General features: G+C 44.1%; 2 protein-coding genes across 2 annotated transcripts; both read right to left on the bottom strand.

Moving 5' to 3' along the window:
* Positions 1-38,960: 38,960 nt before the first annotated feature.
* LOC136539365 (uncharacterized) lies at positions 38,961-41,017 on the bottom strand. The gene is made up of 2 exons (XM_066531315.1): positions 40,702-41,017; positions 38,961-39,677 (listed from the first exon to the last, which is right to left on the bottom strand). The coding sequence occupies exons 1-2, from the start codon at positions 40,921-40,923 to the stop codon at positions 39,429-39,431; spliced, it is 471 nt and encodes a 156-aa protein (XP_066387412.1). The 5' UTR covers positions 40,924-41,017; the 3' UTR covers positions 38,961-39,428.
* Positions 41,018-46,592: 5,575 nt separating this feature from the next.
* On the bottom strand, positions 46,593-48,524 carry LOC136527820 (metalloendoproteinase 1-MMP-like). The gene is made up of 2 exons (XM_066520668.1): positions 46,779-48,524; positions 46,593-46,700 (listed from the first exon to the last, which is right to left on the bottom strand). The coding sequence occupies exon 1, from the start codon at positions 48,062-48,064 to the stop codon at positions 46,949-46,951; it is 1,116 nt and encodes a 371-aa protein (XP_066376765.1). The 5' UTR covers positions 48,065-48,524; the 3' UTR covers positions 46,593-46,700; positions 46,779-46,948.
* Positions 48,525-72,089: the final 23,565 nt, after the last annotated feature.

Raw genomic sequence — 72,089 nt, 5'->3', positions numbered from 1 at the left:
CACATTTTATTCCAGTCAGAACCAACTATCGACCGCATGAGTATGTTGAGTTGTATATATCCCACATAGTACATCTACATGACATGCCAAGAACCATTGTGTCTGACAGAGGGCCTCAGTTCACTGCTCGTTTTTGGGAACATTTGCACAAGATGTTAGGCACCAACTTAGTCAGAAGTTCTGCCTATCACCCTCAGACCTCAAGGCAAACTAAACGTGTGAATCAAATATTGGAAGACATGTTGAGAGCTTGTGTCATCTCTTCAAAAGGTTCATGGAAAAATGGTTACCTTTAGCTGAGTTTTCCTACAACAATAGTTATCAAGAGAGTATTAAGATGGCTCCTTTTAAAGCTTTGTATGGCCGTAAATGTAGAACTTTTTGAATTGGGTTGAACCCAGAGAAAGGAGATACTATGGTATTGATTTTGTCAAAGAGGCTGAAGAGCAGGTGCATATCATTCAACAACATATAGAAGCTGCTCAATCAAGGTAGAAAAGCTATGCAGACAAGAGAAGAAGACCCATTGAATTTGAAGTAGGTGATTATGTATACCTAAAAGTGTCACCAATGAAAATGGTACAATGGTTTGGGGTAAAAAGAAAGCTTGCACCCAGATATGTAGGTCCATATCCAATCATTGAGAAAAGTGGAAGAGTAGCCTACAAGATCCAGTTACCTCCAGAAATGAGGGCTATCTTCAACGTTTTTCATGTATCCCAATTAAAGAAATGTTTACGTGTTCCAGAAGAAAGAGGGGAGGTCAGAGATATCAAGTTAGAATCGGATCTAGTCTATGAAGAGAAGCCGTTGCAAATTATAGATAGCAAGGATAGAGTAACTCGAAATCGTGTGATCAAGTTTCACAAAGTGATGTGGAATAATCATAGTGAGCAAGATGCTACGTGGGAAAGGGAATATTATTTACGTGAAGTTTATCCCTCCTTTTATGAAAAATGGTAGGTCTTTCGAATCTTGGGGTGAGATTTCTATAAGGGAGAGGGACTGTAACACCCTAGGTGTTAGGCTTGCATAATTGCACTTGCATTGCATGAGCATAAGCATCATTCATTCATGCATAAGCATTTTCATATGAAACATTGCTATGAAACATGTGAAACATACTATTGTTCTTCTATGTTTCATTGTATGTATGCTTTATGATCATGTGTGGCTAATGCAAGTGGTGATGTTTGGTCACTAAAACACCTTAGCTACACTTAGGATGCCTAATGGAACAATGTTCATGTGGATCACCTTACCTAATTAAGCTCCTAAGTGATGACATGCTTAGTTTGACCTAGGAAGTACTTATGTGTGACCAATGTATGAAATGCTTGTGGGACCTTAGGAGTACCCTAAACATGTTTAGAATGTCATATGGAACAACTTTGGCATTCATGACTTGGACCAATTTGGCCTCTAAGTCATGGTTATAGTGTAAGTTACCATTTTGAAGTTGTATGTTTGACCTAAGTTGAACTATAGCATAGAGTGTTTGCATGGTAGTGCACCCTTAAGCAAAGTTGTAGTACTTTACTAGAGTAACAACTTTTATTTTTGGGTCAAGGGTGAATTCAGTGCCTAACATGGCCAAATAGGGCTCACAAGAATCAACAAATTACTGTTTTCAAACTTAGAATTTTCTCCAAGTCAAAAACCGGTTTATAGTTTCATGTGCCATACTTTGATGCTTTACAATTTGAAAACTAGCTCAAAATAGACCAAGCTCATTTAAGCAAAGTTGGAGTTTACATGTAGCTCTACAACTTTTAGTAATGGAGTTTTTGCTAACTTGTCGTAAATTAGTAGATATATGATGATGAAATGGCGCTGTCAGATGGCCTGATGCCAGATTTGAACCAGGCGTCGCGCGCCGTCAGTGGCCGACCACGCCAGGCCGCGACCACCACATGGTGGCCATACGCTGGCAATGGCCGAGCTGGTCGGGCAGCAGCGTAGTGAAGACTGAGGCAACCCCGCTGCTCCATTCACTTCCCACTCTCTCGCTCTCGTGCGCCTTCCCTCTTGCCCGCTAGGCCGCAGCGCCACCGGCGCCATCACCGCCGAGAGTTCGCTGGGCTCGCTCGCAGCCGTCACTGCTCTAGTGTCCAATTGTTCATGCCAGTAGCATCGCCCTGCTCTGCTCTACCACCTCGAACCACCAATTCGACCGCTTGAGTCAAGGTGAGGCCATAATCCAAATCGTCGTGCTCGCCCTAGCCATGGTGTGCCACTGAGCGCGAGCTCGTCGTGGCTAGCCACAACACGTGCACCACCGCTCCTTCTCTCCCTCCTTTGGTATTCACCGTAGGTCCTAGGAGCTTAACCCATCGTCCTTTTTAGATGCTACCACCGGGTTGCGTCGGAACGCGTCGCCGCTCCCGCCACGGCCGCCATGACAGGCAAGCTCGCCGCTACTGAGCTGGCCTATCGCCTTCCTCCTCTCTAGCGTGCCTTAGGTAGAGTAGACCTAACCCTAGCTAACAGCATGACAGAGACCTCTCTCTCACCGCCGTCTAGCTAGAACGGCGAGAACACTGTCGTGCACCGTGCGCTGCCGTGCGGCCACGCATGTGGGCAAAGCTCACCGTCGCCTCGCTGGATCCCTAACAAGCTCCGTTGAAGGACCGTGGAGCCATAGGGATCGTCACCAGAGCAAATGGTGGCTAGAGACCTAAAAGGTCCTAATGGCTAGAGGGGGGTGAATAGCCTATTAAAAATTCTACAACAACACTTAACAAACCGGTTAGACAATTATGAGGCGAAGCGAGTGTTGCGCTAGCCTACTAAAAATGCAAGCCACCTATTGATGAGGACATCACTTCTTCAGAGGTACCCGCTGATCCTCCAACCATCATGCAAGGTTCAATGACCCGGGCTCGAAAGTGACAACTCAATTTAGAGGTGAGCTCGTTCTTAAGCGATACTTTTCATACTTTTGAGAATAGACTACTACCTAATGATGTTATCTTGCTTAGGAACATTGGAGAGGGTCATTAAGGACTTAGAGGAAGTGGTGGAGGTGATGATGATCAGCAAGGACGTCCAACACAAGCCGGAGGCCTAGTCCAACAAGAATTCGAGTCTGCCTCGGCCTCCAGGACCAGTCTGCCTTAAAATGGTCATCCAGGACGCATCCGGACTCCGTTTTCGATGATCCACATATGGATGGAAAGCTAATTTGATAAGGAAGCCAATCCAAGTGGTTTCACATCAAAACCTCTTTGTAATCAATATAAATCGTCGAAACAAGTCAGCATTCAGAATCTGTTAGGGTGCTGCGACACCTTCTTTTGGTCCGTTGGTCCGTGTATCGTGTTTGGGCCCATTAGGGGGCGCGTCCAGGGTAGGCGATGACCATAAGACCTTTATAATCATACGCCACTGCCATCATTAGGTTTTGGGTTTTTCTTAGATTATTCTGTCAAGAACAGTTTCGCCGTTCATCGGTTTGTGAGACCCCAACTTCGTGAGATAATCATTCATATGCAATTTGGTTGTGTTCTTTCTTGTTCTTGCTTGTGTTCTTCATTGCGCAGGCAAGGATTAGCCTTCTTGGCGAGGTCAACCTGGTCCGTGACTTGGTTGATAACCAGAGGAGCTGTGGTGCTAAGATTGCAGGGTTCGATCTTTCGATCTGAAGCCGGATCGGTGTGTCATTCTCCGCCACAACGATAGTTACCATCACCTGACGGAAGATCGGGATCCCCGTCTCCACCAAGTGGTAATCAGAGCTAAGGTATACCGTCAGGTTCACTTTTATTCCCTAGTTTTGAGTGTTTTGCATTTGTCCCATAGTCCAGTGCCATACTCGTTTTTCCTGTCCTAGAACCTTCCGCGCCATAGCCTTTGCATATTTCAGTTTCAGAGTCCGTCGTGTTGAGTTTGTGCCCTGGTCGAGATCTTGTTGCTGGTTAGGTCGTGTTAGAGTCCAGTTCGTGTGTTTTCCCCCATCGTTTCCATCAAATCTTTGCTGTTGTGACCAGTTTTGTGCACATTGTTCTCGTTTTGTCCTCTAATTCAGAGTCAATTCTTAAAACTGGTCTAGTTTTCGCATACGAACTCCGATTTTCGACGTTCCATATATCAAAATTGATCAGAAATTTTTTTGGATCCATCCATCTGTGGCTTTGCCGGGGTTCGAAAATTTTAGATTGGTCAAAAAGTGGTCACAAGATCCTCTTTTCGTGGTCACAAGGTTTTTGTCGATTTTGAGCAAGTTTTCTAAAAATTCCACAGGCCATGTCTTACACTTGTTTGAGCTCATATTTTCTGTGGTTACTTCTTTTGTGCTCCTAAGTAAAGGAAAAATATCAAAAAAATCAAAATTTCCCAAAAAACAACGACAACCAACAAAATAGAAAAAAGAGAGGGGCAAAAGAGGAACAATATTTAGAGGAGCACATAGAGAAGACCAAAGTGAGCTGTGTTAGCGTGTGTTGTCTGGTTCCTTGTTTGCGTTGCTGTTTCCATCCACCATACTTGTTTTTCATACACTTGTCACCTTGCTATCCACCATACTTTTGTCACACGCCTGGTACTTGGAACATTTTAGACCAGCAACAAGAACAAGTACTTTGGACTATAATTCAGCATTACTTTCTGTTACTGACTTGTGTGCCAGATATACATATTACACTTTGTGTGCCTTCCAAGCTCCACAAACTCTTCAGATCAGTACAGACAAAGGGCCTTGCAATCTCGGTACCACTGCCTCATAGGTATCACGAACCAGCCGCCGGTTGTACCACCCACTGCTTGTGTTGGTAAGAACTTTGTAAGAGCTTGGTAAGACGCTTCCACTTGCTGTGAAAAGTGACACCACTACAACCACGTAGTCATTTGGTAGGGATAACTTTCACCTGTTTGTTCCTATTTTTGTGTTTTCAATGGCAGGAAGTGAACAGACTGGAGATAACAATCCTAAGGGTTTCAACAAGTGTGTCAGTTAAGAGCAACTACAAGCTGTTGTAGAGGATGCCCAAAAAAGGATAAATGAGGCCGTCAGGAAGGCCGTCACTAACGCACTCATTGAACTCAACATTGGCAATAGCATAGAGAGATTGGACAAGCAAATTTCCATGCTAACCGACAAGGTTACTGAGTTGGAAACCTTTATGGCGGGCAACAACGACGTCTCCAGCAGCAACACCGATGGTCAAGATACGGCATATGCTGCCAATGGGAACATAGGTTGAGCAGCTTTTCGACAAGAGAGATTACGACAACGTCTTCGCCGCAACACAATAGGTATGGGTGGTGTCCACCACCACCGCAAGGTAATAATCACCGTGTGCCCGATGATCTTTATGCTAAAATTAAGTTCACAATACCATCTTTTTTGGGTCATTATGATGCTGAGGGATATCTTGATTGGGAGATGACAGTAGAACAAAAGTTTAGTGCCCACCTTGTACCTGAGCAGCATAGAGTTAGACAAGCTACTAGTGAGTTTAAGGATTTTGCCATTATTTGGTGGAATGGGCTAGCTGCACAGAATGCTTTACCTAGTACGTGGGAAGAACTTAAGGTAGCTATGCGTGATTGTTTTGTTCCTCCTTCTTATCATAGAGACTTGTGTAAGAAATTGATGCGTTTAGAACAAGGAGATAAATCTGTACAGGATTACTATGGTGAGCTCCAGAGGGGATTGATGCGCTGTAGTGTTGTGGAGGGAAACGAAGATGCTATTTGTCGTTTTTATTCGGGTTTGAGGCATGAGATTCAGGACATTGTTGATTATAAAAAATTTAACACTGTCAACCAGTTGTTTCAGTTTTCTATGCTTGTAGAAAAGGAATTGCAGGGGCGTGAACAACAGGGCAAGAGCAAGGTCAGCACCAGCACATACACACCACGCTCAGCACCATCTTTGGGGCTGACCAAGCCAACCACTTTTCGGGTGCCTCCACCAGCGAGCAAGCGACCAGTAGCCTCTAGAGTTTCCACTACACCTAAGGCACCTCCCGCACGACCTTCAGATTCAGGTAAAAATTCTTTGCAGGTGCCTACCAAGAGTTCCTCATCTGTTGCATCGACGGGATGCACTTCGGGTATTCAGTGCCACCGCTGCCATGGCATTGGCCATGTGCAGAAGGACTGCCCAAGTCAGCGGGCATATATTGCTACAGAAGATGGTTACATCAGCACCTCTAACATTGAGGATGAAGAAGACCAAGATGCAGATGAGGACAATGGCGAAGTCCTTGGTGACGAGGCCACGGTGTCCTATAGGAGCATCATTGTATAACAGGTGCTCAGCTCACAAGTCCAGCAACCTGAGAAGCTACAACACTATAACTTGTTCCAGATTTTCTTCATCATCAGCGACCGTTGAGCACGTGTCATTATTGATGGAGGTAGCTGCAACAATTTGGTGAATTCTGATTTGGTCAAGAAGCTTGGCTTGACCACACGCCCACACCCACGTCCATACCATATTCAGTGGCTAAATGATTCTGGTAAAGCAAAGGTAACACAAACTTGCAGAGTTTCATTTTCCATTGGTTCTTATGCTGATTCTGTTGATTGTGATGTGGTACCTATGCAAGCTTGTTCACTCTTATTGGGTCATCCTTGGGAACATGATAATGATGCTACACACCATGATAGAAGTAATAAATACACTTTTGTGCATAAAGGAAAGAAAATTACTTTGGTACCTTTGACCCCTGCTCAAATTGTACAAGCGAATAGAGAACGCGCGCTAGTTTCAATGATGTTCAATATGAAAATCAGCAAGTTGCTAATTCTATTTTCCAACCTAAAAAGGATAAGTCTACATCTATTTCTAAGGCTGAGGGGATTAAATTGAAGGGTGGTGTTATGCTTGCAACAAAATGTGGCTTTGCTGAAATTTCTGATGATGATATTTGTTATGCTTTGGTATGCAAATGAGCTATGTTTTCACTTGATGATATTGTTAGTTCGGTACCTCCTGCTGTCACTAACCTTTTGCAGGAGTATAAGGACATTTTTCCAGCTGAGATACCCCTGGGGCTGCCACCTATGAGAGGGATAGAGCATCAAATCGATTTGATTCCGGGAGTGACCTTGCCTAACCGAGCTGCCTATCAAACCAATCCTGAGGAGACTAAGGAAATTCAGTGGCAAGTCCAAGATCTTTTGGACCGTGGGTATGTATGTGAAAGCCTTAGTCCTTGTGCTGTTCCTGTACTTTTAGTTCCTAAGAAAGATGGAACTTGGCGTGTGTGTATTGATTGTAGAGCCATCAATAATATTACTATTCGGTATCGTCATCCTATTCCTAGGCTAGACGACATGCCTGATGAGTTGTGTGGTTCTATAATTTTCACTAAGATTGACTTGCGAAGTGGCTACCACCAGATTAGAATGAAACTTGGAGATGAATGGAAAACTACGTTTAAAACCAAATTCGGGTTGTATGAGTGGTTAGTTATGCCTTTTGGTTTGACAAATGCACCTAGCACTTTCATGCGCTTAATGAATGAGGTTTTAAGAGCTTTTATTGGTCATTTTGTGGTAGTTTACTTTGATAATATATTGATTTACAGCAAGTCTTTTGATGAACATATGGATCACTTACGTGATGTTTTTAATGCTTTACGTGATGCACGTTTACAGCCTGTTCGTTTGGCTGTGGCTTGTCGTAAACGATCGTAAATTTCCAGCTGGAACATTATTTTCTCTCACACAATCCAGCCAGCAGTACTTCTTTACGAACCAGCAATGATACGAACCAGCCAACCGAACAGGCTGTTATTTGGTAACCTTGAGAAGTGCAACTTTTGCACAGATCGAGTTTCTTTTCTTGGCTATGTTGTAACTCCATAGGGAATTGAGGTGGACGAGATGAAAATTGAAGCCATAAAGAGCTGGCCGGTTCCCCAAACCGTCATACAGGTGAGGAGTTTTCTTGGTCTTGCAGGATTCTACTGTCGCTTCGTCAAAGATTTCAGCACCATTGCTGCCTCATTGCATGAGTTGACGAAGAAAGGAGTGGTGTTCCATTGGGGAAAGGCACATGAGGAGTCCTTTGACACTTTGAAGGACAAGCTTACACACGCACCATTGCTGCAACTTCCAAACTTTGATAAGACTTTTGAGCTAGAATGTGATGCTAGTGGAGTTGGCATTGGAGGTGTTTTGATGCAAGATGGTAAATCCATTGCTTACTTTAGTGAAAAATTGCATGGCCCTGTTCTTAATTATTCCACATATGATAAGGAATTATATGCACTTGTTCGTTCTTTAGAGACGTGGCATCATTATTTATGGCCTAAAGAATTTGTTATTCATTCTGATCATGAATCGCTTAAGTACCTTCGTTCTCAAAATAACCTAAATCGTAGGCATGCTAAATGGATTGAATTTATTGAATCTTTTCATTATATTATCAAACACAAGAAAGGGAAGGATAATGTGATTGATGATGCTTTATCTAGAAGATATACATTGTTGTCCCAACTTGATTGCCGGATTTTTAGTCTTCAATCCATTAAAGAACAATATGCGCTTGATCCTGATTTTAAGGATGTGATGCTTAATTGTAGAGAGGGACGCACATGGAATAAGTTTATGATCAGCGATGGGTTTTTGTTTAGAGCTAACTGCCTATGCATTCCAGTTGGTTCTGTTCGTCTTTTGTTGTTGCAGGAGGCACATGGAGGCGGATTGATGGGACATTTTGGTGCCAAGAAGACGAAGGAGGTGCTGTCCACACACTTCTTTTGGCCAAGGATGAGGCGAGATGTAGAGCGGTACGTGGCTTGGTGTGCCACATGTCAAAAAGCTAAGTCGCGGTTGAACCCACATGGTTTGTATATGCCTCTTCTGTTCCTTCTACTCCTTAGGCAGATATATCTATGGATTTTGTGTTGGGATTGCCAAGGACTAAGAGGGGGAGGGATAGTATTTTTGTGGTGGTTGATCGTTTTTCTAAGATGGCACATTTTATTCCTTGTCATAAGAGCGACAATGTTGTTCATATTGCTGACCTTTTCTTTCAAGAAATCGTTCGCTTGCATGGTATGCCTTCTACTATTGTTTTAGATCGCGATGCAAAATTCTTGAGTTATTTTTGGCGCACGTTGTGGAATAAATTGGGAACCAAGCTGCTGTTTTCTACAACATGTCATCCCCAAACTGATGGGCAAACTGAGGTTGTGAATCGAACATTGTCCACCATGTTGAGAGCCATTTTGAAGCACAATTTGAAGATGTGGGAAGAGTGTTTGCCGCATGTGGAGTTTGCATATAACAGGGCGGAACATTCCACCACCAAGGTAAGTCCTTTTCATGTAGTGTATGGTTTTAACCCCCGTGCTCCTATTGATCTTTTGCCTTTACCTACCACTGAGAGAATACATAGTGATGCTAGAGAGCGTGCTGATTTTATTCGTAAGTTGCATGAAACAACTAAAGCAAATATTGAAAGAATGAATGAAAAGTATAGAATTGCTGGTAGTAAAGGTAGAAAAGAGATTAAACTTGAACCGAGTGATTTGGTTTGGTTACATTTGAGAAAAGATAGATTTCCTGAGCTACGTAAGTCTAAATTAATGCCAAGAGCAGCTAGTCCTTATAAGATCATTGACAAAATAAATGATAATGCCTACAAACTTGAATTGCCATCCGAGTTCGGGGTTAGTCTCACCTTTAACATTGCAGATTTGAAACCTTATTTGGGAGAAGAAGATGAGCTTGAGTCAAGGACGACTCCAATTTAAGAGGGGGAGAATGATGAGGACATCACTTCTTCAGAGGTACCCGCTGATCCTCCAACCGTCATGCAAGGTCCAATGACCCGGGCTCGAAAGCGACAACTCAATTTAGAGGTGAGCTCGTTCTTAAGCGATACTTTTCATACTTTTGAGAATAGACTACTACCTAATGATGTTATCTTGCTTAGGAACATTGGATAGGGTCATGAAGGACTTAGAGGAAGTGGTGGAGGTGATGATGACCAGCAAGGACGTCCAACACAAGCCGGAGGCCCAGTCCAACAAGAATTCGAGTCTGCCTCGGCCTCCAGGACCAGTCTGCCTTAAACTGGTCACCCAGGATGCATCCAGACTCCGTTTTCGATGATCCACATATGGATGGAAAGCTAATTTGATAAGGAAGCCAATCCAAGTAGTTTCACATCAAAACCTCTTCGAAATCAACAGGAATCGTCGAAACAATTCAGCATCCAGAATCTGCCAGGGTGCTGCGACACCTTCTTTTGGTCCGTTGGACCGTGTATCGTGTTTGGGCCCATTAGGGGGCGCGTCTAGGGTAGGCGATGACCCTAAGACCTTTATAATCATACGTCGCCACCGTCATTAGGTTTTGGGTTTTGCTTAGATTATTCTGTCAAGAACAGTTTCGCCGTTCATCGGTTTGTGAGACCCCAACTTCATGAGATAATCATTCATCTGCAATTTGGTTGTGTTCTTGCTTGTGTTTTTCGTTGCGCAGGCAAGGATTAGCCTTCTTGGCGAGGTCAACCTGGTCTGTGACTTGGTTGATAACCAGAGGAGCTATGGTGCTAAGATTGCAGGGTTCGATCTTTCGATCTGAAGCCAGATCGGTGTGTCATTCTCCGCCACAACGATAGTTACCATCACCTGACGGAAGATCGGGATCCCCATCTCCACCACCTACCACAATTCTAGTTTATGTAGTTTCTATCCACACAATAACTATATCACTACACTAAGTTAGTGTGCTCTCGAAAGCTAACTAAAGAGCCACACTAACCAAACTAACAAGCTCTCACAACTAGCTACACTAAAGAGCTTGACAACTAGTTTGCAGTAATGTAAAGAGAGTGAGCAAGATGGTTATACCGCCATGTCGAGGAAGGAGCCAATCAATCACAAGAATGAATAACAATGAATACCAATCACCTTAGAATCAAATGATGACATAATGATTTTTTACCGAGGTTCACTTGCTTGCCAGCAAGCTAGTCCTCGTTGTGGCGATTCACTCACTTGGAGGTTCACGCGCTAATTGGCATCACACGCCAAACCCTCAATAGGGTTGCCGTACAACCAACACAAGATGAGGATCACACAAGCCACGAGCAATCCACTAGAGTACCTTTTGGCTCTCCACCAGGGAAAGGTCAAGAACCCCTCACAATCACCACGATCGGAGCCAGAGACAATCACCAACCTCCGCTCGACGATCCTCGCTGTTCCAAGCCGTCTAGGTGGCGGAAACCACCAAGAGTAATAAGCGAATCCTACAGCGAAACATGAACACCAAGTGCCTCTAGATGCAAACACTCAAGCAATGCACTTGGATTCTCTCCCAATCTCACAAAGATAATGAATCAATGATGGAGATGAGTGGGAGGGCTTTGGCTAAGCTCACAAGGTTGCTATATCAATGTAAAATGGCCAAGAGAGTGAGCTTGAGCCGGCCATGGGGCTTAAATAGAAGCCCCCATGAAATAGAGTCATTGTACCCCATTCACTGGGCACAACACGAGGTGACTAGACACTCCGGTCATATTGACTGGACGCTGCACCCCAGCGTCCAGTCGTGTGATGCACGCCACGTGTCCCCTCTCTTCAAATATTGAGCGCTCGATCCCAATGGGCAAGTGATGACCGGACGCAGCAGCTCAAAGTGACCGGACGCTGAGCCCTAGCGTCCGGTCATTTCCAGTAAGCATCCAGAGATGACTTTTCACGACCGGACGTGTCCGGTCAAGCTCGATCGGACTCACCCAGCATCTAGTCACATGGTGACTCTTCTATGCGCTACCACATCAGCAGGACCGGACGCACCCTGTCAGCATCCGGTCACCTAGTGACCTAGCGTTCGGTCGAAGACCGACGCCAGCGTCTTTGTTGTATCATTGATTGGACACACTGGTCCCACTGAGACAAGCGTCCGGTCTCTTTATGACCAGCGTGAATAACTCCTTTCCAACTCTATCTTCTTCACCCTTGCTCAAATATGCCAACCACAAAGTGTATCACCTTGTGCACATGTGTTGGTATATTTTCACAAACATTTTCAAGGGTGTTAGCACACCACTAGATCCTAAATGCATATGCAATGAGTTAGAGCATCTAGTGGCACTTTGATAACCGCATTTTGATATGAGTTTTACCCCTCTTAATAGTACGACTATCGAACCTAAATGTGATCACACTCTCTAAGTGTCTTGATCACCAAAACAAAATAGCTCCTACCATTTATACCTTTGCCTTGAGCATTTTCTTTTTCTCTTTCTTCTTTTCAAGTCCAAGCACTTGATCATCACCATGGCATCACCAACATCATGTCATGATCTTCATTTGCTTCACCACTTGGAATGTGCTACCTATCTCATGATCACTTGATAAACTAGGTTAGCACTTAGGGTTTCATCAATTCACCAAAACCAAACAAGAGCTTACAATCTCTCCCTTTTTGGTAATTGATGACAACCCTTTCACAAAGATATGAATTGAAATTCAATTGAATCCATGTTGCTTGCCCAAGCATATTTACCATGTGTAAAAGGATATGGACAAGTTTCATGAATCCCATATGGTAGCAATTGCTGCCCCTACATATGTGCTAAGAGTTTGGATTGTAGCTTGCACATATGTTTAGATAGTAAATATAGGAGACAAAGGCTACCAAGTGATGCTAAGGTATAAAAGATGGACCTTTGAAGCGTGATACCAATCGGAGTGCACTATTATACCATTCTTTGCACCATGGTTAGCTTGATACCACTTGGAAACACTTGGAAATGAAATCACTAGATAACCTATGCATACTAGATTTTCATTTCATCATTCAAACCTACAACTAGCATACACCACACAAGCATGGATATTGAAATTCAAAACATGTGCCAAGCAAGCAAACATATGAAATGCACATTCAAATGCACCATACAAGTTCATGAGCTTGATCCCCCTACTTGTGTGCTCAAAATTTTAATTGATCCCTTTCCTTTGTCATATCTCTCCCCTTATGTCAAGTTCTCCCCCTATCACTTGTATCTTTATTTCTCTCCCCTTTGTGTTGTCTTTTCACTATCTTTGTGCACTATTTCTCCCCCTTTGTCATCAATGACCACAAAGGCTTAAATTATAGATAGGTTGAGATTATCAATGTTAATCAATGGGGTGAGGATCATTTTCCCAAATTTGGTTCAATCTAAAATACTTGCCAAAGATGTTTAACTCGGTTTGATCCAAGGACAAGCTTCTTCACACCTCCAAATAAGGGTTATCTTGTACCATGTTGAGTTAAACACTTAGAGCTCATTTTCTAGATCAAACACTAGGTTTATAAGCCCACAAACATGTCATATGCTACCACTAGATCAAAAACTAAGCATAGAAGCAACAGTGGTACCATATAATCATCAAATTCATTTGATTCTCATGAATGAGCCTATTAAATGTGAAAGATGTCTAGATGCACTAAACATGTCCTTAGCAAGGATGTATGTCATGCCAATCAACTTTTACCTTGGATTGCTCGAAGGAGAGGCATGTCATGAGTGGGGGTGCATCAACACATATTTGAGAAATCCAATGTGTTCAACTCATTCCGTAGCTTGCAAAACCTTTTCTCATCCAATGGCTTGGTGAATATATCGGCAAGTTGATCTTCGGTGCCTACACTCTCAATTCAAATGTCCCCTTTTTGTTGGTGATCTCTTATGAAATGATGACGGACATCAATGTGCTTTGTTCTTGCATGTTGAACCGGATTGTTGGTCAATTTGATTGCACTCTCATTGTCACATAGCAATGGCACTTTCTTGAACTTGATTCCAAAGTCACTCAAGGTGGCCTTCATCCAAAGTACTTGTGCACAACAACTACCGGCGGATATGTATTCGGCTTCGGCGGTTGATAATGCAATACTATTTTGCTTCTTTGATGACCATGAAATAAGTGATCTTTCCAACAATTGACATGTGCCCGAGGTGCTCTTCCTTTCAACCTTGCATCCCACATAATCCGAGTTGGAGTTACCAACTAGCTCAAACTTTGATCCTTTGGGATACCACAAACCAACATTTTATGTATGCTTCAAGTACCTTAATATTCTCTTGGTAGCCTTCAAATGACTTTCTCTTGGTGAGGCTTGAAATCTTGCACATATGCATACACTAAACATGTCATCCGGCCTTGATGGGTCATATAGAGTAGGCTTCCAATCATAGACTGATACAATTTTTGATCCACCATATTGCCACTTGCATCACTATCCAAGTTGCCATTTGTTCCCATTGGTGTGCTAATGGCTTTACTATCACTCATGCCAAACTTCTTGATTATGTCCTTGATATACTTGCCTTGACTCATAAATGTACCATTCTTCAATTGCTTGATTTGAAGACCAAGGAAGTAACTCAACTCTCCAATCATGGACATCTCAAACTCATTAGCCATCATCTTTCTAAACTCATCACAAAAGTCTTGATTGGTTGATTCAAATATGATGTCATCAACATAGATTTGCAACACAAATAAATCTTTTCTAATCTTCTTGATGAAAAGAGTGGTGTCAACCTTGCCCATCATGAACCCTTTAGAGAGTAGAAAGTCCCTCAATCTCTCATACCATGCTCTAGGTGCTTGTTTCAAGCCATACAATGCCTTCTTCAACTTGTACACATGGTCGGGCTTCTTGTCATCTTCAAAATCGGGAGGTTGCTCAACATACACTTCTTCATTGATGTAGCCATTGAGAAATACACTCTTAACATTTATTTGATAGAGCTTAATGTTGTGGGCACAAGCATAAGCTAGCAAGATTCTAATTGCTTCCAACCTAGCAACTGGGGCATATGTTTCTCCAAAGTTAAGACCTTCAACTTGTGTATAGCCTTTTACTACCAATCTTGCTTTGTTCCTTACTATTATCCCATCTTAATCTTGCTTGTTTCTAAAGACCCATTTGGTTCCAATCACATTGTGTCCCTTTGGTCTCTCTACTAATTCCTATACTTGATTTCTTGTGAAGTTATTCAATTCTTCATGCATAGCATTCACCCAATCAACATCCCTCAATGCTTCATCTATCTTCTTTTGTTCAATGGATGACACAAATGAGAAATGCTCACAAAAGGAAGCCAATCTTGATCAAGTTTGCACACCTCTTAAAATATCATCAATGATAGTGTCCAATGGATGATCCCTTGCAACATTGGTTGGTTGGAGGATTATAACTTGATTGCTTACACTTGCTTGATCATTAGGTTGAGATGATGTACTAGCCACTTGATCTTGTTTATTGTCATGAGAGCCACTTGTACTAGCTTGAGTTGTATCATCTTACACGTTTGAGTTAGAGAGCACTTGCACTTGATCATCTTCATCATACACTTGTCTAGACCTCAATTCACCAACATCCATGTTCTTCATGGCATTTGAAAGTTGAATGCCTCTAACATCTTCCAAGTTCTCATTCTCTACTTGTGAACCCTTGGTTTCATCAAATTCAACATCATGAACTTCCTCAAGAGTACCACTATCCAAATTCCAAACTCTATATGCTTTGCTTGTAGTGGAATAACCAAGTAGAAATCCTTCATCACATTTCTTGTCAAACTTGCCCAATCTAGTGTCTTTCTTTAAGATATAACATTTGCAACCAAAGACCCAAAAATATGCAATGTTGGTCTTTCTACCATTCAAGAGCTCATATGGTGTCTTCTCTTTCAATGGGTGACAATAGAGGCGGTTGCTACAATAGCAAGCCGTGTTGATAGCTTCGGCCCAAAAGGATTAACTCACATTGTACTCACTAAGCATAGACCTTGCCATATCAATGAGTGTTCTATTCTTCCTCTCAACAAGGCCATTTGATTGTGGAGTGTACTTGGCCAAGAATTGATGTCTAATTCCAAATTCATCACACAACTCATCAATCCTAGTGTTCTTGAACTCACTACCATTGTCACTTCTAACTCTCTTGATGGTTGTTTCAAACTTATTGTGAATGCCCTTGACAAATGATTTGAATGTTGCAAACACATCACTTTTGTCCACTAGAAAGAATACCCAAGTGTATCTAGTATAATCATCCACTATCACAAAGCCATATTTGTTACCACCAATGCTAGTGTATTGAGTTGGCCCAAACAAATCCATGTGCAATAACTCAAATGCTTTGCTAGTGCTCATCATGCTTTTCTTAGGATGGGTGTTTCCAACTTGTTTTCTGGCTTGACAAGAGCTACAAAGCTTATCCTTTTCAAACACAACATCTTTCAAGCCTCTAACCAAGTCATGCTTAACCAATCTATTCAATTATTTCATTCTAACATGACCAAGCCTTCTATGCCATAACCAACCCATGCTAGACTTAGTGAACAAGCATATAGATAATCTAGCTTCACGAGCATTAAAATCAACCAAGTATAGATTCTCATATCTAAAACCTTTGAAGATCAAGTAAGAGCCATCTACACTTATGATCTCTACATCATCTACCCAAAATATGCATTTGAATCTAAGATCACACAATTGAGCCACGGATAGCAAATTGAAGTTCAAGCTCTCTACTAGCAACACATTGGAAATGCTCATATCATTGGATATTGCAATCTTACTAAGTTCTTTGACCTTGCCTATGCCATTGTCACTAAATGTGATACTATCATAACCATCATTGTCATTGGTGTTGATAGAGTTGAACATTCTTGCATCACCGGTCATGTGTTGAGTGCACTCACTATCAAGAACCCAATTCCTTTCTCTGGCTTTGTAATTGATCTACAAAAGAAGGTCAATTCTTTTTAGGTACCCAAACTTGCTTGGGTCCTTGAAGGTTAGTCACTAAACTCTTTGGTACCCAAATGGCTTTCTTCTTTGAGCCCATCCATGGTTTACCAATGAACTTAGTCTTCACACCATTTGTACCCTTAGTAAGCATATAGAAAGAATCAAGCTTAATGAAGGATACATTAGCATTTCTGCTTTTGTTGTTGCATTCATGCTCTTTATGATCAACTTGCTTGCAACTAGTGCAAAACCGACCATTGTTCTTCACAAAACTAGTCTTGTGAGGAGCAAAGGCCGCCTTGCCTTTCTTGGGGATATAGCCCAAACCCTCTTTGTAGAGAGAAGCTCTTTGGCTACCCAAGCACATAAGCAAGCGGTCCTCACCACCATAGGCCTTAGCCAAGGTTTGAGTGAGCTTATTGACCTCCTTCTTGAGGTTCTCATTATCAACCATTAGTGAGGCATCACAAGTGAGTCCATCACTACTAGATGAGGTGGAAGTAGAAGTACTACAAGAAGGGTTAGTGGGAGCAACAATGATAGGCATAGATAATGATTCATCAATTATATCACAAGTTGAGCCAACATTGTAAGTTTCAACATGCTTCTTTTTATTTTGCTCATCAAGCAAAGAGGAATAAGCCTTTTAAAGCTTTTTGTGAGCCTTGCCAAGTTTCTCATGGGCTTCCTCTAGCCTCTCATTAGATGCATTGAGCTCATCAAAGGCTTACTTAAGGGCTTTTAGTTCCTTACGCAAGCTTTTGCATTCCCTTCTCTTAATGTCAAAGTGTTCTTTAACATCTTCTAGCATGTCAAATAGTTCATCCTTAGTAGGTTCATCATCATCACTATCACTTTCATTTTCATTTTCATTATCATGTTCCTCATCACTTCCATCATCACAAATTTGTACCTCAGTGGCCTTAGCCATGAAGCATGATGGAGTGTCGAAGAGAGAAGGCTTCTCATTGATTGCAATGCTTGCAAGTGCCTTCTTCTTGGTGGTCTTGTCATCATCACTATCATCATCATTACTTGAGGAAGCATCACTATCCCAAGTGACCACATATGAACCACCCTTCTTCTTCTTGAAGGTCATCTTGTCCTTCTTCTCTTTCTTTTCCTTCTTGTCCTTCTTCTTGTTCTTCTTGTTGTCATTATCATTGTTGCTATTGTATGGACATTGAGCAACAAGATGATCTTTGCTTCCACACTTGAAGCACCTTCTTGACTTTTCTTTGTTCTTGGATGAAGACTTCTTTCTTCTAGCACGGTAGTCCTTCTTCATCATGAACTTGCCAAATTTCTTTACAAAGAGAGCCATCTTCTCATCATCATCATCATCCCATGAGCCATCATCTTCACTTGATGTTTCTTGATTTGCCTTGCCTTTAGATGATGTGGCCTTGAATGCCACGCTCTTCTTCTTCTCATCCTTCTTCTCATCTTTCTTCTCCTTTTCTTCCATCTCATCATCATCTCTATATGTATCATCGGTCATTATATCTCCCAACATTTGGTTTGGTGTCATGGTGTCCAAACCACTCCTCACTAGAATAGTGACCAATGTGCCAAATCTTGAAGGCAAACATCTCAAGAACTTGTGGGAGAAGTCCTTGTCCTTCACCTCTTCTCCAAGTGCTTTGAGATCATTGATAAGCACTTGAAGCCTATGGAACATCTCCGGCACACTCTCATCCTCCTTCATCTTGAAGCTTGCAAACTTCTCTTTGAGAATGTATGCCTTTGCACCCTTCACAGCTTGAGTGCCCTCAAATGATTCCTCCAATTTCTTCCATGCCTCATGAGCTCTCTCAATATTCTTGATTTGCTCAAATGTTCTTTCATCCAAAGCATCATGGATGGCACTAAGAGCAATGTCATTATTTTGGAGTAGTATTTCTTCAGCGGCGGTGGGAGCCTCTTCATCTTCAATCTCAATCTTTGTCTCTACCACCTTCCAAACTTTCCTATTGATTGACGTGATATAAGTTGTCATCTTAGCCTTCCAATAGGGATAGTTGGAGCCATCAAATTGGAGTGGCTTCTTTGTGTTGTTGATTTGAGCCATTTTTACACCGAAGGTTGTTAAGCCTCAAATCACGGTGACCTCGGCTCTGATACCACTTGAAAGGTCCTAATGGCTAGAGGGGGTGAATAGACAATTAAAAATTCTACAACAACACTTAACAAACCGGTTAGACAATTATGAGGCGAAGCGAGTGTTGTGCTAGCCTACTAAAAATGCAAGCCACCTACCACAATTCTAGTTTATGTAGTTTCTATCCACACAATAACTATATCACTACACTAAGTTAGTGTGCTCTCGAAAGCTAACTAAAGAGCCACACTAACCAAACTAACAAGCTCTCGCAACTAGCTACACTAAAGAGCTTGACAACTAGTTTGCAGTAATGCAAAGAGAGTGAGCAAGATGGTTATACCGCCGTGTCGAGGAAGAAGCCAATCAATCACAAGAATGAATAACAATGAATATCAATCACCTCGGAATCAAATGATGACACAATGATTTTTTACCGAGGTTTACTTGCTTGCGGCAAGCTAGTCCTCATTGTGACAATTCACTTACTTGGAGGTTCACGCGCTAATTGGCATCACACGCCAAACCCTCAATAGGGTGCCACACAACGAACACAAGATGAGGATCACACAAGCCACGAGCAATCTACTAGAGTACCTTTTGGCTCTCCATCGGGGAAAGGTCAAGAACCCCTCACAATCACCATGATCGGAGCCAGAGACAATCACCAACCTCCGCTCGACGATCCTCGCTGCTCCAAGTCGTCTAGGTGGCGGCAACCACCAAGAGTAACAAGTGAATCCCACAGCGAAACACGAACACCAAGTGTTGAAGGGTTATGAGGATGCTACGCTAGCCAGAAAACAAAAATTCAACCTCATAAACCAGGATCTACTGCTAGTTATGCGACTCGATGTAGTCGAACGCGTTGTAGCAGTGCTGTGCAGTTGCGAGGTCGATCCCCTTCGTGCGGTTCGTCCTTGTGCTCTAGATGCAGCACCTCCGAGGTATCCACACGTATAGGGAGGAAGTGTTGTGCCTCCGGACTGCTAGGTCCATGAGGAGTAGTAGGCGCGGGCATAGGATGGGCGGCGGTGGCTGCCAAAAAGGCGTGGATTGCTTAGCCCTGTTGCCCACCCCACATATTTATAGGCGTCCCTAATGAGTTCCCGAGTTGGAGGCCCATTAGTAACTCTAAGCCTTGTCTAATTCGGATCCAATCTAAATTAGGCTTCCAGCCCCTTAAGCGTGCGACCCTATGGGTTCACCCACACATAGACATGCCCCGAGTACTACTCGGCCATTAGTTGATAGCGGCCTCTAGCAAGGCATGTCAACTCCTATGTGTACGCAAAGATCATATCAGACGAACCACCACAAAACCACATACTTGTTATTCCCTTGCCTCACGATATTTGGTCCAACTCATAGGTTAACACTTAACCCAAGCACGGCCATGCATTTCTTGATCTAATCATTAGAGTGATCCAGTGATATCTCTCTCATATATAGAGAGGGGCAAATTCCATCTTGATTGTCTATGTCTCATAGCATGTTTCCCGACAAACCCAAAAACCACCTTTATAACTACCCTGTTACGGAGTAGCGTTTGATAGTCCCTGAGTAGGTCGTTTCACATCTAGAATACATACAACAATCTTAGGTCTAAGGACATAACGTACATGATGTAAATAGAGATAATAACGACATCTCACGTTGGGTTAGTCCAGCCCCATGTCATACATGTGCCCACATTATTAGTTTGACATCTCCATGTCTATGACTTGTGAAACATAGTCATCAACTAATAATGTGCTGATCCATTATTCATGTGTGTCCTCACATGAACTCTGACCAGGGACAATATTAGAATAACCATTCAAGTAAAAGAGTTTCACAAACAATTAACATAATTGCTAATCGATACAAGTTGTCTATAATGGAAATTCAATGAACTCATAATATATCATGGATACAAGGCAATATAATCATCTCTATGATTATCTCTAGGGCATACTCCCAACAAGTGCCTCTAGATACAAACACTCAAGCAATGCACTTGGATTCTCTCCCAATCTCACAAAGATGATGAATCAATGATGGAGATGAGTGGGAGGGCTTTGGCTAAGCTCATAAGGTTGCTATATCAATGTAAAATGGCCAAGAGAGTGAGGTTGAGCCGGCCATGGGGCTTAAATAGAAGCCCCCATGAAATAGAGCTATTGTACCCCTTCACTGGTGTAAGGTCGAGATGGCGGACTAGAGGGGGGGGGGGGTGAATAGTCTTTTCTAAAATTAATCGCGTCGGCTAACCGAAACAAGTGCGGAATTAAAATAATCAGTCTAGCTAAGACTACACCCCTCTATCTATGTTCACTAGCACCTTCCAAAGATACTAATCAAGCAACAAAGGTGCCGGGCTAGCTAGAGCTCACTTAACCAATTCTAGGAGCAAGGTCACACAAACCTATGCCACTAGTACTTTAAGCAACAAGAGAGCTCCTACACATGCTAGTAAGCAAAAGCACAAAACCACCTAATGCTCACTAGCAATGCTCAATAACAAGGCAACCAATGCCAAATTAGAGAGCGCAAATACTTAGCTACACAAACTAAGCAAAGTGACTAATAAGGTTACACAAACCAAATTAGCCATGCAAAGGATCTACTTCTATGCTACACAAGCAAGAAGGTAACTAGTAAGCTACACAAGCTAACTAATTATAAGAGCAACTACACAATCACAATGTATATGAAAGTAATTACAAGCTTGTGTAACGAGGATGCAAACCAACGGGAAAAACAAGGTTGACACAATGATTTTTCTCCTGAGGTTCACGTGTTTGCCAACACGCTACGTCCCCATTGTGTCGACCGCTCACTTGGTGGTTCGGCAGCTAATTGGCATCACCCGCCAAGCCCGCACATCGGGCACCGCAAGAACCTACCCCAAAAGTGAGGGTAGCTTAATGACACGCTCAACTAGAGTTGCTCTTCACGGCTCCCGCGAGGCGAGCACAATGCCCCTCACAAAGCTCTTCTCCGGAGCACCGCACAAGCTTCTTGCGGGCTTCGATGGAGACCACCACCAAGCCATCTAGGAGGTGGCAACCTCCAAGAGTAACAAGCACCACCGGCTTGCAACTCGATCAGCTAGTGCTACTCGATGCAACCTCACGATGCAATCGCACTAGAATCGCTCTCTCACACAATCGAATGATCACTATCAAGTATATGTGAGATGGAGGGCTCCCAAGCACTACTACACAAGCCACCAAGGCTCTAGTGTGCTCCGCTCACGGCCCAAGGCTGACCATGGCTTCTATTTATAACCCCACGAACAAATAGAGCCGTTACCCCTTCACTGGGCAAAAATCAGGACGACTAGACGCTCCGGTCCTACTAACTGGACGCATCGGTCGTGAATACCAGACGTGTCTGGTCACCATATCGGACGTATCCGGTAGCTACCAGTCCACCATGTGTCCCACCGTTGCCTCCAATGGCTCTCTAAGATGTCCGACCGGACGCACTGTTCAAAATGACCGGACGCAGAGCCGCTGCGTCCGGTCGAGTCCAGTAAGCCACCAGGGCCGATCGGACGCGACAGTTAGAAACTGACCAAACGCTGAGCCTCAACGTCCAGTCGAGTATAGTAAGCACCCACGGACGACCGAACATGTCCAGTCACTCTGGACCGGATGCGGCCAGCATCCGATCAACTGTCTCACCGAACACCGATTTTGCTGATTCACACCGGACATGTCCGGTGTGTCGACCGGACGTGTCTGGTCTCTGAGTCCATTGCCAAATACCGGACGTGTCCGGTCACCATACCGGACGCGTCCAGCATGACTAACTCCTTTTCAACTCTATCTTCTTCACCCTTGCTCAAATGTGCCAACCACCAAGTGTATCACCTTGTGCACATGTGTTAGCATATTTTCACAAACATTTTCAAGGGTGTTAGCCACTCAACTTGCCACGCCACTCGATCCTAGCAACGATGCAAAGTTAGATCACTCGAGTGGCACTAGATGACCGATATGCAAACAAGTTTGCCCCTCTTGATAGTATGGCCATCTATCCTAAACCCGGTCATAAACTTCTCTACACACCTATGACCGGTGAAATGAAATGCCCTAGGTTATACCTTGGCCTTGCGCATTCCATTCCATCTCCTCCAATGTCGATGCAACACATGCATCAACACGATCAACAATGATATGATCCACTTCATATCATCATGTGATCATATTGGTTCATCAATCTTGACTTCACTTGCTTTTCACCGTTGCCTTCGTCCATCGGCGCCTAGTCTTGCTCAAGCTTCACCGCCACGCGGTCCATCGCTCCAAAGCCTCCGACTTGCCCTTCACGCTTGAAGCCGGTCCATCAAGCCAAGTCTTGTCTTGATCTTCTCCACCTTGATCACATGACTCAATGTCATGTCTCATGTGCAATGAGCTCCTTCATCATCACATGTGTGAGCAACATATCCAAGCCATTTTCACCTTCATGGCATATGTTGCTCATACACATGTCCTGTGGACTAATTACCTATGTATCTCACATAAACACAATTAGTCCACCTAGGTTGTCACTCAATTACCAAAACCACACAAGGACCTTTCAATCTCCCCCTTTTTGGTAATTGATGACAACTCTACAAAGATATGGAAATTAAGCTCTTTTGGATTCATGTTGCTTGCCCAAGCAATTTTACCATGTGAAAATGATTTTGGACAAGTACCACAAACCCAAAATGGTAGTATTAGCTCCCCCTACATATGTGCTAGAGTGTTTGATTTGAAGGTCGCACATATGCATAGATTAAAATTGTGGGAGAGTAATTACTACTAAATGATGCTAAGGTGTATAGAGTAAACCTTTGAAGCATGATACCAATCGGAGTTGCACCTTTAAGTTCATCCTTAGCACCATGGTTAGCTAGATATCACTTGGAAATAAAAACACTAGATACCTTGTGAGATCAACATTAAAAGCAAGGTACTAGCATTACTTGAAAAGCATACCAAGTGTCTAGCTATCATCCTATGCATGCTAGTTATCAAATCACCATTCAAGTTCTACAACTAGCATACACCACACAAGCATGCATATTGAATTTGAAAGCTTATGCAATGCAAGCAAGCACATGAATATGCACATATCAAATGCAATCAATCAAAGTTCATGAGCTTGCTCCCCCTACTTGTGTGCTTCTCTTGTTCAAGAATTTTGATACATCTCTTTTCTTCAATGTTGTTGCTCCCTCTTTGTCCATGTCCATGTCCAACCTCTACTTCTTCTTTGAGCTTTTATATCTTATCTCTCCCCCTTGTACAATCTCAATCTCAAAGCTTTCATATCTTTGTACAATCTCTCCCCCTTTGTCATCAATTTCCATAAAAGGTGAGCTTCTCATTGATGCAAAGGTATACGTTTGGGGTAGATGGTTGAGGCTTGAATCTTGCATTTTTTATGGACATCACTTGATTGTTGGAATGACACCATCTATAAATACCACTTGTAACTTGTACCACTTGTATCTTGTGTAGGGCTTCTTGAGATACCACACATAAGATTTTTGATCTTGAGATCAATTTGTGTGACACCTCCCCCTATGTGATAGCATGGGTCATCCATTTGATATACTTGAGCTCTTGTAGGTGATTGATGCATTCTTCATTAGATGATCACTTAAGGTTGAGGATCACTTGTGGAACCATGTTCTTGCATGATTGATATTATGTGTAGATGTGAAATCACTTGAAAGAATCTTCTAGTATGGAACCACTTGTTGGATTTTTCAAAAAAACCATTTCTTGAACCTTTGTTATCTTTATGAGTACCACTTATAGGATATCACTCTAGACATCACTTGTAGATTCTTGATGAAATACTTGAGTCTAGATACCATTTGAAACAAACAAACTAGATATCCATTTGCGTTGTTGTCTTGTGCTTGTACTCTTATCACTACCATAAGCTTCTATGGTTAACTTGAACTAAATTGATTTTCCTAAGCTTTCAAGTCCAGTTTGAACCAATGACAAGCTTCTTCACACCTCTTGCAAGGGTTATCTTGCCAATGTTGTACTTGTTACTTGTTAGCAATCTAAATTAAGTCAAGTAATTGGGTTCACTAGCTCATGAACAAATTCATATACTAACCACTAGATCAAGTAATAATTCAAGCAATAGTGGTAGGTTATGAATTTAAACATTTCATTTATTATGCATGATCTTATGGAGCATGTACTATATGCATTAACCGCATACTAGTAGGGGATGAAATGATCATGCACATTACAATGATACCTTTGCTATGTTGGAGTAGAGGATAGTCATATAGATTCTAATTCATTACTCCAATAGCAATGTGAAGTCCAATTATACGCTTGGTGAAGACCAATAGATACCATGTTGAATTCCATTCTTCACCCATATGAAATAAATACCACTTATGATCAAGTGCACTTTCTTGTTGTGGTTGGCTTGCTTTATCTTTTGATCAATGCTTGCATGAGAGCATCAACATGAGAATATCACTTGAAATATTATGACTAGCTCTCTTTTGGGTGTTGCTTGCTTTTCTTGATCAACCATTTTGATTGCTTCAACTAAGCATCTCAAATGTTCCTCGGATCACCACTTCCATGTTAGCCTTCCAAGTACCACACTTGGTTCACCTACACATAGGCAGCAAGCCCCTATACTAGGGAGAAGTGACCTCTCTCCAAGAATCATTCTTGATACTCACTTGAAATGACTTGATTAATTGATCCAAGTGATGGACTTAGCTTGGTGAGTAACCTTGATTCCTTCTTTAAGTCCTTTTTTTTCTTCCAAATGATTTCCAATAGCCACTAGAACTTAAAACTTCAACTTCATCTTGAGTTTGATCTTGATCTTCCAATTTGAGTACCGAATGTGTGCAAAGTACACTACACAATCAAATGGCCTTGTACTCTTTTCTTGTCATGCTTATAGATCATCTCAAAACCAAACTTAGGTACCTCAAACACTTGTAAACATGTTTCCAACTTGAGGACCTTTCAATCAAAGTGACTCTAGATCAATCCAACATTTGTCACTTTTCTAACAGATTTTGTACCCTTCAAAGGAATAAGCATATCTCCCAAAGTACAAATCCAAATACCACTAAATTTGGTGGAGGTGTGCAATACTAAGTTACTTAGCAGCTGTAAAAATTTGAGCTTCATTTGACTTCTAGATTACTGCCATATTTCAATTCTTCCACCACTGCTACATGCTGAAAACTGCTGCACTATAGCTAACAAGATCCACTCCAAAACTGAAGCATTTCTTATCCAATTCTCATGAAAATTTTACAGCATATTATACCATAAGTCTAGAGCATGTACACCAATTTTTATGCCAATCCAATAAGTGTTGATTACTCAAGCATGGCTAAGATCACAGCTAGCTCAGATTTTGCAATATAGGACAGATTTCAACAATTGAGCTATACTTCATCAAATATGAATCAAACTTGAAACTAACTTGTTTGAATACTTCCATAAGACATATATCCATTCAAACCACTTACTAAATGTCATCTTATGAATTTATCCAACACAAATCAATCCAACCTTGATTACTTAATCAATTATCCCTTCAATCAACTCATAGCAAGCAACATTGCATATTTATCCAATTCAATCAACTCATATGCATCCAAATGAAATGATCAACAAGAGATATACCTTGGTTAGCTCATGATCATCCAACTAGCAAGCTTCAACTCAATTATTTGCAAGTCATCAAATATATCCAATGAATCACCAACAACTTGAATTATAGCACTTGTATGTTGATAGTACTTGGACTTCACTCAATTTTCACTTGGCATTGGGTTTGGATGAGCACTAAGCTTCATAACTTGATTCAACATATGATGAACAATGTGAGATCAATTGAATCAAGTCTTCAATGCCGATGGTAACTACAAACAATCATTCACTTTTTGATGGTACCCAAACAAGTTTGGGTCCTCTCAAGTTAGGAGCAACATACTTAGGCAATGCCTTAGTATGAGTAGCGGGCTGTTTTGCAATAGCAACCATAGAGATACCATTACCATCCTTTCTAAGCATATTATTATCAATAATTGAAATAGGCTTAGAAATATCACCTAGGGGACATGAATGTGCCATGTGTCCCCTTTCCCAGCATGAGTAGCACTTTCTCTTTGCTTGAGCCTTCTCTTCTTTGCTCATGGGGTGCTTCTCATTACCTTGCCTCTCATGGATTGCTTGAGCCTTCTTCTCAAGATTGGTAGGACACTTAGAGGCAAAGTGTCCTATATTTCCACACTTGAAGCACTTGATGTGAGCATAATCTTTCTTCTTATCTTCATTCTTGCTCATCATCTTGGCATCTTGAGTTTGCATTGGATGCCTTGTCTTTCCACCCCTTCTTGTTTTCTTCTTCTTTATCATTAAATCACCACCATCTTCATGGTTGATCTTGATTTGAACTTGGGGTGTTTTCTCTTGCTCAACTTGTGGCTTTGGTTGAGGCTTCACTTGTTGCTTCACCAATTGCTTGGTTGGGCACATTGAGGTAAGATGACCCCAAGTGCGGCACTTGAAGCACTTGACATGCTTGAGCCTCTCTTCTTCTTTTATCTTCTTGAGCTTCTCAATGTTAGGGCAACCATTTGCAAGGTGTCCCGCTTCATGACACCGGTAGCACATGGTATGAGAAAGCTTTCTTTGTTGTAGCTTCTTCATCTTTCTTTCTCTCTTTCTTTCGCCCTTTGTCATCTTCTTCTTGAAGCCAAGGCCACACTTGTCACCATAGTTTCTTTGAGTCTTCAACATGTGCTCAAAGGTGACTTTTGAGTTGTAGCACCTCCCTAACTTGTTGCTCAATTTCGTCACTTCACTTTTGAGCTCAATGTTCTCCTTCAAAATGTTAGTCTCACTAGACATGGAAGTAGAACAAGCATCTATATGTGAAGAGCATGGCATATCTAATAAATCATCACAAGATGTGGATACATGCTTCTTGCCTACATCACAAGGGTTAGCAACAATTTGTGATTTATCATTTCATCCATGTGATGAGCTCTCATTATTTTTAAGTTTCTTTGTAAACATTTTAATGAGAGAAGCATGTTGTTCTAACAATTCATCATGAGATGCAAGTAGTGTCTCATGATTCAATTTTAGCTCATCATGTGAAGATTTATAAGCATCAAGTAATTTCTTATGTTCTTCACAAGAGTTCTTTAGAAATGAGTTTTTGTTTTCTAAGTTCAATGTTTTAGCTTTCTCATTTTCTAAAGACATGGTCATGCTAGCAAGTCTACTAACAAGCTCATCATATGAATCAACATGATCAACCACATTATCATTTGTTACCTTAGTGTCACCTTGTGACATGAAGCAATGTGGTGATGTAGTTGGAGAGCTTGTAGTAGCATCTTCATCATGGCTTGAGCATGAACCATCATCACCAACAAGTGTGCATGGGGTAGCATCATCACTTGCAACACTTGTGGCATCATCATCAACCTTGTCAAGTGAACTTGTAGTAGATCGATCATCATCATCATCACTTGACCATGAAGTGGAGCAATCTTCCACAATCACCAAATTGTGGTTATGCTCAACACACTCATGCGCCTCCTTCTTTGGTTCATCCTCCTTGAATTTACCATCATCCCATGTGGAGGAGTCACCGTAAAAGGCTTAGAGTGCTAGCCACATATCATGAGCACTCTCCAAGTCCCACACACGTCTAAAAATATCATCATGTATAGCACACGTTAGATAATAAAGAGCACGATGATCAAGTTGTAAGCAATCCTCTTGCGCTTGGGTGAGGTTATCCTTATCCAAGGCATCACGAGAAAAACCAACAACAATGATCCACCATGCCTTGGGACCCAATTCACGAAAATGATCAAGCATATGACGTTTCCACCGTGGATAGTGTGTGCCATCAAAAATGTGTGTGTCACAAACAACTTCTAGCCCAAAGTTCGCCATCCTCTCGGGTCGGTGAAGACCACAAATGAGAGACCGGGCTCCGATAACACTTGTAAGGTCGAGATGGCGGACTAGAGGGGGGTGAATAGTCTTTTCTAAAATTAATCGCGTCGGCTAACCGAAACAAGTGCGGAATTAAAATGATCAGTCTAGCCAAGACTACACCCCTCTATCTATGTTCACTAGCACCTTTCAAAGATACTAATCAAGCAACAAAGGTGCTGGGCTAGCTAGAGCTCACTTAACCAATTCTAGGAGCAAGGTCACACAAACCTATGCCACTAGTACTTTAAGCAACAAGAGAGCTCCTACACATGCTAGTAAGCAAAAGCACAAAACCACTTAATGCTCACTAGCAATGCTCAATAACAAGGCAACCAATGCCAAATTAGAGAGCGCAAATACTTAGCTACACAAACTAAGCAAAGTGACTAACAAGGTTACACAAACCAAATTAGCCATGCAAGGGAGCTACTTCTATGCTACACAAGCAAGAAGGTAACTAGTAGGCTACACAAGCTAACTAATTATAAGAGCAACTACACAAGCACAATGTATATGAAAGTAATTACAAGCTTGTGTAGCGAGGATGCAAACCAACAGGAAGAACAAGGTTGACACGGTGATTTTTCTCCCGAGGTTCACGTGTTTGCCAACACGCTACGTCCCCGTTGTGTCGACCGCTCACTTGGTGGTTCGGTGGCTAATTGGCATCACCCACCAAGCCCGCACGTCGGGCACCGCAAGAACCTACCCCAAAAGTGAGGGTAGCTCAATGGCATGCTCAACTAGAGTTGCTCTTCACGGCTCCCGCAGGGCGAGCACAATGCCCCTCACAAAGCTCTTCTCCGGAGCACCGCACAAGCTTCTTGCGGGCTTCGACGGAGACCACCACCAAGCCATCTAGGAGGTGGCAACCTCCAAGAGTAACAAGCACCACTGGCTTGCAACTCGATCACCTAGTGCCACTCGATGCAACCTCATGATGCAATCGCATTAGAATCGCTCTCTCACACAATCGAATAATCACTATCAAGTATATGTGAGATGGAGGGCTCCCAAGCACTACTACATAAGCCACCAAGGCTCTAGTGTGCTCAGCTCATGGCCCAAGGCTGACCATGGCTTCTATTTATAACCCCACGAACAAATAGAGCCGTTACCCCTTCACTGGGCAAAAATCGGGACAACCGGACGCTCTGGTCCTATTGACCGGACGCAGCATCGGACGCACCGGCCGTGAATACCGGACGTGTCCGGTCACCATACCGAATGCGTCTGGTAGCTACTAGACCGCCACGTGTCCCACCGTTGCCTCCAACGGCTCTCTGAGATGTCCGACCGGACGCACTATTCGAAACGACCAGATGTAGAGCCGCTGTGTTCGGTCGAGTCCAGTAAGCCACTAGGGCCAATCGGACGTGACAGTTAGAAACTGACCAGACGCTGAGCCTCAGCGTCCGGTCGAGTACAGTAAGCACCCACGGACGACCGGACGCGTCCGGTCACTCCGGACCGGACGCGGCCAACGTCCGATCAACTGTCTCACCGAACACCGAGTTTGCTGATTCACACCGGACACGTCCGGTGTGTCGACCGGACGCGTTCGGTCTCTGAGTCCGTTGCCAAATACCGGACGTGTCCGGTCACCATATCGGACGTGTCCGGTCACTCTGTAACCAGCGCGACTAACTCCTTTTCAACTCTATCTTCTTCACCCTTGCTCAAATGTGCCAACCACCAAGTGTATCACCTTGTGCACATGTGTTAGCATATTTTCACAAACATTTTCAAGGGTGTTAGCCACTCAACGTGCCATGCCACTTGATCCTAGCGACGATGTAAAGTTAGATCACTCGAGTGGCACTAGATGACCGATATGCAAACAAGTTTGCCCCTCTTGATAGTACAGCCATCTATCCTAAACCCGGTCATAAACTTCTCTACACACCTATGACCGGTGAAATGAAATGCCCTAGGTTATACCTTTGCCTTGCGTATTCTATTCCATCTCCTCCAATGTCGATGCAACACATGCATCAACACGATCAACAATGATATGATCCACTTCATATCATCATGTGATCATATTGGTTCATCGATCATGACTTCACTTGCTTTTCACCATTGCCTTCGTCCATCGGTGCCTAGTCTTGCTCAAGCTTCACCGCCATGCGGTCCATCGCTCCAAAGCCTCTGACTTGCCCTTCACGCTTGCAACCGGTCCATCAAGCCAAGTCTTGTCTTGATCTTCTCCACCTTGATCACATGACTCAATGTCATGTCTCATGTGCAATGAGCTCCTTCATCATCACATGTGTGAGCTTTGCAACATCTCCAAGCCATTTTCACCTTCATGGCATATGTTGCTCACATACATGTACATGTGGACTAATTACCTGTGTATCTCACATAAACACAATTAGTCCACCTAGGTTGTCACTCAATTACTAAAACCACACAAGGACCTTTCAACTGGGCACAACACAGGGTGACCGAACGCTCCGGTCATATTGACTGGACGCTGCACCCTAGCGTCCGGTCGTGCGATGCATGCCACGTGTCCTCTCTCTTCAAATATTGAGCGCTCGATCCCAACGGACAAGTGATGATCGGACGTAGCAGCTCAAAGTGACCGGACGCTGAGCCTCAACGTCCGGTCATTTCTAGTAAGCATCCAGAGATGACTTTTCATGATCGGACGCGTCCGGTCAAGCTCGACCGGACTCACCCAGCGTCTAGTCACATGGTGACTCTTCTGTGCGCTGCCATATCAGCAGGACCGGACGCACCCTGTCAGCGTTCGGTCGAAGACCGACGCCAACGTCTTTGCTGTATCATTGACTGGATGCACCAGTCCCACTGAGACTAGCATTCGGTCACTTCGTGACCAGCGTGACTAACTCCTTTCCAACTCTATCTTCTTCACCCTTGCTCAAATGTGCCAACCACAAAGTGTATCACCTTGTGCACATGTGTTGGCATATTTTCACAAACATTTTCAAGGGTGTTAGCACTCCACTAGATCCTAAATGCATATGCAATGAGTTAGAGCATCTAGTGGCACTTTGATAACTGCATTTTGATACGAGTTTCGCCCCTCTTAATAGTACGACTATCGAACCTAAATGTAATCACACTCTCTAAGTGTCTTGATCACTAAAACAAAATAACTCCTACCATTTATACCTTTGCCTTGAGCCTTTTCTTTTTCTCTTTCTTCTTTTCAAGTCCAAGCACTTGATCATCACCATGGCATCACCAACATCATATCATGATCTTCATTTGCTTCACCACTTGGAATGTGCTACCTATCTCATGATCACTTGATAAAATAGGTTAGCACTTAGGGTTTCATCAATTCACCAAAACCAAACTAGAGCTTACAAGACCACCGACGTACCGCCACGCACCCTCCGCCATCCACCATTTCCGTCGGCGAGCATGCTCCGGTGGACCTCCGAGCCAACCAAGTACACCCATCGATGCGGGACGTCGAGGAGAAGCCGTCGATGGTGACCTCACTGTCAGTAACCTCACTGGCGATGAGAAGTGGCCAGTCAAACACCGCCTATGTTCGGGTTCACTGACGGGTGGGTCCCATTGACCGCGGGCCCCATCTGTTAGTCTGAGTATTGGTTCTGATTTTATTATTTTTTTCACGGGATTGATTACCAACTTCAAAAATTCATATCTTGAGCTAGGAGTGTCCAAATTGAGTGAACCAAATTTTGTTCATTTCCTCATGAAGTGTAGTATTTGATAAAAAATATAAAATGCACTATTTCTAGTATTTTTCTGGGAGAATAAAATAGAGCTAGATAAATGCTTTTTGAATGTTTTCAATCTTGTAAAATACATAACTTGAGCTAGGAAAGTGATAAAAATGTGATTCAAATTTGGATGGTTTTGTGTTGACATGATCTATCTAGAAAAAAATACTAAACTTGCGGTAGTCATAATTGGAATATGGTCTTCCTATTTAATCTTAAATAATTGCTAGTTTCTAGTGAAAATAAATAAGGTAAAGATACATAACTAATGATCCTGCAAATTTTTACACAGTGTTATGGTACTAGGATACATGTAAGAAAAATATAAAATCTATTGTTTGACACTTTTTACTAGGCTAAACTATTTTTGCCAAAATGAGCTTATGCAACTTGTCATTTTTGTAGGGATGGCTATATTTATCCAAATGGCATGAAATTTGTATAGTAGACTTTTGGGGGGCATAAGCAGGCTACTATAATTTTATCAAAATTTATGGTGCACCATGGATATATTTTCCTTATTTCACCTTAATGTCCAAATAAATTAATAAATGCATTTAAATAATTTACTTGGGCTTGACCATCATGTTTTCTAGTGTGTATATGATGCCTATGAACTGTTGGTACCATTGGTTGTGCCCAAATTCGATTGCTTGTATGCAGTGAAATATTAATTGCTCTATAATTCAATTTTAGTGACTGTTTGAATAGTTTCGGTTGTGAAGTAAATTGCATGGGTAAAACGATGTTTGCTGTGAACATTGTCAATAACAAAGTCGTAGATAACTTACTTATTCTGCTTGTGTCAAATTTTCATGGCAATAGGCTAAATGGTTTGAGAGTTATAGCTGTTAGAAGTTGGTCTCTAGAAATGCTTATTCTCTGACAATTCTAGACAGTCCTGGGAAGTTTACCTATTTTGACTAGGATAATGGTTGAATCGCCTTTTGGTGATGAAATGAAAGTTATAGGAAGTTTTATAAGGTTTACAGAAAGTCCAAGATCATAGTATTTGGTTGATTAGAACTCCGAATATAACCAAATTATGTAGCTGTTGTTTACAGCAGGAAATGACTAAGTAAATTATAGTTGTTTGTCTTATGTGGAGCTTGTGTAGATGCTTAGGCTAATTGAGATTAGTGTTTAGCTGTAGGTTCTAGGCCTCTTACTAATGATGAACAACTTTACCTGAGGTTGCTAGAACTTGGTGAGTGCATGTTTCTTGTATTATAGGGGAGATATGCACCTACTCAATAAAAATCAACTAGCAGAAAGTTATACCTCTACTTGGTCAAAGAGTGTTAAGCTTATCATACACCTTATGGATAACCATGTTCATGCATACACAATTTATCATATCATCTCATCTCTTATGCATTCATGATACTCATTTGTGCATATGCATGCAATAGGTTCACCGGAAGGAGTGACGCTTCTCGAGTTCGAACCCGAGCATCAAGAGAAGCCGTAGGCAGCCCAGGAGCAGGAAGTTCAGGTGGAAGGAGGAGTCAACGTAGAAGATCTCCCTGACTGTCCTGACCACCAACCTTCCTCGTTCTTGAAAGGCAAGCCCCGGAGCATTTTAAGCCTCCTATATTTTTACAAATATCACTTGCGTCCTTTATGTTTGATGCATTAGGTTATAAGAGTTGATTGGAACCACTTGCTGCATATATTATCCTTGTCCAGATAAATATATCTTGAATCCTTGGTAGGTCCAGGATCAAATTGATGCTTAGCCTTGCTTAGTCCAGTAGAACTCAGGTGATTTCCTATCACTTGAAACATATAGGTAGATAACTGATCACGGTTGGCTATAATTGCTATCGTGGAAATAACCATGTGTTGATGAATAAAAAGGAGACCGGGTGGGATCGTGATAAAGAAGTACAAGGCAAGGAGGTCTTGATGTCTATTTATCCCCGTCTGTGTCGGTTAAGGACCGATTCACTGTACGTCCGCATGTCATGTTGAACGCATGCCTAGCACTTAGTTGGTCGGTTAAGTCGTTCCGACCACGAAGCCGAGTAGCTCAATTCAGACCGGGCTCCGGTAAGTGAAAGTGCGCACACTGGAGGTAGTAAGGATGTGCGGAGAGCCAATGGCGTAAGTCCAAGGGCGGGTTTGAGTCCCGATCTTCCTAGCAGGTTGGTAGAATCTCTGAGGGTACGACGCTGATCGAACCCGCGAAGTTGGTTCCTGAGTTGTACCAAAGGTGACCCGATGCGACCCCGACGGGGGAAGTGTGGGTTTGTGTTAGGAATAATTTCCCAGCCGGGTAGGAATCAATTCGAATCGCCGTCTCTCCCGGATAGTGAGAACTTGACTGAGCAGCGGCAACATAGAGTAACTTAATGGATATTAGATGATAATGATGATGCTCAAATTATTCTTATAACCGGATATGGTTACTAATGCTTGTTAGCTTAATCAAGTGATTGCTCTAGTATAGGTGCTAATCTAGAGATGCTTAATTGAATAGGTATTCAAATTGATGCTATAAGTACTGAATCTCCAAGTTATGTTACTTAAGCTTTTATGCAAAATGTTGTCAAGCTAACTCCACCGATAAAGCATTGCATACTCCTTGATGTCATATTATTTCTGGTTTATGACGGGTAAGTCTAGCTGAGTACATTCTCGTACTCAGGGTTTATTCCCTCTTGTTGTAGATGACATGATGTACCATGGTTACTGTAAGAACTACCTTCATCCTGCTGTGGATGAGGACTAAACCATGGGGCATGATACTCCTGAGTTACCCCCTCTATTCTGTTTTTGTTGGAATGACCGTAGCACTGGCATGTATTTGAACTATGTGTGATGTTGATGTTAAACTACTTTGCTTCCGCTATTTAAACTTGGTTTGTAATAACTATGTGAACTCCGATGTATGTGAGAAAATGATGAACTATTTATGGACTGTGATGTAACATGTGACTGGTTATGTTGAATCATGTACGATCTTGGTTTGTTTGGGATCCCTCATGATTTCACCGGACTATCGGGTTTATATGGGCTCAAGTATGACAGTTTGATTATTTCGGCGATTGCTATTGTACTTGTGCTCTTATAAATTGGACGGTTTTGTTACGGTGCCTATAAGAATCTTATATGCTTTTTTGTTGCTGTATCTCGAGGAACCCCAACTGTAACTCCAAGCATCACTAATAGAATCATCCCAAACTGTCTTTTGTTTCATCTCCTCGAGCTATGCAGCAGCTAGTTGAGAAAGAGGAAGAGAGCTGCTAGTTGAGAAAGAGGAAGAGTGTAAATTCTGTCCATAGTTTGGTTTAGGTAGAACCTGACAGAGCATTTGGGTTTCCTGGCAAAGGAGAATAGTTGGGGATATTTATCTTTCATGGACTGCCCCACCCAGATATTTGACCAGAAAAGTACTGAGTTGCCTTTGTTGGGATAACATGATCTCATGATATCTTTCCACCAGAAGGATCCCACAGGACTTCTGGCATGGGGTGGGGTTTGGATATTAGAATAGAATTTGGACCAAGTAAGAGTGACCCAAGAACATCGGCACAGTTATAGAACTTATCCAGGAATGTCAACAACAAGGCATCATTTTGTTTCTGTATATCTATAATGCCAAGCCCTCCCTGATCCTTTGGTTTGCAGGCTGTGTCCCAAGCAGTCAAACAACTGCCCTTCCTGTTTATGTCTCCCTTGCTCCATAAGCAATGTTTCCTCAAAATGTCTATCTGTTTGACCACTTGAGGTGGAATTTTCAAGCTACACATGTAAAATATTGGGAGTGCTGAAAAAACAAAGTTCACTAGGATGAGTCTTCCATTGTAAGATAGCATCTTATTAATGCCAGATAGCCTTCTTTCTATTTTTGTAAGCAGGGGTGCATATTCAGTTATGGTGGACTTGGTCGTTCCAAGGGGCAAACCCAAGTAGGTGAAGGGCATAGAACCTACTTGACACCCAAAGGTGTTAGCAAGGTGAGTAGCTCTGTCATTGCTCATGTTGATGGGTACCAGGAAAGACTTTGCAAAATCGACATGGAGGCCTGTAGAATCTGAAAATGATCTGAGCAAGCCTTTGAGATTGAAAAGTACCCTAACATCACCAGGCATAATAAGAAGAGTATCATCAGCATATTGAATAATAGGATAATCTTCTTGATAGCTGTCATTTAGAGGATGTTTCAAGATCCTAGATTGCCATGCCATATTAATCACTGTTTGGAGCATATCAGCAGCTAGAACAAATAAAAGTGGGAAAAGGGAGTCTCCTTGTCTAACCCTCCTTTTGTAGTTAAAAGTTTTCCCTAGGATGCCATTCAGTAGGACAGATGAGCTACCAGAGCTCAATAGATTCTGTATCCAATTGACCCATTTGTTTGAGAAACCTTTATGCCTAAGAACTTCCAAGATTACCTGATGCTCAAGTTTGTCAAAGGCTTTTTCAAAGTCAATTTTTCGGATTACTACCTCTTCTTTGGAGAAATGACAGGTGGAGAAACTAAAAGGACCAAGCTAAACAATCTTGAATGGTTCTTCATTTGATGAAACCATATTGGTTGGTGTGGACTAGCTGTAGTATCACAGTTTGTAGCATTGAAGAGAGGATTTTGGTGATACACTTCAAAGAATAATTCAGAAGTGAAATAGGTCTATAATCATTTACAGTTTCAGGATTATCTTTCTTTGGGATCGGAGCAATGATTGAAGAGTTAATGCTCCTTAGGTCAACGTTATGACAGTAGAAGTCTCTGAATAGTCTGATAAAGTCATCCTTAACAATGAGCCAACATTTTTTTAATGAAGAACCCATTGAAGCCATCAAGCCCAGGGGCATGATTATTGGGCAAAGACTTGATCACCATCTCAATCTCTTGCTGACTAAAGTCAACATCTATGTCCTCCAAGTCATGTGAGATTAACAGTTCTTCAAGGTTGTAGCTCATGCCTGTGAATTCACTAACCCCCATTCTTTGCTTAAAAGCAGTCCACAATTGGTTGGCCTTCTGTTCATGATCTGTTATGAAATTTCCCTCTCTGTCAGATAATGCAACAATAAAGTTCTTTTTATGAGCAATAGTAGCCATAGTGTGAAAAAATTGAGTATTTTCACCCCCAAGCTTCACCCATCTCACTGTATTTCTTTGTTTCTAGTATGCTCTTTTTGACTCCAACAAGCTAGTCAGATGATTCTTGACTAGTTTTCTGAAGGCTGTCTCAAGCCTTGAAAGACTTCTCTGGTCTTCAAGACCATCAAGAATAGTAAAACCCAATTGCAATTATATATGAGTTTGCTCAGTTTAGACAGCTTCTTGCTCCAGGATTTAAGGCCTGCTTTGACTTGTTTAAATTTCATTGACAGGTGTTTGGCTGTGTTGGCAAAGTAAGGAGAGCTATTCCAGTGGAGATTAACTGTATCTACAAAACCAGGATGGTCCACCCAAAAGTTCTCAAACCTGAACAAATTTGCCTTAGGTATACTAGTACTAATGTACAAAACATAAGGAGTATGATCAGAGATGGGTCTTGGGAGAGGTTGCACAAAGGTTGCAGGAAAAGTGAGGGTCCAATTTGAGGAAGTGAAAACCCAATCTAGCTTTACTAAGAGAGGTTCAGTTTGCATGTTACTCTAGGTGAAGTTTCTCCCACTAAAAGGTATCTCAACCAACCCAAGGTCAGATATAACTTCATTGAACTGATTCATTTCTGTGATGTCTCCCCTAGGTTTGTTTCTGTTATCTGAGCTTCTGATGAGATTAAAGTCACCTCCAAGGACCCAGTCCTCAAAATCAGTGGTGTCAAGATTCATGAGCCAAGTGATGAAGCCTTGTTTCCGAGGATTGCTAGCAGGTCCATAAACGTTGGTGACAAAGAAGGTTTTATTGTCAAGTCTGCAAAATTTTTTTAACTATGACAGCATAGGAGTTAGCTTGGATGATTGTGCCATCAAAGAGACTACCATTCCACACAGTGAGAAGAACCCTAGAAGCACCAATGGAGGGGAAGAAGGCAAATTGATCTAGACTTCTAGGACAAAATTTCTTAATGTAAAAACTGTCAAAATTTTCTCTCTTGGTTTCTTGTAAGCAAAGCACTTGGCAAGCACTTTCAGTGATTTTGTCCCTTAAAGCATCCTATTTTTCCTGGGAGTTGATCCCTCTAATGTTCCAAAAAAGAATTTTACTATCTTTGTTATTATTATGATTACTCTCCATTTAAACAACAGGAAGGTGATGTTAACTGTTTGAGCCACCAAGTGCCAAAAACAATTGCAACAAAATTCTCCAAGTAGTGAGAAGAGGAACAGGAGTAGTAAAGTAAGCTGAGGCAAAAAAGTGATAACAGATAGACAACAAGCATATATAGATCGACATTATAAAGATAAAGGAGCAGTAAAACATTGTCTTGATTAAAGCTCTAAAAGGTGCTGAAACACCTGATACATCCATACAAACTCTTATTAAGCCACACTGTACAGGGGAGCAAAACAAACTAGTAAAAGTTTTAAACACCATCCCAAGGATTGGTGCACTGAACCACAGCAAAGGACGGCTAATCATCTATATTATCTTGGTCTAGGAGTGCGCCAGAGACAGTCTCAGACTGAATCTGTAGGAAACCCTCTTCAATACCCTACAGGATCTCTTTGGGAAGATGGGGAGCAATCTCCTTGCCAGGTGGGGGAATCATGGCCAAAGGCACCGGTTCTCAATCTTCCTCAGCTGTCTTCTTAGACTTCTTAGCACTTTTTGCAGCTTTGGTCTTCTTGGCACTTGTAGCTTCCATGGGCTTCTTACTACTCTTTGCTTCCTTGAACTTGCTAGCATTGTCAGCATCCTTGAATCCCTCAAGCTTCTGTGAAACCCTCTTGCTACGCCTTAAAAACTATCATCAAGTCTTTCCTTCACCTTGAAAGCTCTCTTCTTCCTTGGGGTCATAAACACAGGGGGAGAGGTATCTAACATCTCCAGATCAGAGTCATCATTTTCCTGCACCACATCAGTGACATTCTCTTCCTGTTCCATCACTTTAGGATCTTCCTCAACCTCTTGTGCCATCATCTCAGGTTCTTCATCCTCATCATCTAGGTAGTCCAGGGCAATTTTTTCAAGGGCATGACCACCAAGCTGAGGAGACAAAATGAAAGCAAGATGAACGAGGATTTCATTATCAGCAAAATAGTTAGGCACAAGAGTATCATGATTGATATTTGGAACTGAAAGATGTCTGAAAAAAAATGGTGAAGGACTGAAGGAGGGAGGGCACTACAGTAATGATGGGATCAAAAGCAGTTGAAGGGCCAAAAAGGACAGACTTGATCCTTGGAGCTACAACAGTTGCAACCTGCACTGCACTGGTCCCTGGAGTCACTGGGATGGATCTGGTCACCTCTTCCAAAACCTTTTCAGCTTGAGTCTCAAAATTCTCAGCACTAACTTCAACATTCTGAGCAGCTTGGACAACAACACTTGCTACAAAACGGCCAGCCTCAGCCACAGTAGGCTGGGCCACATTCTCAGGAGTGACAACTTCAGTATCATGGGGCACCAACTGCTGCACCCAACGGTTTGATGGGCCTCCACCATCCAAATTCATAGCCGAGCCATTGTTGGAACCAACCGGGGTTGCATCTGAGCCTGCTGGAGGAACCGGCCCCATCCAACGAGGGGGCTGGGAGGGCTGTGGGTGCAGAGGTCCAACTGTAACAAAAGCCTCCTCATCCTGTAATTCAATGACGCCCTGCATTTTCAGAACATAGCATGGAACTGTCCAAGATCTACCTTTCTAGGGGAGGCCCGCATTCACTTTCACCGAATCAGGTATCTTAGCATCATCATTTAAATACACCTTTGCAACAACCCTAGCGAGATTATCAGGTTCATGCTAGTGCATTAAAATACCAAAGCCAGAGACTGACTTAGCAATGAAAACAGAGTTTTTGAGATCCTCTGGAAAGCCTAACAACACCACCCAAGCTTCTCTGTCCAAATCGAAGCTACGCGCATTTGCAGCCTCATCATGCTTAATCACAGACATTGCATAATTTCCAAAGCGAAAGACTGGACCAATGAATCTTTCTCTCTCAAGTGCGCTATTGAATCTGACGTAAGAATCTCCTAGTGCACAGGGCTGAATTTCTGAAGTTCGAACCTGATGCACCTCATGGAAGAAGGTGCGGAGCGCAGTCTTGAGCTCTTCGAAGTCATCCTTGTGGACCGGCGGGTTCATCCTGACAATCGCCAGGTCCTCATTGTAGAGGGTGTAACACCCGGAGATGTAGACTTCATGGCAGAGAGAAGGGCGTTGCGCCGGAGCTTCGAGCGTGAAGCCAGATGGCACATGGGGGAGAGGATCAGCGGGCCAGTTCGCCATGGAGGCACTGGGGTTTTCAGAGTGGAGCGGCGAGACGATGGATTGGGGGCCAGTTCGCCATGGAGGCACTGGGGTTTTCAGAGTGGAGCGGCGAGACGATGGATTGGGGGGGAGACGGAGGACTCGAGAGAGTGGGAATCACCGGGATATAAATGAGTCAGGTGCATCCCTCCATCTTCCGAACGGGAAATAGGGCGATAACGCCGTTGTGCACGATTTCTGGAGAGGCAAACATAGGAGGTGTGCCCATAATTGAAGCACCGTTTACACCTGACCGATCGAGTGCAATCTTTCCGTAGATGACCTGGGCCCAAGCAGTTGGAACAAAAAGGAAGCCAACGAAGAACTCTAGGCTGGGCCAGGTTTAGGTTTGGGCCGAGGCTGATCCGGACTAGGAGCTTTGGAATTCGAATTCCTGGGATTGGCATGCCCCTGAGAAGGCGCCTTTTTCAAATCTGAATTAACTTGCTCCTGAGAAAGTTAAGATCATGCTTGGGTTTTCAGAGGTCTTAACTTTTTGTACCCAGCGAAGAACATGCTTGGGTTTAGCAGGTGGATTAAGAACCTTAGGCTCAGGGGCGGACATAGCGGTGGGGCGGGGGGCTCAAGCCCCTCTACCCATATCGCAGCAGTGGAACCCCTATGGAGTCCCCATGAATTTTTAGGCAAAGTTCTATAGTGTAGGGGGCTAAGACTTAAGATTGAACAGCAGTGTTGTTCAGCCCCCTGAAATATTTTCTGGGTCCGCCACTGCTTAGGCTTAGAAACCAGAGGATCAGGGGAAGTAGTAACCGGAATCTTCCTAGAAACCGGGTTAAGATCATCAAAGTTCTCAAAATAATTATCAGGATAATTCAAGCGAACAAAACACAGGGCGTCTAGGAGCAGAAGAAGAATGAACAACATCGGCAAAACTCCTTTTACTTTTTGGATCTTGATCCAACACTAGTCCATTCAGACCCCTGCTCCAGGCGCTAGAGATCAAACTCTCTACGCAAATTAGGTCCTCCTCCGCCCCATAGGTGGAAGAAGGCAGCAAAAAAATTGCAAGAGTAGCTCTTGAGTTTGTAGATCATGAAACCAACATCTTTGCAAGAGACTAAAAAACTAAACATCCAGCCCGATAGATGGAAAACATTGAAATCTTTGGCGGTGCCACCAAGGCACGATTGGAGGATCAACCCAACAGAATAATCATTTAGACGAATGGCCGATCTACCGAAGCTCACCACAAGGTGAAAATCCGATGGGGGAGAAAGCGATGGTAGGACTCACCGAACAGCCAAAGCGATTCTTGACCAGAGAAGAGAACTTGATTCCAGGATCGAAGCAAAGATCCAGGAGCCCCGCCATGGATGAGCACGCAGATCAGAGGGGGGCGCCATGGTTGGTGGTGAAGGGCGAGGTGGGGGCGTGGAGGAGGAGAAGGTAGGGAGGAGCGCCATCGTTGCGCTAAAGAGAAAGTTATGCCGATGCAAAACTATCTGATTTTAGCACATTGTGGTTGACAGATGTCCACAACTAGACCATCTCCCTAGCTGCATTATACAGCTTCTGCATGTATTGAAGTGGATCGAGGTGCAGAATAAGCTTTATTAAATCTAGATCAACCAATGGTCAAACAAATCAAACCCGTGAACTGAAATCTTGAGCAGTTTGTCTAATCCAAACTAAATAAACATATCTCTGTAATCTCCTATGAGGACTGCAATGTGGAAAATCAAGAGAGATTTTGATAACAATCATCAATAGACAGATCAATTATTGGCACGTTAACAACTAACTCTTTGCGTGGCCGCTTCGCCACTACTGCCAGTAGTGCCACATGAGCAGCCATCGGCAAAGCTGCCTACAAGGAGCCGGCGGATCGTGGCGCAGCCGTTGTCTAGAGTGCCGACATCCAAGCGTGGCGAGATCCTGGTAATGAAGCGCCTCGGCTTCCTCCATGAGCAGGCCAGACCAACGTCGACGGCCACGGAAGCTTATGACAGCATCTTCGTTGGCAAGCTGAACCGCGCGCACGCAGAAGCAATGAGGGAGCTCTTCCTGGACGCGGACCGGCCAGTCGGCCGAGGAGACACGCTCAAGGCATGCCTAGATGTCTGCCCGCAGTATGGTTGCGCCGTGTAATGGATAATAGGATCGATGCAGGGGCGTGCCACGTACTAGGTTGTCTGGTATGGGAGTAGTCGGCTTTGAATCCCTCGCTAGGGAGGCTATGCTTAAATGCAAAATTATTTGGCCTCCTTAGTGCGGCGCGTTGTGTAAAACAATCTCCTACTTAATACAAAGATACATAAATCTTTTGCGTATTCGAGAAAAAATCTTTGCTGACTTTAAATAGATATTAAAATTACATATTTTATGGGTCATTAAAGAATGTCACGGAGCTCGATATTTAATAGCAACACATGAATAGTATGAAATTTAAAGTTATGATATATTTATGTCTAAGGCATGCAATCGGAGAAAAAAATACATTAAGGTTGTATTTTAGTTCGTTACAAGTTTAATAGGACATTATCAATTATTGCCAAATTTAACTTATTATATTATGATGTCCTAGTCATCATAATATAAATTAGTAGATTTGAAATTTTATAGAAATGATAAAACATAAATAGATATGTCATATTCTTGTCAATTTTTTTCATAAAATAGTTTTTTTTCTCCCGCTGCAAGACATGGGCACATCTACTAGTAAAAATAATAATTTTCTTTTTTTGAAAAGGGAGGGGTTGAGTTTTATATGTGCCAGAATGAGGTCGCAAACCCAGCGGCCCTGTTTGGTTGAGCTGTGGCTATGGGAAAAAGCTGCTGTGGGCTGTGAGCTGTGGAAAAGCTGCTGTGGGCTGTGAGCTGTAGAAAAGCTGAAAGTTGTTTGGTTAAACAAGTATAAAATATATCTTTTATCTTTATCTCTCTTGAAACAACTATTGAAGAGCTTTTTATTCCACCAATTTCGAAAAGCAGAAAGCCAAAAGCAAAAAACAGGGTCAAACCAGCTTTCAAAAATGAACTACGGAAAAGCAGCTGCTTCTGAAAAAGCACCCTCCAAAAACAGCCCCTTTGGTTGGGCTCCAAAAGCCCCAACCAAACAGGGCCTTAAATAGCGGCAGCACTCAGTAAAAATAATAAATTGATAAGCGCTCTCTATGCCAATGCCGCAATGGCGAACGAATCACATGCGGGCTAGATGATGATGGCCAGCCCATGGATTGACCGTATTGGGCCAGGTGTTCAGGCAACTACGCCACATTTGGGCCTTCAAATTCTGGACCTTCGAGTTAGCGGACCAAAAACACGATATATTATAGTAGTTCGGCTCGGCCTAAACGAGAACCCTAATTCCCTATGACAGCCAACTTTAAAACCCTAGCCGCCGCCCCAGCTCCGGAGCTGTCTCGTCCGCCACCCCGTCGTCCTTGGCTGCGATAGCAGTCAGTTCCTCTTCAAGAAAAAAACTTCACTTGTGGATTTGGTGTGGGTAATCCCCCTCTCCCTCTTATTCTCGTGGTGTACATCTTGCTATGTTATATTTGATTATTGAAATTTCTAGCTCTGTTGTTTGTTGGATTTGTAATGGAGGGCCACTTTTAACTTCAGTTCAATACCGATGTCCATGGCGACATATTGTGCTGAAAAAACGTAGAAGGTTATGGTTAAGTCGGTATTTGGCCTTGGTGGCTAATTAGCCAACCACACACCGCAGCCTCAATGGCAGCACTCCCTGTGTGGATGGTCAGTAAGCCCACCTACATTAACTCGTGTTGTTGTGCCAATCGAAGGGAATACTCTGCCTAGTGGTTCCTTTTCTGACACATCAACTCACAACTCGTTGTGAACCACGAGTTTAGTTTTGACATCAAAAGGCAAGAGTTTTCCTCACTAAAAAAAAAAGAGATGCTGTAATTTAGATTCTGTAGTGTTCTTTTGGACCTGATGCAAACGGACTATTCGTTTTGATGTTCTATTGTAATGTCTCTGTGTTTTATCTTGAGGTTTGTGGGTACAGAAAAGCATGGTGACTCGTTAGCCGGTTGCATATTTTCAGTTGTGCAACTGGTAGTAGGTTCACCTAGATGTGGTTTTCGCGACTACATCTTGTATAATGGGCTAATTGGTCAATCGCCTAAATTGGCCCTTTCAGGCTATTGTTGCGGACACTGCCGCCATGTACTTTGCTTATACTTCTAACTGTCTATCTGTAAATATGTTTACTGAAGAGTCTCTGACCAGTTAAGGGTTACCAGTAAACTGGCCATTCTTTTCTTATTGCTAGTTATTCTTGTGGCTATTGATTTGATATCCTAAGTCCTAACTTCAATATAGTACTGTGAGTATCATGCTGTGCCATGTTCATTGACAAATAATGAGGGATCATGATGCTTTGCAGTCCTCCTCTGCACCAGTCCCTTTCACTGTTTTTGTGCATCAAGATGGAGAAAGTTTTTCCACCTCATCTGATATGTTTCTTCTTAACACTGTCATTCAATTGCTCCCAGAAATTCTTTGAGCTGCCATTGTTGAGTGGATGTTGAAATAACATTTCCAGAGAAACAATTATATGATGCCCCATTCTGGATCAATACTAAATATTTAACTAGGTGGTCCACAGCTTAGCTGTGCTTTTTCATGCCATTTTTTTTGTTACAGATTATCATAGATACTGTAGTTAGAATCTTGTTCAGACTTCAGACAGATGTCCAAATCAGACTTATATGAGCCTTGAGTTGATTGGTTCAAATAATTGCGTGTTTCAATACAACTTTGTAGCTTTCATACTTCTACTCATGAGATGGCTGATTGTAGTATGCTATTTTGCTCATTCTAAACTTGAGAAATATTCTAATTGTTAAGATATAGTGCCTATATGATGTTCTTACTTGTATGATTGCATTGCGCTCCTGTCAAATCCTAGTGAGAAACTTATTTTCATTAAATGAGTCACTTAGCTGTGTGAAGCAAATGCAGTTTCCTTTAGGAGCACAGAATTGTTATATGTTTGACATTTTTTTCTGTCAGTTTCTCATGGTTACTCTCTCCGGAGTTTATAAGGTGTAGTTTGACATGGCATGGTTTACCAGGTTACAATTTGACCATTCTTTTTTATATATTATCTTGTTTATACTTATAAACTTATGGTTATTGGATATTTCATTTGATTAGAAATCTAACCATATCAATTTTGTACTGTAATAGTTTAAAATTCTTGGCCAAATTACTGTTTAAAAATTTGTAAAGTTTGAATCTTGATGCCCGTGCTTGCCTTATAAATTGGTCTTCATGGAGTACTGTTTTTCTCATGGTATGGCTTACATTTGTTTGCTTTGTTTGCAGTATCTCATGACGATGTCTGGGCGCACCGAACCTGAAGGATCACATCAACTTGATTCAAAACGTGCTGTGCATTCATGCCGAAAAAATGTACCCGGCACATCATTCATCTCAGATTTGAGAGATAACATGCACGAGTTCATCAATGCCTCTGCAGATGAACACAGGACATGCTTCACAAAGACTATCAAGAAGATGTTCGGGATGTCAAAGATTGCCGCACAGAGACGGTCCGAAGCAGAGGAAACTGGACCCTCAAGTGTCTTGCCACTACAGACCACCGTGTCGCAGTAGAAGTCTAACCATTTCATGTTTGTTGAAGTAGCTGCCAGTAAGCATTATCTTGTGTAGATAACACTTGTCCACACTTTTGACTGATATAAGATTATGTACAGTTACATGGGGCATTTCTGTAACAACTTCACTGTGCAAATACAAACCTAAGAGGAGAGACACACGTCTCTCCCACACAATTTGTGTGGGCATTTCTGTAACAACTTCACTGTGCAAATACAAACCTAAGAGGAGAGACACACGTCTCTCCCACACAATTTGTGTGCAAAAACTAAGATAAAGATAACCCACAAGAAGAGAAGTTTTTCTCTTCTGTAGCAGGATCATGCTACCTAGCCTTTTTTTTCATTCTGTTTCTGTCCTTATCCTTTTTGTGTATTATAAACCTGTCCATCTACAACTGCGTCACTAGCATGACCAAGACTGCACAAACTAAACTACCCGAGGCAGGAAGCCAACTGCTCCTCCCCGACGCCATGGAGGAGTCCTGCTGGTAGAGCGAGCTGAGACTGAATCCCGGGTTTGGCCCATACAGCCACTGGACGCCCTCGATGTCGTCGACGGTGAGCTCCGCCTTCTTTTCCCGCGGGCTGAGGCTCGGGTACATGACGGCCTTGGGTGACGACGAGTGCCCCAGCCCGAGGACGTGCCCAATCTCGTGCGTGGCCACGGACTCCAAGTCGACAGCCGAGTGCACCGTTTCGGTGTCCATGTCAACCGCCCACCGTTCTGCAGCGTCGAGGTGGAGGCGCCCGTTCTTTGGGGAGAAGGCGTGGCCGAGTACGCCGAGCGGCCCGTCGAAGGGGATCCCGTCGCCGTGGCTGCCCACGTAGAAGCCCACCCTGATGTCGGCTCCCTCGTAGTCGTCGGCCTCGACGAAGCCCACGGGGATGACCCGCGCCCACCGCGCGAACGCGCGCCGGAACACCGCGCGCACGGTCTTGGCAGGCAGGTAGTCGACGGTGGCAGTCGGCGAGATGGCGTACGTGAGCACGAGCGGGTCCGGCTGCGTCCACCGCGGCTCGCCCTTGAACAACGTGAACCGGCTGACCGCGCCGTCCCGGCTCGCCGCCGTCGATCCCGGGAGGGATACCGGCACGCCGTGGCCGTCGTCGTCGCCGACGCCGCAGCGCGGGGCCATGATCCGATCCAGCGTGGTGGAATCGAGCTGCCCCGTGACCGGCAGGCTAAGCTTGGACTGGTACCGCCGCACGGCGGCCTCCATGTGCGCGTCAAACGCGTCCGTCGGCTCGCGCGCTGCCGCCCCGGGCATGTAGCCGAACCTCGCCAGGTAGCGCTTGAGCTCGCCGAGGCCCACGACGTGGCTGCCTCGCCGCGCGTCCAGCAGCTGCTTGAAGGAGCGCCACGCGGTGCCGTCGTCCTGCCGGTGCACCGTCGCCGTCACGGGCCCGTCGGCGGTCTCTACGTGGACGCAGGAGATGGGGAGGGGGCCAAGCAGCAGCAGCAGGAGCAGCACCGATACTACGAGGCGCGCGCGACATGGCAGCATCAGCCAGGCTAGCTGCCGTGGCCGTTAGGCTGCCCTGCCGAGGTAGGCTATGCCTATGCGCGGGCGGTTATTCCCGTTAAAGGCCGGCCTAGTTGTCGCGGATCATATCGGAGGCGGCAAAGAATTTTGTGCTCGCCGCACGAAGAGAAACTAAAAGGCTGCGGATAGGGGAAGTGGGTCAGGCGATGGCGCCCCGGTTGGCCACCGGCTGACCTCGTCGTCTCCTGGCCGGACTCCAGAGGCGTTCTTCGACACGTAAACGACGGGTCACAGTTCAATTCAACCATGCGTGTCCCAGGGTCCGCGAAGACCAGCTGCTGCGACAGAGTTCAGAGAGGGATTTGACCATGATGGTGGATTAGGAGAGCTCCGGTTCGGCTAATCCGGAGACAAACAAACAGGGGGAACAAAGAAGCAGGACACCGGCTGATGATTTTAGGTGCAGTTCTTGGGCTTCGCTCGGCCGGGATCGAGAAGTGATAAAACTCAGCTCGGGTTGCATTGCTGGTATTGCTTTAAATAAACCGAGCTCGACGTGGTGGAATTGGAAATCTTGTTGCTGTGGAAGTGGAACCAGCGGCCGCCCCAGACCCAGAGGCAGAGCCCGACGACCCCACGGCCTCCACCCGTCCGTCAGCTGCAGCAGGCGGCCGCAAACGCTTTCGGTGGTCGCCGTCTCGACGTCGACGCGGACCGCTCGGCTGGGTGCGCGGTGTGAACTGCGAGGGGCGCGCGATATCCTCCACCACCCATATCTTGGGGGCGCCACCTGATCGCGACCCGCACCGCAAAAACGGCCTCGGCGGCCTCTTGCGCTGGTCGAGCTTTCGGTCGCAACTGCCAGACACCTCTGTTGTGTGGTTAAAATTTTCTTTGGGCACTAGTGTTGATGAGTGCGCTTTGGTCTAGGAACGGGATGCCAAGTCGCCGCTTGCCGAAGGCGCGGTCGGCTCTGCACGAAGATGGCACCGGAGCAGGGACCATCAAGTGAGGGCATCAGGGCTGAGGCCTTTGCCCCCGTCAGCCGTCGCCACTTGCCTTCTGAGTTGTGACCCAGCTCATGCAGCATAGCATTTGCAGGGACGCGCAGTTAAAGGCATATGCGGGCCACGGGCTTTTTCTTTTTCGGCTGCTGCTAATTCGGCCCACGCAAGTCCCACTCCAGGCTAGTTATTTTAGGTTGGAGAAGTTGTGGCCCAATTTGTCTCCTCGAACTATCTGGCCCATAGGCCCATGTGTTTGTTATACCTATAGGATCACTAGGAACATAGATCTAGCCGGGTACTTACTGTTGAATAGAATCATGAATCCTATAACATCTACTAGTGCAGTAACAGTAGGTATAACGAGAGAAAGGGAGGGGTAGAAGATGGACGTGTCAAACCTGACACCGCAGTAGAAGAGGATCCGCTCGCGTCCGCCATGGAGTCGATGTCTGCGCTAGGGCAACGACGGTCGGGGAAGACGGCTGGCGGCGCAGTGCAGTGGTGGCGGTGACGTAGTCCGGTAGAGGCGCGGCTGGTGGCTTCCCGTCACTGGCTGTGCGCCCTCTAGATCGGATTATGGTTTGTCGGTGGGGAGCTCGGTTCAAGCGAACCTCGTGACTTGAGCCGCTGGCCCCCACCTCTATTTATTGCGTAGTGTGACAGGTGCCCTCTAGCCATAGTGGGTTGAGCGCCCCGATCAGGGCGCGGATCAAAGGCCCAACTGGGCCGTTGGACCCAGTTTGAGATTAGAGATCAACCTAACAATCTCCCCTTTGATCTCATACCATCTTTCAATTTCATATCATTTACTTTTGTTCATTCTATTACAGATTAGCGCATAGAGCATGTTTCATCGTCATGGTCATTTGTCGATAGATTTAACAACTACAACACACCACTCTGTTCTGAAATAGATACTTAACTTTTGGGCCTTCTTTTGTCTAGGAATTATAAACTTTTCCTTAAACCCATGCTGGCTACATGTTCTCTGAACACGTTGGGTGGTAAGCCTTTTGTAACCGGATCCGCGAGCATCTTTTCGGTACTTATATGCTCAAGACTTATGACATGATCCCGGACTTTATCTTTCACAACATAATACTTTATGTCAATGTATTTGGCAGCACCACTTGACTTATTATTGTGAGCATACTATACTACCGGATTGTTGTTGCAGTATAACTTAAGTGGTCTATAGATGTCGTCAACCACCTTCAAACCGAGCATGAACTTCTTTAGCCAGTTCACCTGCCCTGTTGCCTCATAACACGCTATAAACTTGGCATACATTATGGACGATGTAGTAACGGTTTGCTTTGAGCTTTTCCATGAAATAGCTTCTCCTGCGAGAGTGAATACATATCTAGACGTGGATTTTCTATCATCTCCCGCATAATCAGAATATGAATGTCCCACTATATGGAGTGAATCAGATCTTCTATACGTCATCATGAAGCCTTTCGTTCCTTACAAATAACGCAAGACTTTCTTTACTGATTTCCAGTGTTCTGTTCCAGGATTGCTCTGGAATCTGTCAAGTAACCCGGTAACAAATGCCAAGTCAGGGCGCGTACATACTTGAGCATATTGCAAGTTTCCGACAGCTGAAGCATATGGAACCACTTTTATTTGATCGATCTTATATTGGTTCCTAGGGCATTGAAAATCCCCATATCTGTCGCCCTTGACTATAGGAGCAGGTGAGGGACTATATTTGTGCATACTGAATTTCTTTAAGATTTTTCTATGTATGTCTTTTGTGACAGTCCTAATACCCCTTTACTTCTATCTCGGTGAATCTCGATCCCTAGAATGAGCGAAGCTTCACCGAGATCTTTCATATCAAATTTTGAGGACAAAAACTTCTTTGTCTCCAGTAGTAGACTGACATCACTACTAGCAAGTAAGATATCATCCACATACGGGACAAGGAAGATAAACTTCTCATTCTTAAACTTTATATAGACACAATTGTCCTCTACATTCTCTTTAAACCCAAAATTCATTATTGTCTGATCAAACTTCAAGTACCACTGTCTTGAAGCTTGTTTTAATCTATAAATGGATTTCTTTAGGCGGCATCCCATTCGTTCTTTTCCTTCCATGACAAAATCTTTCGGTTGTGCCATGTAAATATTTTCCTCTAAGTCCCCGTTGAGAAATATCGTCTTTACATCCATCTAATGTAATTCTAAATCATAATGTGTCACTAATGCCATTATGATTCTAAAGGAATCCTTACATGAGACTGGAGAAAAGGTCTCATTGTAATCAATCCATTCTCTTTGCGTAAAGCCTTTTGCCACAAGTCACGCTTTATATCTCTCTATATTCTCTTGAGAGTCAAGTTTTGTTTTGTAGACCCATTTACAGCCTACTGTTTTTGCTCCTTTAGGAATTATCTCCAAGTCTCAAACTTTATTGGCATTCATTGATTTCATTTCATCTTCTATGGCCTCAAGCCACTTTAACGAATGATCACTTCTCATGGCTTCTTCAAATGAGGTGGGATCATCCTCCATTTGAAATTCCTCAGTGTTGTATACTTCATAATCAGCAGGAATAGCTGTTTTTCTAACTCTTTGAGACCTTCTAGGGGTCTCCACATTTGGCACATCTTCTGTTTGAGGCTGTTGTTGCTCCTCCTCATGTGTGGCAATAGGTTCTACAGGATGCTAAAGAATATGTTCCTCATCGTCATTCATTGTTGCCACAGGTGGAATAACAACAGGTGCTGGCACCATAGTATCTTGCACTGTTGGTGCAGCGACAACATGTAGTGAGAAAAATGGCTCATGAATCATTGGAGTAGGCGCATACACCCGCTTCTCTTCAAGGTCAATTTCTTGAGCTACAATGCTCCCCCTCATCATTTCATCCTCTAGGAAGACAGCGTGTCTCGTTTCCACAAACTTTGTGATGAGGACATGACCTCCATACATATGACCATGTTTGGCACATGGTATGGAGGGGGTAGGAGGCCAACAAGGGTGTCCAAGTCAAGAAGGAGGTCCGAGGCTAATTCGGTTTAAGTCCCCGAGGTGGAGGCCTAAAGCAATTCAAGTTCGAATCTGTCTCGTGTTCTAGGATCAGTCTGCTTTAAACTGGTCACCCAGGACGCATCCAGACTCCATTTTCGATGATCCACATATGGATGGAAAGCTAATTGGATAAGGAAGCCAACCCAATTGGTTTCACATCAAAAGACCTTCAGAATCAACAGGAATCATTGAAACAAGTCAGCGTCCAGAATCTGTCAGGGTGCTGCGACACCGTCGTTTGGTCCGTTGGACCGTGTATCGTGTTTGGGCCCATTAGGGGGCGCGTCCAGGGGGGTGACGCCCAAGACTCTATAAATAGCAGCCATCGCTCTCCTTAGGGTTTGGGTTTTGTTTAGTTCTTGATTTTATAATCCTCATATTTATTTGCAATTTCAGATTGCGTTCATCCCGTTCTTGCTTGTGTTCTCGATTCGCTTGCAGGAAAGCCTTCTCGGCGAGGTCAATCACGTTCGCGTGGTTGATAACCAACGGAGCAGTGGTGTAACGGTTGTGGGGGTCCGAATCAATCTTGGTTCGAAGCCTAGATCGTGAACGTCGAGTCTCCACCAATCGACGCTATCATACCTTTCGGAAGATCGGGCCTAGTCTACATCAAGTGGTATCAGAGACCTTGTTGCCCATTAGGTATAACTTTGTTTTCTCCTTTAGATTGTTACTGTTTTTGCATTATCTATAGTCCACGAAAAGCCAAAAAAATATACATCGTCACATATTCCCTGTCCTATAGTCTCATTGTGCTGTGCAATTTTGTCTCTGTTTCGCGTTGTTGAGTTTGTGCCCTAGGTCAAGTTCTGGTTGCTGGTTTTAGATCATTTTTTAGTTCAGTTTGTGTTTTCCCCTTTGTTTTTCATCATAATCCATGAACATCTCCAAGTCTTGTTGAGTTTCCTTTGTATACATCAAACCCTAGTCCACGCCATCTAATTTCCTACACTTGTCTTCACTGTTTCCATTAAATCATTGCTGAGCACGTCTTCTGAAAATTCCACAGGCCACGTCTTTCACTTGTTTAAGCTCATATTTTCTGTGGTTACTTCTTTTGTGCTTCTAAGTGAAAAAAAATATCAAAAAAGAAAAAGAAAAAGTCAAAGAATCCCCAAAAAACAACGACAACCCAAAAATAGAGAAAAAAGAGAGGGGCAAAAGTGGAACAATATCTAGAGGAGCACATAGAGAGCGCCATTTGAGCTGTGTTTGCGTGTGCTGATTTCTACCTTGTTCCTAATCATATTCTTGCTATTCACATCACTTGATACATCTGGTACTTAGAACGTGAGTAGGCCAGCAACTAAGACAAGTGCTAAACTCACGAAAGGTGAGAGTTCTCTTGATGTGCTGAATTTTTTCACCAATCATGCTATGATAGAGCAAATTTTAGTGGAGCCTTCGCTTGATTTATCTTTGTCATAAGATGATTTGCTTGATGTTTCTTGTGATGAAGATGACTTGCATGATGATATTTATGTTATACCTATGCAATCATTGAAGAATGATCATGATATATGTGTGCTGAAATCGAGCACTTGTGCTGAAAATAGACTTGTTATTCATAATGCTAGTGAAGTTGATGAACTAAAATTATTGTCTTCTTTAAATACTTTGGGTTACATTGAATTTGATGTTTCGTGTAATCTTAGTTCTTTAGAGGAGAAACTTTATGCATATGCTGATTTGCTATGGTTCTCTAGACATACATATCATGTTTTTGGTAAACATAACAACCAAGGACAATATTTGATACAACAAGTTTATATTTGTACAAATCTAAATTCTCCTTTTATTATACAAATTAATGATCAACTAGAGGACAGTAAAATCAACACTGTTGTTATGCCATATTCCTCTAGTTTTGCTTTTCGAACACAAGTGGAATCCAAAGAAAGGGAGCATATATTTCTTGTTAGTACTAATCGTTTGCAGGATAGTATTGGCAAAGATCGTGTGTATTTCAATCGAGCAGACTACATGTCTGTAGGACAAGACATGCTACAAACCTGGACATGTGGTCATATTCTTTCTCACAACATTGTCCATTCCTATTATTTTGGAAACCTCGTTTGTCCTCATGTTGTGCAGGATCGACTTCAAGCAAAATCGACGCCGAGGACGGCTTTTCGTCAAGAAAGGGAGGATGATGAGGACATGACCTCCATACATATGACCATGTTTGGCACATGGTATGGAGGGGTAGGAGGCCAGCAAGGGTGTCCAAGTCAAGAAGGAGGTCCGAGGCTAATTCGGTTCGAGTCCCCGAGGTGGAGGCCCAAAGCAATTCAAGTTTGAGTCTGTCTCGGGTTCTAGGACCAGTCTGTCTTAAATTGGTCACCCAGGACGCATCCGGACTCCGTTTTTGATGATCCACATATGGATGGAAAGCTAATTGGATAAGGAAGCCAACCTAATTGGTTTCACGTCAAAAGACCTTCAGAATCAACAGGAATCAATGAAACAAGTCAGCGTCCAGAATCTGCCAGGGTGCTGCGACACTATCGTTTGGTCCGTTGGACCGTGTATCGTGTTTGGGCCCATTAGGGGGCACGTCCAGGGGGGTGACGCCCAAGACTCTATAAATAGCAACCGTCGCTCTCCTTAGGGTTTGGGTTTTGTTTAGTTCTTGATTTCAGAATCCTCATATTTATTTACAATTTCAGATTGCGTTCATCCCGTTCTTGCTTATGTTCTCGATTTGCTTGCAGGAAAGCCTTCTCGGCGAGGTCAATCGTGTTCGCGTGGTTGATAACCAACGGAGCAGTGGTGTAACGGTTGTGGGGGTCCGAATCAATCTTGGTTCGAAGCCTAGATCGTGAACGTCGAGTCTCCACCAATCGATGCTATCATACCTTTCGGAAGATCGGGCCTAGTCTACATCACTTTGTATGTCTGTCAGGACAGTAGAAACGAAAACCTTTGGACTTTTCTGGGTAGCCAATGAAATGGTAACTTACTATTTTAGGATCTAGCTTCCCAATGTTTGGGTTAAATACTTTAGCCTCAGCAGGACTCCTCCACACACGTAAGTAGTTTAGTGAGGGTACTCTTCCTGTCCACAACTCATATGGTGTTTTGGGTACCGACTTACTTGGTACTCTATTGAGAATATGAATGGTGGTTTTTAACGCCTCCATCCACAGGCTCAACGGTAAGGTGGAGTAACTTATCATACTGCGCACCATATCCATCAGAGTACGATTACGTCTTTCAGCTACTCCATTCTGCTGAGGTTCGCCCAGTGTAGAATACTAGGCTACTATGCCATTCTCCTGTAAGAACCTTACAAAAGGTTCAGAAACTTAGCCATATGGGGTATACCGACCGTAGTACTCCCCCCATGGTCGGACCTGACTATCTTGATCTTTAAATTGTGTTGGTTTTCAACTTCTGTCTTAAATATCTTAAATTTATCCAATGCTTCTATTCTTTCTTTAATTGGATAAATATAGCCATAACGGGAGTAATCATCTGTAAATGTTATGAACAAATCATAACCATCCACACTCTTTACAGGAAACGGACCACAGATGTCTGTGTGGATAATCTGTAAAATTTCTGCGCTTCGTTTGACATCCTTCTTAATTTTCTTTTTCTTGTTGTCTTTCACATAATTAATAGTGCCACCATTGGCAACTTTTATTCTCTTCTCCTCTTGCACACACATAGCCATGAGCCTCTCTAAGTCCTATTTCTCGGGCTGTATGTTGTAATTGACAACAAAAGTGTCAAATTCCTTTGACAAGGAAGCAAAAATCAGATGGATAAGGAACTCTTCCTTGAGAGCCAGATCCATTGGTTTTAGCTTGGATGCCAAATTGCTCATCCTTAGTATGTGCTCTCTTATGCCACCATTTCCAGAGTACCTCTCTATCACCAGCTGCTTTATCAGCTGGGTAGCATATGTCTTTGAAGAGGCAGTGAACTAACTCTTTATTCTATAGAGGTACTCAGTGACGGTGTCACACTCTGGGATTGAGCCCATAATTGCAGGTTCAATCGTGTTCTTTATCACAGCCATACATTTCTTATTGGCAGTGACCTATTTCCTATGCTCAAGGTCATAGGACATATTTTGGGATGCAAAATCCCTCTCTCTGGTTGCCCAAGCGGCATTAGCCTCGTTTGTCTCCCTCACCGGTGCCACAGGCTCAGTGGGACACGATGAGGTGACTACCCAGTCCACCTCAACCAAGATAAAAGCTAGGTCAATCTTTTTCTTCCACTCCATGTAGTTATCACCTTTAAGAGTGGGGATCTCTTTGATACAACCCATCAAGTTGTATCCACCTGAAAACACAATTCATATAGAGTGAGAACATAAACATAATAATAACAATTGCATGCCTTAGTTTCAACGTTGGTCAAAATTAAAACATAAAATTGTCCTCTACACTAATTGTACATCACCGTTGGACAGAAATAGAATTAATGCATGACAAAACTCATCATAATATTGCCATTAATCAATGTTGGTCAGAATAATAACAATATTATAATAAGATAAAAACATATCCATTTTTCAAAATTAAATTCTCCCGTTGGTTCGAATTTAATAATGAAAATAACAACTTTAAAATACGCAGCGGAAAAAATGAACTCATTTTCTTGAATTTTACCCACAGGAAAAAATCGTTTTTCTGATTTCTTTTGAGCCATTTTCCATTTTTCAATTTTACTGAAAAAGAAAAAGGAAAATTGGCCTCACTTTTTTACTGCTACTAGGCCCGACGCCGACAATTCGGCTTGGCCCACCACCTCTGCGCGGCGCCCGGCCGCACTCAGGCCGCAACATGGGCCTGGGCCGACAAAGTGCCGTGGCCGCGCGCGCCCACCTGGGCCGCGAAACGGCCCGCTCGATATGAGCCGTCCGCGCCGATCCGACGGCCGTCCACGCGCGTCGCATGATCAAAACGGCGACCGCAGCGGCTCCCTTGAAACCCTAGCGCCATTCTATTATTTCCTCTCTCTCTCTTCGCCGCGCTCCTGTCTTCCCCCCTCAGCGCAGCAAGCAGCAGCAGCAACCGAGAGCGAGAGCGCAAGCGACTTTGGCGCCGTTGCCGGCCCCCTCGCCGACGCGCGTGCTTCCCACGCGGGTGAGAATGCCGTCGTCGAGCGGACTAGCGACGGTGCCCTGATCCCCTCAAAACCCTAGATCTGACCCGGCCTGTTCTCCTCCTCCTCTGTCTCGGTCCCGACGATGACGGCGCCGTCACCGGCCCTCTCGCCGGTGCGCGCGCTCCCCAGCGGGTGAGCGCGCCGCCGTCGAGCGGCTTGGTCACGATGCCCTTGGCCCGAGCACCCGCCCGCGCGCCGACGAGGCGGCAACACGGTGCGGCGACGAGGTAGGCCTCTTCCCCTTCTCCTTTTCTTTTCTTTTCTTTGATTTTCCTTTCTTCTTTTCTCAGATCTATCCGATTTAGGGTTGGGGATGGGGTTAGGATCGAGATTAGGGTTTGGTTAGGGTTAGGGTTTCACTGTTCTTCTTCCCCATGAGGTTAGGGTTCGTTTCCCGATTAGGTTTAGGGTTTCAATCTGAAAACGGATCGAACCCTCTGTTCTTTTCTTAGATCCGAACGGATCTAAACTGATAATCTAGATCTATACCTAAACGAGGCTCTGGTACCATTGTCATACCTATAGGATCACTAGAAGCATAGATCTAGCCGGGTACTTGCTGTTGAATAGAATCATGAATCCTAGAACATCTGCTAGTGCACTAACAGTAGGTATAACGAGAGAAAGGGAGGGGTAGAAGATGGACGTGTCAAACCTAACACCGCAGTGGAGGAGGATCCGCTCGCGTTCGCCATGTAGTCGATGTCTGCGTTAGGGCAGCGACGGTCGGGAAAGACGGGTGGCGTCGCAGTGCAGTGGTGGCGGCGACGCAGTCCGGTGGCGGCGCAGCTGGTGGCTTTCCGTCACTGGCTGCGCGCCCTCTAGATCGGATTAGGGTTTGTCGGTGGGGAGCTCGGCTCAGGTGAACCTCGTGACTTGAGCCGCCGGCCCCACCTCTATTTATTGCGTAGTGTGACAATGGCCCTCCAGCAATAGTGGGCTGGACGCTCCCGATCAGGGTGCGAATTAAAGGCCCAACTGGGCCGTTGGGCCCAGTTTAGATAGTGTTTACAGAGGTTAGTGTACGTGTGTTTTGTTTTGAGCGTTATGGTACCACGTAATTAAAAAAAAAGATGAAAAAGAAAACAGAACAACTGCTGCTACCGAACCAATTGAATTGAGCCATGGGTCGGACCTGGAGGCTGGAGCAGCATGTGTCTCACGGTATACTCAAGAGAGTACATCCTACATGCCCCATCACAAAAACATCGCTAAAACAAAAGCCAGATGTTTTGGCTCTTTCACTGTTCAAACCGGTTGCCTTTTCTCCTTAAGTGGTTTTCATTCGGTTCATCACTCACGAAGGAGGTAAAACGACTATATTGATCCTGTGGCATTACGTATGACATGATGTGACGTCACGTCAGACTAAACAATCTTGAAAACTACCTTAAGGAGAAAAAAATATCCAGTTCCGGTGTTTTTCTCTCACAACGAAACAGCATCAGCCGACTTATAAGCCACAGAAACGATCAAGCGAACGTGGTGCAAAACATCCGGGTTTCTAGTTTGAAGAGGTAAATCGAGCCACTGCAATCATCGTGCCGTCGTGATCCAACGGTCACCGCGCATCACCTGCTAGCTGCATTGCACATTCTGTGCACGCACGCCTTGGCCCGCCTGACAAACAGAGGAACTGACACTATTGGTCCTGTTCGACTTACCCCATGTTCGGCTTCTTTTTTCAGCCGAAACAGTGTTCTTCTTTCACAACAATTCAGCCGGAACAGTGTTTTTCAGCCAGTTTCAGCCAAATTTCAGACCAGCGAACAGGGCCAATGTTCAAGCATTTTTTTTTGAGGATCAGGAGCTTCATTCATTCGATTATAGTATGATTACAATCATCTGCTAGCAGACCCTGTAGGTAGTATGGAGGATTATCATGCCACTCCTCCAGTACATTGCTACAAGAGACTTGTCTAGCACACTCATGAGCTACCCTATTACAAGAACGATTTGCAAAAATAAAGGTAAACTCATCAAAGCTCTTGCTGGCGCTGCAGATATCACGAAGAATGAGGCTGACAGCTGATTTCTGTGCATGTAGAGTGTTCCACAGATTGATCAATTGAAGACAATCAGTCTCAAGGCACAGTTTGGATACACCAAGTTGCTGCGCCATCTCTATACCGCCCCTGCAAGCCTTTGCCTCCATCAACAAAGCATCATGCGCTTCATTATGCCAAACCGCACGGGCGGCTTTGAACTGTCCATCATGATCTCGTATCACCACTCCAGTAGCTCCTGTGTGGTTGTTTTCCGAGAATGCACCATCAACATTGCATTTGAACCACCCAACTTGGGGACCGATCCAGCGATGGTTGGGTTTAGGCCGCTGTCCCTTCTCCGGATGTATCATATTCCATAGATCAAATGCTGTATCCCGAACCCATTCCACTGCTTGTCGCACTGGTAGATGTGGTTCACCATGTCGGCGTTTGTTTCTCATCGTCCAAAGTGACCACGTACCACAAATAATAATGGCCGCATGCTTCCTTGGGCAAATATCAGGTTGAAGCAGATCCCTTGCCCATGTCATTTCGTGTAACCTTGGTAGCTTGACACCAGTAATGTGCTTTGTGCTGTCCCAGAAGAGCCTTGCTATCGTGCAATCCATTAGGACATGTTTTATCGATTCTTCATCCGCACCGCAGACTTCACAGTGAGCAGTTCTCTCTATGTGTCTTCGGTGTAGTGTGTACTTGGTCGGCAGAAATTCATGCAGCACCCGCCACCAGAGTACACGAATTTTGGGAGGTACTTCAAGCTTCCAAACAGCCTTCCAATCATGATCAGAGGATGGTTCTGCAGCTCCTTCAGTTTGGCGGCGATCCCCTTCAAGTAACCGGTAAGCAGACTTGACTGAATAACAGTCGTGCTTCTCGGGTTCCCAGGACCAAAAATCATCTCCACGACCATTGATTGGCGTTGAAATGATAGCCCTCGCATCGAAAAGACAGAAAACTTCCCTGATCAGATCCAAGTTCCACTGTCCACTGGCCGTCAGCAGTTCTGAAACTGAAGCTAGCTGATGGCCTGCTGATGGTGTAAATGGTTTCCCAATTGGATGGTTTAAGATCCATCTGTCATTCCATATATTTGTAGCTTGGCCATCTCCTATCCTTCTGATAAGGCCTCGTTGAAGCACATCTCGTCCGGCTAAAATGGCCTTCCAAGTTTGGCTTGAATGTTTCTTCCTGGTGGCGCTCAAGAAATTGCCGTCATGGAAGTACCGGCCCTTCAGAACTCGGGCACAAAGGGAGTCAGGCCTTGTCAATAAACGCCAACCTTGCTTTCCAAGCATGGCTTTATTAAACAAAGTCAGGTCCTTGAATCCCATACCTCCCTTAGGTTTTGGCCGAGTTAGTGAGTCCCATTTCATCCAATGCATGTGTCGGTTATCTGCAGATGATCCCCACCAGTAATTGGAAATCGTACTTCGCATTTTCTTACCTGTGGCAGCAGGTAACAGGAAACAACTCATCGGGTATGTTGGTACTGCCTGAGCCTTTGATTTAATTAGAATCTCCCGACCAGCGCAGCTCGCTTGCCGCCCAGTCCAGCTTCTTAACTCTTGTAGGCATGTATTCAAAAGCTTCCTTTGTTGATCGTCCCAATGCCGTAGGCAATCCCAAATACTTTTCTGCAAGTGCCTCATTCTAGATTTCCAAGACACTCTTGACTTCTTCCTTCATATCATCAGTGCTATTTTTGCTGAAAAACACGGCTGATTTGTCTCGGTTGATCAACTGTCCCGAGCCCCTATTGTAGGTCTCCATGATCTCCTTCAGTCTTACAGCCCCCCTCAGCGATGCTTCTGAGAAAATAATACAATCATCCGCAAAGAGTAGATGCGAAATCCATAGCGAGTGAACACTAACACGAACCCCCCTGGATAGATGCACCGGGACTTTAGACTTCAGGATCGTTGACAATCCTTCAGCACACAATAAGAACAGATAAGGGGAGATGGGGTCCCCTTGCCGTATTCCCCTCGTTGGTCTGAAACATGATGACAGATTGCCATTAACTCTAACTGAAAAAGATACTGAAGTGACACACCTCATTATGCGCTGGACAAAATCCTCATGGAAGCCCAGCTTTAACATCATTCCCTCAAGGTAGTTCCACTCCACCCGATCATACGCTTTGGCCATGTCCATCTTGACTGCACAGGCCCCAAACTTGCCTTTCTTCCTTTTCAGGTAGTGTATGCATTCATAAGCCGTGAGGACATTATCTGTTATAAGTCTTCCTGGCACGAAGGCACTTTGCTCCACAGAAATAATCTCATCCAGGAGAGACTTCATCCGGTTAGCTAAAATCTTGGAGCAAATTTTATAGGTAACATTGCACAGAGAAATAGGAGCTGCTAGTAAGGTTTGAGTGACTAGCTGACTAAAGGTTGTTTAGTCTCTTTTAGTAAAGGTGTTTAGCAAAAAAGTTACTAAAAGAGACTAAAAACTACAAAATTTAGGAGGTGTTAGGTGAACCCAACACCCCCTTACCTCATCCGCCAAGACACCATCATTGAGGAATTGTAGCACTGCATTCATTACACTTGGCCCCAAAAGATCCCAATGGGTCGAAAAAACCCCGCTGTATACCCATCCGGACCTGGCGCCTTGTCCGGCCCCATCATGAACAATGCCGTTTCCACCTCCTCGGCTATAAAAGTCCTGCAGAGGCTTGTGTTCATCTCATCTGTCACCTTGGCTTGTACATATTGGAGAACTCCATCCGGGTTCAGGTTCTGCTGTGCTGTAAACAAATCCTGATAGAAACTTACTGCATGTTGTTCCAAATCCTCTTGTTTGGTGATCACCAGACCATCCGGCAAGGTCAGTGACCTGATATGGTTGCCTCTCCTCCTTTCTTTGGACTTAGCCTGAAACAACGCAGTATTTCTATCTCCTGCTCTGAGCCAATCCAGTCTCGATCTTTGTTTTTCCATAATTTCTTCTCTTGTCAGCAACTCAGAGATACGAGACATGATCCTCCGTTCCCGTCTTGAAGGGCCGATGCCAATAGATTGAACACGCACCCGTTCAAGATCTTTCCGCAGCTTGGTCAGTTCTTTCCGATCCGAACACATCGTGTTCCCAATCCTGAAGGGAGATTTTAATTTGTGATAGCCGGTCATTGAGTTGGCTGAGATCACTGGAAACATCAGTACCCCAAGCCGAACGGACCAAATCAAAATATGATTCATCCCTCCTCCACATATTCTCGTAACGGAAGTTCTTTCCACCTCTCCGGCGTGCTGCTCCTTGCGGGTAACACTCCAACAAAAGACAGCAATGGTCGGATTCAGTGGTCTGAATGTGCCAAACCATTGTGTTTGGGAATAACTCGAGGAAGCCTCCGTTTGCCAGCCCCCTATCAAGCCGAACTTTGATATTATGAGGGGCATCCTGTCTATTGTCCCATGTATACGGTAATCCCGAGAAGCCTAGATCACGGAAACCACAAATCTGCACTGCCTCTCGGAACCCTTCCATTTGTCATCTACTTATTAGCACATCTTTGTTATAAGGTACAGAAATCCATGCTTCCTGGTAGTGGAACTGCAGCTAACTGTACTGTATGTTCTTAATAAAACATGAATATCTTATGCTTTACATACCTGAAAGACGCCCCACTGCTTACAGGCAGATCCAAGCTTTGCACACTCCTCTTTGGATGACCGTGAATCTAGCAACTTGTTGAGATCGATAATTGGAATTGCAGTTGCAGAAGGGATGTCATGATCACTTATGACCTCCTCGGCGGTCTCTTCCAACCTGATGTATCTTTCGGGGATCTGCTCCTCTGAAATGTTGTAATTTTGTGCAAGTTCCTGCACATTTGGCACTGGTAGAGAACTGGAGATCCTCCGGCCTCTGCATGAGCCATTGTTATCTCTGAGTCCTCTAGCTGCTGGTGAGTGCCTTGAGGAGCTGAGGTGCTTCTTTTTATAACAATCCTTCTCATGCTTAGTCCACGAAGCATTACCCCCTTCTATATATTAATACATGCCGTGCAGAGTTAAGCCGCCGGTTTAGAAAGAAGTCCACGAAGCATCACGGATTTTAATTTTTAATGGAGTAATGAAGACTAGCAAAATAGAAAAGAAATAATAGGAGTAAGAAATAAAAAAAAGAGACCCAACCTAGGAGGAACCAGGTGTTTTTTCAATAATCAATAAGGAGAGAAATAGGTACCCAAATTCAGTCCAAGATACGACTTGAACCTAGGTGGTTGGGTGCAGTGCCACACCTCTCGCCCAACCAGTTAAATTAGGCTCACTTCCTAATAATAGGAGTAAGAAATAAGATTTCTTGGAGGATCGGTCAACCACGCAAGCTTAGTGAAAAGAATCACACAGCCTATCATTGAATTATTAATTCAATTTCTCTAAGGCCTTGTTTGGATGTATTTGGAATCACCTCAATCCACATGTGTTGAGTTGGATTATGATAAAATTAGTTTAAGTTCTGCTTCAATCCACCCAACACATATAGATTAATACCAATATAACTACATACAAACAAGGCCTAATGGATAATAATTAATTGTGGGTTTGCTTTAAGCAAGGGCGGAGACGGAGGATGGGGGCTGCCGCCCTCTAACATTAATTGGACAGTTTTTGGCACTACAGTACTTCTCATTATTGTTAGATGCTTAGGATTTATCTAGGTGTAGTACTGAGGGTGATTCCTTACTGGTTGATTCAAATTGAGTAACAGTGAACTTGGGACAAGGAGCCAGAGAGAGTAGAGGGGCCATACCTTCGGGCTTGGCAGAGGAGGTAGAGGAGGAAGTAGCCATCATGGCAGCGGGTACGCAATGAGGGCGGTGAAGTCCGGCACATTGGTGGCGATGCAGAGGCGATGGTAAAGTTGGTGGCGGCTTCCTGTCACTGGCAGCACCCCCTCTCTAGATCGGTTAGGGTTAGGCAATGGTCGGTGGCGGCGTCTGGTAGCTCCGGAAAACCTCGTACCTTGTGCCCCGACCCCCACCTCCCTTTTATGGTGCTGTGTGACGGGGGCCCACCAACCATGGAGCGATTGGACGCTCCCGATCAGGGTGTGGATCCAAGGGCCCAATTGACTGGAGGAGATCAAACTAACATTCTCCCCCTTGATCTCACCTTATGACTTAAACTTAACTTTCTTTTTCTTTTTCCCATTCCATCACAGATCAGTGCATAGAGCGTGTCTCATCGTCACAGTCAGTTGCCATTAGATTTAACAGCTATAATGCACCTCTTTGTTTTGAAATAGATACTCAACTAGGCCCTTAGTATCCAGAAATCATAGGCTTTCCTATAAACCCATGTCGACTGTTTATTCTCTGAACGCACTGGGTGGAAAGCCTTTAGTAAGCGGATCTGCAAGTACTTACTCGGTACTTATGTGCTCAATGCTTTCAAAATGATTCTGGATTTTCTCCTTTACAACATATACCTTAGTGTCAATGTGTTTGGTAGCACACTTGACTTGTTGTCTTAGGAGTTAACTTACTTTAAATGGTTATTAATGTTGTCTACCATTGTAAAATCTGGGCACAAATTCCCTTAACCTCCTTTTGCCTGTTCCTTAAGCCTCATGACAAGCTATACTATGGTATGCATCACTAATGACACCACAACTGTTTGTTTGGAGCTTTTCCACAATAATACTCTAACTGTGAGTGTTAGTAACTGCTGTGGATTTCACTACACATTTCGCCAAGACTTAACTTTTATACCCTCAACTATTTGGAAGTACTTGTTCTTTCTTACTCAGATGAGGCCTATGATACTTTGCAAAATTGCAAGACATTTTTAACTCTATTCCAGTGATCTATATCTGGACTGAACTTCTGCCAAAATATCCCGGATACGTAAACCACGTCAGGGTAAATTCTTACTTGTACTTGTACACTCATCAAGCTTCCAACAACTGAAGCATATGGAACCATGTTTATTTGATCGATCTCATATCGGTTACTGGAACACTTAAAGTTTTCAAATCTATTACCCTTGACTATAGGAGCAGGCGTAGATTTACTCGCATGCATACTTTACTTCTTTAGAATCTTTTCTAAGTATGCCTTTGCGATAGTCCTAATACCCCATTTTCTTCTATCTCGGTGAATTTCGATTCCTTGAACCAATGACGCTTCACCAAGATCATTCATATTAAAACTTGAGGACAAACCATTTTCTTCTCCAATGATAGATTAACATCACTACTAATGAGTAGAATGTCATCTATTCACAGGATGTGGAAAGTGAATTTTCCATTCTTGAACTTTGCATAAACGCTATTGCCCTTCACATTTTCTTTAAAACCCAAACTTTCTTATCGTTTCATCAACTTCAAATACTACTGTCTAGAGACTTACTTTTAACCCATAAATGGATTTCTACAGGCGGCATCCCTTATGTTCTTTTCTTCCACGACAAAACCTTTTGGGTTATGCCATGTAAACGTTTTTATATAAATCCCCGATGAGGAATGCCGTCTTTACATCCATCTGATGTATTTCTAAATTGTAATATGCCATGAACACCATTATGATTCTAAAGAATCCTTGCATGAGACTGGAGAGAAAACTCTCATTATAATCTTTTTATTCTCTTTGCATAAAGCATATTGCTACAAGTCATGCTTTATATCTTTCTATATTTAGAGTCACATTTTGTCTTGTAGACCCATTAACAGCCTACTGTTTTGGCTCCATTAGGAATTACTTCTAAGTTCCAAACATCGTTGGTATTCATCTAATTTATTTTAACTTCCATAGCTTCTTGCCATTTAAACGAGTAAACGCTTCTCATGGCTTCTTTAAATTAGGTGGAATCACCCTCTATTTAAATTTCTTTACTAACATAGACTTCATAGTCATTGGAAAAACTAGTTTACTAATTCTTTGAGACCTTCTGGGGCCTCATCTACTGGCACTTTCATATGGGGCTGTTGTTGCTCTTTATTGCCAAGAGGCAATTAATTCTATAGGCTCCTATATTACAAGATCCTTGTTTACATTATTCATCTTCTTCGAAAAGCCAACAACAGGTGTTGTATAAATCATACAACATCAACAGGTATTGAGAGATTCATTGTTTTTGAATCACTGAAGTGGGCATGCAGTCCCGCTTCTCTTCAAGTCTTAGGTCTCTACATACCTCTACATACCATGCCCCCCCAGATCTTCCCATCTTTTATAAAGATAGTGTATCTTTAAATATCTTATTTTGGGTTTAATCCGTTAAAATCTCATATGGCGCTTTAAGCACCACCTTAACATCTTTGACGGTGACTATGCTATCTTCCTCTCGGAACTTTAAAAGGTCTAGGAATTTAGCTATTTCTCTGCTTAGGGGTATCATTGTTGTAACCATTATACTCCTCCAACGATCTTTATCTCACTCTTAATGAAGAGTATCTTTCTTAATTGATCTTTATCTCACTCTTAATGAAGAGTATTTTTCTTAATTGATCTTAATATTCTCCCCCTCGAAATATGGCATGAACTTTACTGCCATAATTTCGATAACTATTCAGAAAGCCTATAAACGAGGAGACACTTATAACTTACTTCATGCACATGATTATGTCATATAAACAAAGTTATTTCTTGATCCGTTTAGTAGTACACTTTCTTTAATTCACTTTAAGAACTCAACGAGGTCTTTTATTAGCAGTACTTTTGCAAGTCATGCTTGCATCTTTTTCTTATCCTTTGGTTAGTATTGACCATGATGATGCATTTCTATTGTGCCATGGTCAATACTAGGATAGCATAAGAGCTATCCTCCATGCCTCGACAGTCTACTTCAGGGCCTCGACAACCTCGGGATTCGTGCCCGCCGAGCCCCCCCACGACGGCTTGGCCTCGGCACCAACTGAGCCTCGGCTCTTCACGCGGTCAACACACAGCAACCAGCACGTCGCTTGCTAGGCCCTGCGTCAAGCTATCACTAGAGCTCCCACGTCACATAGGATCGGATGTGATCGGCCCGTTGCTCCATCACTTCAAGGGCAGGACCACTCCATCGACCATGCCGCCACAGTAACAGGCTACAGGGCTCCCTTCAACTATAAAAGGGAGGGATCAGGGCCGTTTCTAGGGGACTCAAGCTCACAAGATAGACGAACACGTATAGGAAGAGGACAGATTTACTCTCACGCTCGCACACACTCAGGCATGGACGGGTCCATGAGGTAGACGAACACACACCCAATACTCTGTAACGTGCACGTTTCCCCGCTGCCTGAGATCAACGTCTCAAGCAATCCACGCCACTCCACGCAGAGACCTGGGACAAGCTCCCTCTCTTGCCCTGTTTGTAACCCCCTACTACGAGCATTTCAGTGCAAGGAATACAAAACCGATCTCTTAGACTGGACGTAGGGCTCCTATTGCCCGAACCAGTATAAACCTTGTGTCTCTTTGCATCACCATCCCGGATTAGGGGCACATAGTACATTTTTACTAGTTGGTTGAGGGCCCGCCGGTCCAAAACACCGACAACGCAACTCTTGGGCTAGCCTAGATACCTAAACAACAGGCCAGAAGAGAGCGTTCCAGTCTCTGACCGGAAGGCCTGGACAAGGAGGGGACGACGCTCGCTTCTGACTCTAACCCACTTCTCCGACTAGAAGGCCTAGCCAAGGAGGGAGTGATGCTCGCTTCCGACTCCAACCCGATTCTCCGATCGAAAGGCCTGGCCAAGGAGGGGACGACGCTCGCTTCCTACTCTGATCCGCTTCTCCGACTGGGAATACACCGAACCTCTGCTTATAGCTCTTCTTCGACCGGCGTAGTCGGAGCCGACTGGGAACAACCGACTGGGGACGCCCGCTTGGTGAGGACCCAAGAGACAGGAGGAGCAAGTAAGGCAGGGCACTCAAGTCAACCACAATACCGAGGACCATACCCTACACACCTATAGGATAGTACCGCCAGACCATGTCAGAAGGGTGCTATGCAATCTTCCAAACATGTCAGAACACGAACAGTGTTGTGGGCGCCGACATTTGTCCTACAGTATGGTAGGCACCGACATTTGCCATATCAGAAGAACATGATGGAGCCTACCACATGCATCTGGGCATCAACAGTATTGTGGGCGCCGACAAACCATCTTGTACCCAATGGCGTGGGCAACAAGACTAGGTAGCACACACACTCTCTTTCTCTCACATACACTCTCTCACTTGTAAGGCCATCCCCTTCACCAATAAAAGGGGATGCGCTCCCTCCTAAGAGGATGATGGATGATAGACTGATCATTCTGACTCACTCTCTGCTAGCTTTAGACATTCTAAAGCTACACAGAGCATATGTTCCCAATACATAGCGCACGTAGGAGCTCTCGTCACTCTTGGCCCTTCGGTCCAGAGTCTGACTGGACCTCTAACACCCCATCTTACTCTCACTCATTTGTAACCCCACAACAAACTTCGAGCACCTGGGCTCAGGAATAAAGTCACCGATCGACTCAAACTGGACGTAGGGCACGTTGCCTGAACCAGTATAAACCCTGTGTCATTGAGTGCTAGGCCACATCTGATCACAACGTACAGTAAAACGACAAATATTTACTTGTTGGTCACTTTTTGCATCGACAGCTAGCGCCATCCATGGGGAGGACGCCGTATGTTCATGCTTTTGATCATTGGATGGCCCACCTTTCCGCCATTTTCGACATGACGGGCTAAAGTGATATGACTCGCTTCGGCTCGCTAGAGTTTCCCACGCTCCTACCTGTTGGGATGTGGGTTCCTCCCATCTTCGAGCCATCTCAGACCTTCCTCTTCGAAAGTCTAGACTTTGTCGCCGACCGGCTCAACGTGCTTCGCCTTCGCGAGGAAGCACTTATCCCGATGCCTGTCGGAGGAGGAGCGCCCTCTGTCGGCTCCGGGCCACCCGACAACCTCAACAATGAGACGCTTGCGCTTCACTCTGAGCCCACACTAGGCTCAAACCCTACTGTGAGTAACATACATATTGTTCTTTACTCACTATTTAATATCTTCTGCCGACTCTCTGGAGGGACCTTGTTGTCCTCATCGCGACCGCCATGCGATCGGTTCCCCTATGGCCTCGCGTTCCCTATGGACGCATACGCACGGGGGCTTCGAAAGATGCTGACGCTGCCCCCTCTCACATCCGAATTCGTGGGGATGGCGGGCTATGCTCCTGCCTCTTTCCACGACCTCATGGATAACGAGGTCGAAAGCGACGGCTCTAGCATCGGTGATGTCGTGGTGCCTAGCCACCCTCTGTCCCGGGAGTGCGCTATGGCAGACGCTCTAGGACAGCCGCCGGTGGTAGCGGAGTCTCTATAGACTCACACCCCTCTGGACCCTCGTGCGGAGGCCCTCGCGCGTGCTTAGGAGCATGGTGAGGAGCTATGACAAAGGTGGTAGAGCCAATCGCCACCTGCGCTAGCACGCTCAGCACAGCATGCTGCACCACGTGCGCGTAACCCGACAAGCGGCGCCTGAGGTCACGCCCGCTAGGTCTTGTGCAACATTATCGATGGGGGAAATGATCCCCCATACTTCGCTCCGGCTGGCCAGAACATTGCTGTTGCGGCGATGCTTCCACGTGGCCTTCTCGAGCCCGATGACCCCTAGGAACAGGCGATCCACTGGAACCTCCGGGCGCTGGTGGAAACCGCCACCGTTCAACAGGCGGAGAGCTCCGCGTCGCGACACCAACTCGTGACCTCTTTCCCTACCGGGAGAATGGGGGCACATCAGTTGAATCGCTCCATCCACTCACCACTATAGTCGTCAGGCACGAAACAGGAGGGTGCAGCTACACCATAGCCTGACTCGGCACCTGCTCCACACCGACCACCTGTGCGTGAATGCCTCAGACCGAACCAAGATGCTCGCAGCGTCATCAACAATCGACGTCAAGCCCGGTGCGATGATGACGTCCACCATGCGGTAGTGAGAGCGGGCGGCACGGGCCCTAGTCGGACCATCGAGGGGAGTAGGGAAACACACCCTAGGCATGCTCATCAACCGAACGACCGGAGCCCTAGCCTGGATGGCCTGGGACCACGAGCCTTCGACCGTCGCATCTAGAGAGCGCTGATCCCACAACGGTTTCGACCGCCTACCAATGTCACCAAATATACCGGGGAGGGATATGGCTTGAAGACTTTTGGCTCGCCTACCGAGCCAAAGGAGTGGATGATAACCACTTCATCATTCAATACCTCCCCATCTGTGTGGGGAAACATGTTCAAGCATGGCTCAAATTCCTCCTGCATGACAGCATCCACGACTGGGTGGATCTCAAGAGGATCTTCATCGGGAATTTTTAGGGGACGTATGTCCGTCCTAGGAATTCCTAGGACCTCAAGAGCTGCTAGCATGAGCCCAACGAGTCCCTACGGGATTACATCCGTAGGTTCTCAAAATGACGCAACTCCCTTCATGTTGTCGTTGACATGGACGTCATCAGCGCGTTGCTCTCTGGGACAACATGTGAGTCCCAGATCCACAAGCTCAGCTGTCTAAAGCCCCGTACCACCCACGACCTGCTCGACGTTGCCACGAACCACACCTCCAGCTGTAACAACCCAAAAATCCATACACCAAAAATACCAACTACAAATTTTTTCTCAAAAACTCCCATGTGTTGATAAGTGTCATGTATAGAAACCCAACCAAAGAGATGCATTAGGTCTAACCCCAACCCAAGTCAACACATAAGCATGGCATGCCATATGTTAAATCATGTTTATCTAAATGCTGACAAAAGAAACATAGCATATAATGTTAACTAAAATGGTGATTTGGATTTTCATCTGTTTTATGTAATGCCTAAAAAAAACTCCTTTAAAGAAACATACCATAAATTAATTATTACTCAAATCAAAGAATAAATGTTTAAAAAGAAAACTATTTCCATTTGTGTATAACAAAACTACACCTATTTTTGTTATACAAAATAGCTAAATAAATTCCTAATATATATATAATAATGATATGGGCATCATATCTAAAAGGTACACCAATTTGGAATTCAAATTTCAAACCAAAATTTGAATTCAAAACAAAGAAGAAGGAAAAACAAAATAGAAAAAGAAAAGGAAGAAGGAAGCCTCACAGCAGCCAGGCCTGCTCGGCTTCGCGACCCAGCCAGCCCAACCGCGCCCGCCTTCCACTCAGCGCACGCACACGCAGCCCACGAGCCGACCCAGCATGTCGCTCACGCCCGCGCGCCCATCTACCTTGCTTGCTGCTGCTGCCGCAGGACCCCACTTGTTAGCTCAGAGCCGAGCCAATGACGTCATGCCGACGTCACGTCATGATGACGTCAGCAGGACCCCCACTTGTCAGCTCAGAGCCGAGCCAATGATGTCATGTTGACGTCATGCTGATGTCAGCATGCCACGTGGACCAGCCACAGCGTGACACGTGTCAGCCCAGGATTAATTCGGCCTTTTCCATTTTCAGAGATGAATTAAACTTCAGAAATTCATAACTAAATTCATACGACCTCAGAAAAATACGAAACCAGGACCAAAATTCATCTAAAATCGAGCTTTACGCAATGAACCCATGATTGAGTGTATTTGGCTCTTTTAAATTTTCATTGCTTCTTTGTGCTATCCTATAGACGTCGCTAACACGACTATAATGCGATCAATGCAGACTCGGAGGAGAACCAGACGGACGAGGATCGTGAGTACCGTGAGGAGAATGGAGACGACTACACTGAAGGTGACACATCCTACCCAATCTCGTAGCACCTATTACGCATGACTAATATAGAACTGCTATTGCTTTACTTCACTGCTATAATCATACTATGATAGGACTTGCATGGTAGTATGCTTACTTGATGGCCTTTACCTTGACGCAACCTTACCCA

The sequence above is a fragment of the Miscanthus floridulus genome, chromosome 2, assembly GCF_019320115.1.
Source record: "Miscanthus floridulus cultivar M001 chromosome 2, ASM1932011v1, whole genome shotgun sequence".
Taxonomy (NCBI): Eukaryota; Viridiplantae; Streptophyta; class Magnoliopsida; order Poales; family Poaceae; genus Miscanthus; species Miscanthus floridulus.
The sequence above is the reverse complement of the archived record's forward strand: the minus strand, read 5'-3'. Positions and strand labels throughout refer to the sequence as shown.

Bases quoted from the DNA above. Each gene is read 5' to 3' on its own strand.
- LOC136527820 (XM_066520668.1), bottom strand. From the start codon at position 48,064: ATGCTGCCATGTCGCGCGCGCCTCGTAGTATCGGTGCTGCTCCTGCTG.
- LOC136539365 (XM_066531315.1), bottom strand. From the start codon at position 40,923: ATGGCGAACTGGCCCGCTGATCCTCTCCCCCATGTGCCATCTGGCTTC. The intron at 39,678-40,701 runs GTTCGAACTTCA...TTGTCTCCTCAG, and splicing joins TCTTCCATGAGGTGCATCAG to CTTGGTGGTCATGCCCTTGA.